The sequence below is a fragment of the Osmia bicornis genome, unplaced genomic scaffold (assembly GCF_907164935.1).
Source record: "Osmia bicornis bicornis unplaced genomic scaffold, iOsmBic2.1, whole genome shotgun sequence".
Lineage (NCBI taxonomy): Eukaryota > Metazoa > Arthropoda > Insecta > Hymenoptera > Megachilidae > Osmia > Osmia bicornis.
The window spans coordinates 156,277-228,365 of NW_025791122.1; positions in this window are offsets into that span (position 1 = coordinate 156,277).

Consider the following 72,089-nt stretch of genomic DNA (forward strand, 5'->3'; position numbering starts at 1 on the left):
GAGAGAAATAGAAGGGAAGATAGAAATTTTGATAAAAAAGATTGGGGAATTAGAAAAGAGAGGAGAAGAGGGGGCAAGATGGAATAGAACAGAAAGTGCATAAAACGGTGCAGGAGTCCATAGAAAAAAGAAAAGAAGAGCTAGGAGGTGAGAAGGTCAATGAGAAGATCATTGAGCTAGAAAAGAAATGGGAGAAGAAAGAGAGAGAGGAGAGGAAGAAAAACATAACAATCAGAGCAACGAAAGTGAGAAGAGGGGGGGTGAAAGAGAAGGCGGAGGAGATACTAAAGATAATTGAGGTGGAGGACGCAATAGAAGTAGCGAAAGAGGTAGGCGGGGTGGGAAAAGGGAAATACACTAGCATGATACTTGTAAAATAAAGTCGAGCGAGCTGAAAAGGAGAATAATGGAAAATAAAAAGAGGCTAAAAGGGCGGGAAGAAAGGATAGAAGATGACTTAACGTGGGCGGAGAGGAAGACCCAATGGACATTAAGAAAAATCGGAAGAGAAGAAAGAGAGAAAGGAAAATACGTGTGGGTAGACCACGGGAAAATAAGAATAGAGGGGAAATGGTGGAGATGGGATGACGAAAAAGGAGCGCTGGTAGACTGGGCGGGAAAAGAGTGGAAGGCCTACCAGGAAGGAGGACAAAGGAAGGGGGAAGGGGCGAAGGGGATATAGAGGCGGAAGAAAGCTTCGAAAGACCATGCAAGCAAAAGAAAAGAGGAAGGAAAGGAACAGCGGACGAGGGAGGGAAAGAAGAGAGCGGAAGGAGGAACGAGAAGAAGGGAACAACAGATAGAAAAATAAGTAAAAGGACAGATGAGAAGAAAAACAAAGAAGAGGAGGAAGGGGGAGTATGGGCAGTAGGATTCTGGAACTGTGCGGGAGTAAAAACAAAGATGAAGATTTTTGGGAAACAATAAAGAAATGGGACGCGGTAATACTCATAGAGACATGGTTGGAGGAAAGGGGGTGGGAAAATATGAAAGACAGGCTACCAAAAGGGTACAGGTGGGAGGTACAATTAGCGAGCAGAAGGAACAAAAAGGGAAGAGCAATGGGAGGGATGCTAATGGGGGTAAAAGAAGAGATGATAGGGGAGGAAGGGGAGTTTAGAAAAGGAGAAGAAAAAGAGGGCATATTGGTGGCAGAATGCAAGGGGGGAAAGAGAATTGGAGGCTGGTGGGGGTGTGCGTAAACGGAGACATGGAAACAAAGATAGAGGAGCTGAAACCATGGCTAGAGGAAATTGAGGGGGAAGGAAGGACGATAATTGGGGGTGACTTCAATGCGAGAACAGGAGAGGAAGGAGGAGCACAAGAAAAAGGGGAGGAGGAGGAGGGGGAAAAGAGAAGAAGATCCAAGGACAAGAAGATCAACGGGGACGGAAAAAGATTGCTGGAAATTTTAAGGGAGACGGGCTGGTCAATTGTGAATGGGAACGTAGAAGGGGATGAAGAGGGAGAATTTACCAACACAGGGGCCAGAGGAGACACGGTGATTGACTATGTGATAGCGGAAGTAGTGGGGAGGGAAGGAATTGTATGCATGGAAATGGGGGACAGTGTAGACTCAGACCACCACCCGGTGATAGTGAAACTGAGGGCGGGAGGTATACAAAGGACGAAAGCAAAAAAGGAAAGGAGAACAACAACGAGAGGAAACTGGACGGAACACGGGAGGAGAAAGTTCAGGGAAGAACTAAACTGGAGGAGAAGCAGGGACGGCAAAATTGAAGAGGATATGGAAGCAATGATAGAGCAATTCAAAAGAGGATTAGAAAAAAGCAGAGAGAAGGAGCAGAGGAGTAAGAAAAAAGGACGGTGGGATGAGGAATGCAAGATAAGGAAAAGGGAGCTTAAGGGAGTACTAAGGGAGTGGAGGAAGGGGCGGACGGAGGGAGAAAGCTATAGGAAAGCAAAGAGGGAATACAACTGTTTATGCAAAGATAAAAAGAGGGAGGAAAACAAGAGGTTCATAAAAGAGGTGGAGGAAGCCAGAACAGACAGAGAGGTATGGAGAATAGCGAACAGAGAAAGGAAGAAAAGAGAACAGGTTCACGCAAATATAAAAGAGGACGAGTGGAACATCCACTTTATGAACCTGTTAGGTGGGACAGAAGAAAAAGTAGTGATGGGTGGCGAGAGAAAGCCGGAGGAGGAAGAAGAGGAGCGCAAGAGGAAGAAATAAGCAGGGAGGAAATCAGAAGAGCGGTAGCAAAGCTGAAGGATGGGAAAGCAGTAGGCGGAGATGGAATACCGAATGAGGTATGGAAGTACGGAGGGGAGGAAGTATCGAAATGGATTTGGGAAACTTGCAACAGAGTATGGAAGGGAGAAGGGTGGCCAGAGGGATGGAAGGAGGGTATAATTGCACCAATCAGAAAGAAAGGGAAAGGAAAACAAGTCAGTGACTACAGGGAAGTGACCCTGATGCCAACATTGTACAAGATATACGCGGCGGTGCTAACGGAGAGAATAAGGAAAGAGGCTGAAGACAAAGGAATGATACCAGACAGCCAAACAGGATTCAGAAAATGAATGGGAACCATGGATAATATATTCACACTGTACTATGTAGTAAACAGGCAGATTAAGAAAGAGAAAGGGAAAGTGGTGGCGTGCTTTGTCGACCTAAAAGCCGCCTTCGATTCGGTGGATAGGGGAGTGCTGATGGAGGCTCTAAGGGAAAGAGGGGTAAGGAAAGGGTTAAGAGAAAGGGTAAAAGAAGTATTGAGAGAAACCAAAAGCAGGGTAAGGACGAGCGAAGGGATGTCAGAACCCTTCTGGACGGCGAGAGGACTAAGGCAAGGGTGCCCGCTAAGTCCAATTCTATATAATCTGCTGACGGCGCATATGGAAGAGGAAATAAGGAAAGGAGGAATGGGGGGGATCAAGATAGGGGAGAGGAAAATATGCACACTGGCTTACGCAGATGACGTGGTGATAATAGCGGAGAAAGAAGAAGATATGGCAGTGCTACTGAAGAAGCTAGAGAGATACCTGGACAAGAAGAGGCTGGAATTGAATAGGGAAAAATCAAAGGTGATGATATTCAGAAAGGGGGGAGGAAGATGGAAGAAGAGAGACTGGCTCTGGAAGGGAAAGAAAATGGAAGAGGTGGAAGCGTTCAAGTATCTAGGATACACGTTTAAAAGAAACGGAGGGAGCGAACTACACGTAAAAGACAGAGTGAGCAGAGCTAGCGTGGTAATGAGACAAGTGTGGGGGATTGGGAAAAGAAGATTTGGAAAAGACTGGAAGAAGAGGATTTGGGTATGGGACAGATTAGTATGAACTGTAATATCGTATGGCGCTGAAGTGTGGGGGTGGAGGGAATGGAGAGAAGTAGAAAGACTGCAGGAGAGGTACCTGACATGGATATTAGGGGTGGAATGGTGCACCCCGGGTTACATGCTGAGAGAGGAACTACAAAGAGCGAAACTGAGAGTTAAAGCCGGGAAACTAGCATGGGGGTTCGAGAAAAGGATGTGGGAGGAGAGGGGAGGAGAAGTGGCAAGAAAATGCTGGGAGGAAATAATAAGAGGGGAACAGCGAGAGGCAGCAAAGAACAATTGGGAGGAAGAGAGAAGAAAGTTTTTCGCAGAAAGGGGAATAGAATTGGCGCAGCTGGAAACAAAAAGGAGGGAAGGGGAAATGAGCTTCGACGAAATAGAAGAAGCAGACTTAAGACTACAGGAGGAAGAGAGATGGGACAAAATTAGAGCGTCGAAATATAACAAATGGTACAAAGCGATCAAGGGTAAAGGAACTCCAAAATATCTAGAGAAAGGCTGGCGGGAAGAAAGGTGGAGAAGAGTCGCCAGATTCAGATTAGGAAATGAGGTAAAAGAAGCAAAATACTGGGAAAGCGAGGAGAAGAAGGTATGCAGACACTGCAAGTGGGGGCAAGAATCGTGGGAGCATGTGTGGGAAGGGTGCGGTTCAAACAAGGAGAGAAAACAAGGATGGCAAGAGAAAGTAAAGGAATTGCTGGGGGAGAACGGAGAGGGGGAAACGTGGATGGAAGAGGTGGAAAAGGAAAGAAGAGTGAGAGAAGTAGAGGAAGTCGAGCGGAGAGCCACCGACTATACCGACGGTACCAATTAGTAAGGGAGATGGAAAAGAAGAGGAGCGGCAACAAGAGAAAGTAAAAACTGGTTGGCAAACTGTGGAATCACGAAGATTTCAGGAGGTGAGGAAGCAACTCGAGGCATTCGCACAAAAGACACGTGGCAAATCTAACGTGGAAACAAACTGCGAATTGAAATTGCAAATTTGTAAAGTGCAAACAAGCGAGGAAACGAAAAGGGAACGAGAGGGAAAGAAATGGATTCGCGAGAAGCGCAGACATGGGAGATGAGAAAACTGAGGGAGGAAATAAAAGAGCTAAGGGAGGAAATAAGAGAGTGGAGATTAGAAGAGCGCAGAGAAAGAACGGAGAACACAAGAAGAGGGGAGAAAGAAGAAGGAAAAGAGAAAAAGGAGGATGAAGAAAAGAAGTGCAAGGCTGCAGAAAAAGAAGAAAGCAGGAGTATGGAAAGGGTGAGAAGTGAAAGAAGAAAGAAAAGTTTAGTCTGGAAAGGTGTACTGGGAGAGAGCCTGGAGGAGAAAATGTCAAACATTAATAAGATCCTAAGAAAAGAACTGGGGGCGAGGGCAATTATAAAGGCCGCAATCGAAAGAGAAGGGGATGGGGGAAGAAAAATAGTAATAACAGAGCTGGAGGAAGAAGAAAGAAAGAAAGAAATGGTCTGGATGAGGAATGGAATCTGGGAAAGGTGGGGGGTGGAGGTGGATGAGGACCTTTCAAGGGAAGAAAGAAGGATCAGATGGCTGATCAAGGAAAAGGCAAAACAAGAGAGGGCCAGGGGAAGATGGGTAGTTTATAACAATAGAAGAATCTGGGTGGAAGGAGAAGAACATGTATGGTGCGAGGAGAAAGGAGGATGGAGAAAGGAACTCCCGGGGGACAGGATCGAAAAGGTGATGAAGACGGGACAAGAAGAAGGAGGAGAAGAAAGGAACAAGGAGAGGAAGAGAAGAGAAGAGTTCGAGCGGATTCTGGTATCCCGCCTCGTCCAGCACTTGTCCCAGGAGGGTCCCGACTTGGCCGAGTCGCAATATGGCACCAGGCGGGGGCGCAGCACTATCGACGCAATCCAGTCGATGCGTTCCCGTTGCGACTCGGCCACGTCCCGGGGCAAGGTGGCGTTAGGCGTTAGTCTAGACATCGTCAACGCCTTCAACACCCTGCCTCACGGGACGATAAGGGGGGCGCTGATACGCCACAAAGGCGCCCCCCTACATGAGGAGGATCGTCGGCGACTACCTCCGGGGCAGGAAGATTGTGTACAGGGGCCAGGATGGCCAGATGCACGTGCGGGTTGTGGACTGTGGCGTACCCCAGGGTTCTGCGAAAGGTCCCACATTTTGGGACCTGGGGTACGACCCGGTCTTGAGGGTCGAGCTCCCGACCGGTGTGAGCCTCACGTGCTTCGCAGATGATACGCACGTATTGGCCGTCGGTCGGGGGTGGAAAAGGACTAGCCGCCTCGCCGAGATTGGCGTCGCTGCCGTTGTCGCGGGGATTCGGCGGCTGGGGCTTCAGCTAGCTCCCCACAAAACCGAGGCGATGTGGTGTTACTCGCCTCGACGAGGGGTTGCGCCACCGCCCCAGTCGGTAGTCCATGTGAGTGGAGTCGACGTCCAGGTGGGGAAGGGCCACAGGTACTTGGGCCTCCACTTGGACAGCCACTGGCGCTTCGAGGAGCACTTCGGTCGTCTGGCCCCTAGACTAGACAGTGCAAGCAACGCGCTTGCCCGTCTACTGCCCAATATCGGGGGGCCCAACGAGAAGGTTCGCCGTCTCTACGTGGGGATCGTGCGGAGCATGGCCCTCTATGGTGCGCCCATATGGGCGAACGCCCTGATGGATTCCCGGCGCAGCCAGCAACTGCTGCGGCGGGCTGAGAGGAGGATAGCCATCAGGGTAATCAGAGGTTACGGCACGGTCCGCTACGAGGCGGCGATGACCCTGGCGGGGGTTGTCCCCTTCAAGTTCCAGGCGGAGGGTGACGCCGAAGTCTTCTGGCGTCTGCGAGCCCTTCGTTTGGACGGGATTCCGCCAGACGAGATGACCGAAGCTGTTGCTAGGATTAGGCGCCAGGCCCGGCAGAGAGCCCTGGATCCCTGGCGACGCGAGCTCGTCGAGAGCGGCGCCACCGCCCAGCGCGTGGCCGGGGCGGTCCTTCCAGTGCTCAAGAAATGGAGGGACCGCGGCCAGGGAAGGCTCACGTTTAGGACCACAAAGGTGCTCACCGGACACAGTTGTTTCGGTGAGTTCCTGCACTGCATCCGGGCGGAGGGGACGGCAGCATGCCATCACTGCGGGACGTGGCGAGACACCGCGCAACATACCCTGGAGCACTGTCCAGCGTGTGCGCGGGACCGTCACGCCCTGCGGTGCGAAGTTGGTGGTGATCTCTCGCCGGCGGCACTTGTAAAAGAGATGCTCGCCGGCGAGAATCAGTGGAGGGCGGTGACCGATTACTGCGAGACGGTCATCGCCCAGAAGGAGGAAGCGGAGCGGGGTGGGGACAGAACCGATCCCATCCGCAGAAGAACGAGGGGGCGTCGTCGGGGGAGTCCCCCTGACGGCGTCACCTGAGGGAGATGGGGCGGTGGGCCGTGAAGATGTTACATACCAGGCCCACCGCCCCGAACCGGGAGAAGAGGATGGGGGGAGCACCCTCTCCCCCTGAAGAGGAGTTCTGTGGGGGGACACCAGTCACCCTCCGGAAGAGGAGCACCGGGGAGGGGCGAACGCCCCTCACCCAACACCGATCGCGCGGCCTCGCGAAACTTATGCGGGATCGCAGGGTCGCAGGGGGCCGGGGCTGGGGCCTCGGTCCCTATTGCACGCGGCCCGAGGTGTGCCGTCATTGGGTGTGGCCCCCGAAAGGACGGACGGCCCGCAGATTCTCCATCTTCGTACCGGCCCATTGTGCTGTTGGACGAGGTGGGAAAGCTCTTCGAGCGTGTCATCGCAAACCGCCTCGTCCACCACCTGTCGAGCGTTGGCCCCGATCTGGCCGACATCCAGTTCGAGTTTCGCGAGGGTCGCAGCACCATCGACGCTATCCAGCGGGTGCGCACACTCGCCGAGTTGGCCACGTCCCGGGGTGGGGTGGGGCTGGGCGTTTCCTTGGACGTTACAAACGCGTTCAACACCTTGCCCCGTGGGACGATACGGGGGCGCTGGTTCACCACAACGTCCCCCCGTATCTGCAGAGGATCATCGGGGCCTTCCTGGATGGCAGGTGGATTCTGTACACGGGCCGGGACGGTACACTGCACTGGAGAGAGGTCGACCGCGGAGTGCCCCAGGGGTCCATACTGGGCCCCCCCTTATGGAACGTGGGGTACAACGCGGCGCGGCGGGTGAACCTCCCGCCCGGCGTGTGGGCCACGGTATTCGCAGATGAATACTACCTGCTGGCCACCGGGCGGGACTGGTTGAGGACCTGCCGTCGTGCCGAGGTGGGGGTCGCCATCGTGTGAAGAGCGATCCGGGGGCTGGGTCTGGCGCTGGTTCCTCACAAGACCGAGACCATGTGGTTCTTCGAGCCTCGGCGTGGGGTAGCCCCTGCGGCCCAGCTCTGGCTCGAGGTCGACGGGTGCCGGATCGTGATCGGCCGGCGTCTTCGATACCTAGGCCTGTATCTCGACAGCCACTGGCGGTTCGATGTTCACTTCGACCGCCTGGCTCCCCTATTGGAACAGGTGGCGACCAATCTTGGCCGCCTGTTGCCCAACCTCGGCGGGCCGGGAGTGAGGGTTCGCCGCCTATACGTGGGAATCGTCCGGTCCATAGCCCTGAACGGGGCTCCGATATGGACCGGCGATCTGGCGGTCAGCAGGCACAGCTGCACTCTGCTGCGGCGGGAGGAGCGCCGGCTGGCCATCAGGATCGTGCGGGGCTACTGCACGATCCCCTACGAGGGGGCGATTTTCCTGGCGGTTCTCATCCCACTCCGGTACCAGGCGGAGGTCGAATGCAGTACATACTGGTATTCGCGAGCCCTCCGCCAGGCCGGGGAAGAACTGCCGGGGCCGACGATCGAGGAACACCGGAGCCAGGCCCGACTGGTCGCGGCGGAAAGGTGGCAGAGATCCCTAGCAGAGGGGGCTGCCGCCGGAAGCCGCGCCGTCGGGGCGGTCCTGCCGATGATATCCGAGTGGCGGGACCGCGGCCGCGGCGGCCTATCGTTCCGGGTCACGCAGGTGCTCTCCGGACACGGGGTGTTCGGGGAGTTCCTGTGCCGGAGGAACAGGGAATGGACCCCCCACTGTTGGCTCTGCGGGGTGGCGCGGGACACCGCACAACACACGCTGGCGGAGTGCCCGCTGTTTGCGGTGGCCAGCGACGCCCTGACGGCAGGAAATAGGGGAGGATCTCTCGCCGGCAGGTGTCGTGAGACAGATGCTTGCGGGCGAGACAGAATGGAGGGCCGTGACCACCTTCTGCGAGGAAGTCACGGCCCTCAAGGAGAGGTCCGAGCGGGATCGTGAAAGGTACGATGGTACGAAGGAAGGGCCCGTGTGCCCCCCCCCCGCCTCCAGGGGAGATTTTACGGATGGTTTTTCTTGTGGGGGTGGGAGGGGTCGCGGTGTACCCTCCCGCCCCCTACGAAATGAGCCCGGACCCCGGTCGGACTCGGGAGCGTGCGGGTGGGGAACCCGTTCCCAATCAGGGGCCCCTCTCCGACCGCTTCTGGGGGGCCGGGTGACTCCGGGCGGAGAGTAGCGTCTCCCTCCCACGCTGAGGGTGGCGCTGGCTCCTGCAGGGGGGGTGCATCGGAGCCTAGGGAGTCCCCCGCGGAGGGTGTCCGGCCACGGCTCACCGCAGCCCACAGGGGGACGACTCGGCGGGCCGCAGGCGCCCTGTTTGGGCGCCATCGCACACGGACCCGGGGTGTAGCCGGCACCGGAAGCCGGCGGAGCGAAGAGCTGCGCCTGATCTTCCTCGCGGGCGGGCGGGGGGTTGCTCATCCCCGTAGCCTGTGAGGAGATCGAGGCGCGTGGACTGCAGGCGGTACGGGCGGGGGGGCCCGGCCGCCATTGCACCCAGTTCCCCCGCCATGGAGCCGGCACAGGGTGTGACCCCTGGTGCCGGTTGGCGGAGTTGTTACGTCCCCGGTGAGGTGCGCCGTCAGCGCGCGGTGGGGGAGGCTCCGGAGTTATAGCAATCAGATCCAGGAGCCACTGCCATACGCCAGAGGCGGTCGCCGTGGGGTTTTAGTCAGTAGGAATCTGACACTCCCCCGCTGCCCTCCGCCAGGGGCGCGGGGGTCTTATGCAAGATTTCGCCGCGGAAAAAAAAGGTTAGGTTAGGTTAGGTTAGGTTGGAGTCTCGTGCTGGCTGCCGAGCTGGTCGGACGTGTCGTTCGAGGGTCCCGTGGCCTGCCAGGCATCTGGCGCTGCGGGGTTGCATCGTTCGTTGTTTCCTTGATTTTTCTTGATTTTCTACAACTTCTTCGGTTTTTCTTCGGTTTTGCAACATCAGTAATTCCTACGATTTCGCGACCTCTGCTGCACTTGCTGTACTTCGCAGCGCCTCACGACTATGTGGATACTAAGTGCTTGGTTATCTTCTTTGGTGCATGTGTGTGCGCGTTCTTTTGGTTTCTCCCCGTAATCTGTGCGGTTCTATAAGTGTTACGGAAGTGTACCAGTGATGCGAGCTCGCTTCACTAATGTTTTACTGCAAGCGTGCTTTGCGGTTCTATTTCGAGATATATCGAGATATTTAAAAGTTGCGAAGCCGTACCAACATTATAAGCATGAAGAAACACTGTCGCCCATTTCTTTAAGGTAACTCTGCACCATTCTAAGCTGTATTCGCTATTCCGAGCTGCAAATGCCACTTCCAGCGCAGCTGTGCAGAAGAAGACCAAGAAGAAGAGGAAATATCTCGGAATATGTGCGTGACGACCCTTTCCTTGAGGTAAATCTGAAAATATCTCGGAACCGCGGCGAGCTATGGCAGAATGTTAACTGACCTTTTTTGTAGGAAATCAAATTTCCTACTATTTATGTTCTATAACATTTTTTGATCAGATGCGTAGTTTTCGAGATATATCGAGATATTTGAAAGTTCCGAAGCCGCACCAACATTATAAGGAAGAAGAAACACCGTGGCCCCTTTCTCTGAGGTAACTCTGCGCTATTCTATGCTATATTCACTATTCCCAGCTGCAAATGCCACTTCCAGCGCAGCTGTGCAGAAGAAGACCAAGAAGAAGAGGAAATATCTCTGAATATGTGCGTGACGACCCTTTCATTGAGGTAAACCTGCAAATATCTCGGAATCGGTGCCATCTATCGCGAAATGTTAACAGACCTTTTTTGTAGGAAATTAAATATCCTACTATTTATGTTGTACGACATTTTTTGATCAGATGCGTAGTTTTGGAGCTATGGCTCCAAAAAACGCGGAATTTCACTGCGAATCGTTTCCAATTTACGAAAGTTATCCTTAAATAATGTCCAATGTTTATAATTAACACCCCGTACACCGGAAACACGACGTCAAAATGCCGCGTAACACGCACATCACGTTTTCGTTATTCACCAATAAATTAACACAATATTTAATCAAAAAACGACATAATAGCACTTCCGAACACATAATAAAAATGATTTTACCAAAAAACCAAGCCGCTATCCATAGATAAGCCGCCAGATAATATAGCCGCTATCCACCGCGTTGAAAATCTAATTACGGAGCAACCACGAAACACGTCCGCTCTCCTCGACGCGACGAGCGGGAATCCAACCTTTTTTTTTCGTGGGGAAATCTTACATAAGACCCCCCGCCACCCGCGGGGGAGGGCAGCGGGGGAGTGTCAGATTCCTACTGACTAAAACCCCACGGCGACCTCCTCTGGCGTATGGCAGAGGCTCCAGGACCTGATTACTATAACTCTGGAGCCTCCCCCGCCGTGCGCTGAAAGGGCCCCTCACCGGGGGAGTAAGAACACCCCCAGTCGGCACCAGGGGTCGCACCCGGTTCCATCGCGGGGGAACTGCTTGCAATGGCGGCCGGGCCCCCCAGTCCGTACCGCCTGCAGTCCCCGCGCCTCGATCTCCTCACAGGCTACCGGGAGGAGCAACCCCCCGCCCGCCCGCGAGGAAGATCAGGCGCAGCTCTTCGCTCCGCCGGCTTCCGGTGCCGGCTATACCCCTGGTCCGCGTGCAATGGCGCCGAAACAGGGCGCCTGCGTCCCGCCGAGTCGTCCCACTGTGGGCTGCGGTGCACCGTGGCCGGCCACCCTCCAGTGGGACTCCCTCGGCTCCGATGCACCCCCCCTGCGGGGGCCAGGGCCACTCCCAGCGTGGGAGGGAGACGCTACCTCCGCCCGGAGTCACCCGGCCCCCCAGAAGCGGTCGGAGAGGGGCCCCCGTTTGAGAGCGGGGTCCTCACCCGCCCGCCCCCGGGTCCGACCGTGGTCCAGGCTCATTTCGTCCGGGGCGGGAGGGTACACCGTGATCCCTCCCACCCCCACAAGAAACACTCCCCGTAAAACCTTCCCACATCCGTCGCGCCGGGGGGGCAAGTAGCGAAAGCCTCCATCGCCCCCCCCCCCGCACCCCTTGTGGCGGCGGATCCCTGCGACGTCGTCGCGTCCCACGTCCGCGACTTCACCGAGCGGGATCATACCTTTCTCGATCCCGCTCGGACCTCTCCTTGAGGGCCATGACCTCCTCGCAGAAGGTGGTCACGGCCCTCCATTCTGTCTCGCCGGCAAGGATCTGTCCCACGACGCCTACCGGCGAGAGATCCTCCCCTATTTCTGCCGTCAGGGTCTGGCGGGCCACCGCAAACGCCGGGCACTCAGCCAGCGTGTGCTGTGCGGCGTCCTGCGCCGCCCCAGAGAGCCAACACTGGGGGGTCCATTCCCTGTTCCTCCGGCACAGGAACTCGCCGAACACCCCACGTGCGGAGAGCACCTGCGTGACCCGGAACGACAGGCTGCCGTGGCCGCGGTCCCGCCACTCCGATATCATCGGCAGGACCGCCCCTACGGCAGCCCCCTCTGTTAGGTGTCTCTGCCATCTTTCCGCTGCGACCAGTCGGGCCTGGCTCCGGTGTTCCTCGACCGTCGGCCCCAGCGGGTCCTCCCCGGCCTGGCGGAGGGCTCGCGAATGCCAGTATGTACTGGATTTGACCTCCGCCTGGTACCGGAGTGGGATGAGACCCGCCAGGACCATCGCCCCATCGTAGGAGATGGTGCAGTAGCCCCGCACGATCCTGATGGCCAGCCGGCGCTCCACTCGCCGCAGCAGAGTGCAGCTGTGCCTGCTGACCGCCAGATCGCCGGCCCATATCGGAGCCCCGTATAGGGCTATGGACCGGACGATTCCCACGTATAGGCGGCGAACCCTCACTCCCGGCCCCCCGAGGTTGGGCAACAGACGGCCAAGATTGGTTGCCACCTGTTCCAATCGGGCAGCCAGGCAGTCGAAGTGAACATCGAACCGCCAGTGGCTGTCGAGATATAGACCGAGGTATCGAAGACCCCGGCCGATCACGATCACGGCCGTGGCCCACACCCCGGGCGGGAGGATCACCCGCAGCGCTGCGTTGTACCCCACGTTCCATAAGGGGGGGGCCCAGCTTGGACCCCTGGGGCACTCCGCAGTCGACCTCCCTCCAGTGCATCGTACCGTCCCGGCCCGTGTACAGTATCCACCTGCCATCCAGGAAGGCCCCGATGATCCTCTGCAGATACGGGGTGACGTTGTGGTGATCCAGCGCCCCCCGTATCGTCCAATGGGGCAGGGTGTTGAACGCCTTTGTAACGTCCAAGGAGACGCCCAGCGCCACCCCACCCCGGGACGTGGCCGAGTCGCCGAGGGTGCGCACCCGCTGGATAGCGTCGATGGTGCTGCGACCCTCGCGAAACCCGAACTGGATGTCGGCCAGATCGGGGCCAACGCTCGACAGGTGGTGGACGAGGCGGTTTGCGATGGCACGCTCGAAGAGCTTTACCACCACGTCCAACAGCACAATGGGCCAGTACGCAGAGGGAGAATCTGCGGGCCGTCCGTCCTTTCGGAGGAGGACCAGCCGCCCTTCCTTCCAAATCGAGGGGAACACCCCCTGCTCCAAAGCGGCGCTGAAGTGGCGGCACAGCCTCGGACCTAGGACGCCGGACGCGATAACCCAGGCGCGGCCGGGCATGCCGTCGAAGCCCGGGGCGGTGTTCTTGGCCCCGAGCCTACTGACGGCATCGTCCAGCTCCATCTCTGTGACCCCCAGGTCGGCGGACCAGGCGACGGGCTCCGCCGGCCCTTGCTGGTGGCGCGGGTGCGACGTTCCCCCGGAACGGGGGAAGAGGGTGTCTCTTACCCGCGTCAGCATCACCACCAACTTCGCACCGTAGGGCGTGACGGGCCCGCGCAAACGCTGGGCAGTGCTCCCGGGTATGTTGCGCGGTGTCCCGCCCCGCCCCGCAGTGATTGCATGCTGCCGTCCCCTCCGCCCGGATCCAGTGCAGGAACTCACCGAAACAACCGTGTCCGGTGAGCACCTGTGTGGTCCTAAACGTGAGCCGTCCGTGGCCACTGGCAGGACCGCCCCGGCCACGCGCTGGGCGGTGGCGCCGCTCTCGACGAGCTCGCGCCGCCACCGACCCAGGGCTCTCTTCTGGGCCTGGCTCCTAATTCTAGCAACAGCTTCGGTCATCTCTTCTGGTGGGATCCCGTCCAGACGAAGGGCACGCAGACGCCAGAAGATTTTGGCGTCACCCTCCGCCTGGAACTTGAAAGGGACAACCCCCGCCAGGGTCATCGTCGCCTCGTAGCGGACCGCGCGGTAACCTCTGATTACCCTGATGGCTATCCACCTCTCAGCCCGGCGCAGCAGTTGCTGGCTGCGCCGGGAATCCATCAGAGCGTGCGGACCATAGAGGGCCATCCTCCGCACGATCCCCACGTAGAGACGGCGAACCTTCTCGTTGGGCCCCCCGATATTAGGCAGTAGACGGGCAAGCACGTTGCTTGCCCTGTCTAGTCTAGGGGCCAGACGACCGAAGTGCTCCTCGAAGCGCCAGTGGCTGTCCAGGTGGAGGCCCAAGTACCTGTGGCCCTTCCCCACCTGGACGTCGACTCCACTCACATGGACCACCGACTGGGGCGGTGCCGCAACCCCACGCCGAGGCGAGTAAAACCACATCACCTCGGTTTTGTGGGGAGCTAGCTGAAGCCCCAGCTGCCGGATCCCCGCGGCAACGGCAGCGACGCCAATCTCGGCGAGGCGGCTAGTCCTTTTCCACCCCCGACCGACGGCCAACACGTGCGTATCATCAGCGAAGCACGTGAGGCTCACACCGGTCGGGACCGCGACCCGCAAGACCGGGTCGTACCCCAGGTCCCAAAGTGTGGGACCTTTCGCAGAACCCTGGGGTACGCCACAGTCCACGTCCCTCTCGTGCATCTGGCCATCCCGGCGCCTGTACACAATCTTCCTGTCCCGGAGGTAGTCGCCGACGATCCTCCTCATGTAGGGGGGCGCCTTGTGGCGTATCAGCGCCCCCCTTATCGTCCCGTGAGGCAGGGTGTTGAAGGCGTTGACGATGTCTAGACTAACGCCTAACGCCACCCTGCCCCGGGACATGGCCGAATCGCAGCGGGGGCGCATCGACTGGATTGCGTCGATAGTGCTGCGCCCCCGCCTGAAGCCATATTGCGACTGGGCCAAGTCGGGACCCTCGTGGGACAGGTGCTTGACGAGGCGGAATACCAGAATCCGCTCGAACAACTTCCCCGCCTCGTCCAACAGCACGATGGGCCGGTAGGCCGAGGGACTGTCGGCGGATCGCCCATCCTTCCGGATGAGGATTAGCCGCCCCTCTTCCATTGTTCTGGGAAGACTCCATCCTTAATGCAGGCGCTGAAGAGGCGTCTCAATCTCGGACCGAGGACGCGTAGAGCCTTCACCCAGGCACAGCCGGGGACGCCATATGGGCCCGGAGCAGTGTTTCGGGCCCCCATCCGTTTAATCGCCCCGGCCAGCTCCTCCTCCGTGACCCCCAGTTCGTCGGACCAATCCACCTCCTGGTCCGGCGGGGGGCTGGTGTGTTCCCTCTCTCGTGGGAACAAAGTGTCGACTACCCGTCCCAAAAACTGGGGGTCGAGGCTCTCCATGATCGGGGGCGCCCAGGGCTTAAGCTTGCCCATGACCATTTTGTATGGGCGCCCCCATGGGTTCTTCTGGAGAGAGCGTAGGAGCTCGTCCCATGCCTGGGATTTAGACTCCCTGATGGCTGCCTGTAGGGCAGTCTCCAAAACTCAGCACGTCCTCGTCCATCCGCTTCAGTGCCTATCCTAGCGGTGGTGGTCCACAGGGGCGGCGGGCGGTGGTGGTAAGGTCGAGGCGGATGTATAGATGGTCACTAAGTGTGACCGCCTCTTCCACGACCCTCCATCTTTGCACCATACGCGCGGCCCTGGGAGTAGCGAAAGACAGGTCGAATATAGACCCCCCTGGGCACGCACGCAGGTGCTAACGGACCGCACATTGAGCAGGTGGAGTCCTAGCCCCGCCGCCCAATTTACGACCGCCCTGCCTCTCGCGTCTGTCCTCGGGGAACACCAAAGTGACGCATGGGCATTAAAGTCCCCGAGGAATAGCACTGGCCGGGGGTAGCAACGGGAGACAAAGTCCCCCACTCGGTCCAGGTACTGCTCATATTGCGCGAGAGGTCATCTGGGCGGGGCATAGAGCCCCACCACCGTTATTTCACCCCACAGCACGCCGACGAACCCACGGCCCCGTTCCAGTGGGGCGGGGTGTGGGGGTACTGCGGTGCCAATAATCGCCACGGAGCCGTCCTCGTCCCCGAACCAATCTGGTGTGTCGAGGACTCGGTACGGCTCCGCGGCCACCGCCAACCCAGCCTTCCACGCGGCCAGGGTTTGGAACAACATGTCCTGAGCCCTGGCCGAGTGGTTCAAGTAGGCCTGAAGTACAGGGCCCCTGGGCCCTATACCTAGGCTTTACGAGCCGCCTCCGTGGCATTTTTGCTCGCCGACTTGGCAGGGGGATTTTTCTTGCCCCACTTCTTCGACTCCGCAGGCTTGGTCCTTGATGCCAGTTCCTTGGGGGCTGTTCCTGCCCCTTCAACGGCACTCTTCTTCTTCCTCTGGGAGGAGGAGGGGGCACAACCTTTTGCCCCCAATCGACGCCCCGCGGGCCGCCCCAGGTCCGCACAGAGGGGGCACCGCGGGGTGGCGCTACACTTGCTGGCCACGTGGCCCAAGTCTCCGCACGCATCGCAGCTGTCGGACCGATCAGCTTCGCAGGTGCATCGCTGCCTAACATGCCCGCTTTCCAGGCAGCCACAGCACTGCAATGGCCGCGGTGGTAGTGCCTGTATTCTGGCCGAGGACCACCCGACCAGAATCCTCCCAGACGCGGATAACTTTTTGAGTGCCGCTAGAGGGCATCTCACCCAGACAGTCCCCATCCTTTGGGGGGAGGTGCGAATCTCCCCCATTTTAATTTCTTCAGTGTAGCAACCCCCGCAGCCGCCAATGCGGCCCCACCTCCGCCGTGGTGATCGAGTCTAACCGAATCTACCCTAACCTCGCTCATTTTTATGGGGCGGGTAACCCTAACGTCGGTGCCACTGAACACCTGGCGGAGTCGGTCAGCCAACTTGGCAGCTTTCTCCGTCCGGTCCTCCCCATGTAACTCGAGGACCAAGCCACCGGTCCGAGCTCTTCTGGGCATCAACGCCGTGATGCCCAGCTCCTCCAACTTGACCCGCTCCCGGGCCATGAGCATGGCCTCGGCGTATGAGACCTTAGCCTCGGCAGCTAGGTTGATGGTGACCGCCGCAGTACGAGGAGGGCGGGGGGCCTTCTGCCTGGCAGGCTGGGCCCCTTGCCCCTTAACCGCCGGTGCGGCCCCTCTCTTCTGCCCCTTCTGGGCAACCACCTTGGAGCTCTGGGAGGGAGGGGCCTTGACCGCTGCCGCCTGCTTCTTTGCAGCTTTAGCGGGGCGGCGACCACCGTCACCCAGGTCCCATCCGCCGTCCTCCGATGTTCTTCGACAATATGGGCCATTCTAGCCTCCACAAATGATGCCGGTGGGTCGGGTGCTGAGGAGGGCCCCGGTAATGGCTCCGTGGCAGGCAGGGTCCTATTCCGCACCCGCCTCTCAGCTTCCTTCCTCGATGCAGTGGGGATGGTCGCAACCGCAGCACCCCCCTTAACATGCTCCGCCCTGTTAGGCGGGGGCTGGACGGCTGCAATAGCGGCTTTGAACTCCGCCCGGAGCCCCGACGGGCCCTTTTCGAGGTGAGCCGCAAATCCCCTCATCACGTCGGGCTCGAGGCCACCAACCTTCCCCTCCTCTTTTCCAGGTGCAGCACCTGGGATTGGGACTTGCACCACGGGACTTTCAGGCGGGCAAGACGGTAAGTCGAAAGCTTCGACTGCGTCCTTCCTCCTTTTCCTGCCCGCCTCTTCGCCAGACAACGGCGAGCTGGGCCTCGCCGATTTTTGGATGGGCCGGGGCCTTCAGGCGCCGGCACCTCTGTGACAGCGACCCTGTACGTAATGTCTGCCAGGCTATTTTGCAGGATGTTGATTTGGGCCTCCTGGGCAGCCACTTGTTCCTCCCGCAGCTTCAGCTGTTCGCGAAACTCCTTCACCTCTTTATCGGCCCTGGGAGGGGCAGCCCTGATTCCCGCTTCCGTGTGGATGGCCTTAAGGTAGCGAGAGCCCAACCTCAGCTTGCGAACAAATGTCCCTTTCAGCCCCTTGGAGACGCCCGCGACCTTGTCGATGTTGCGACAGAACTCCAAGGACTGCGCAATAAGGTCGCGCGTGGGGACTTGACTTCCTCCGCCAGGTCCTCACGGTCCGGGAGGGTCCTGCTACCCCGGCTCGGTTCTATAGGATCCTCGTTAGGATCGAGCACTCTCCTCTCCTCCAGCAGGTCAAGTTCCCGGCGCTGGACATTCAGGACTCTCTGCTTATCCGCCGCAAGCCACACGTACTGGCACGTGGTCGGCGGGCGACCCCTCTTGCTCGTGCGCCGTGCCTCTAGAGATACTGCCGAGGAGAGTGACTCGTCCGAGTCCAAGTACACCTCACTCTCTCTCTGGATGCGGGGGCATCAGAGGCCGCCGGGAAAACTCCGGTCCCTCCTCGTACCGGCCTTAGGGGAGGCCACTCCACATCCGCCCTAGTTAATCGGACGGATAGGCGGCGCGCATCCGTTACCATGCTAGTGCTGGGCTGCGCCATATCCTCCGCGCCCGTTTCCCGTCTCGCGTCCTGTTGAACAGCCGCAGTGGTCGTCGGTACGTCCCGTCCAGTGTTTGTTGTTGTTGTTGGCGTTTTTAGTTTCAAGTCATCCACAGTGTTCCCACGAGTGGGTCGGTCTGTGGGTCCACCCGGGCAGAGCCGCCTTACCCGGGTAAGGCTAGTACACACGGGGTATCGCCAGATACCCCGGTGTTGGCCGCTAGAGACTGATGCACCCATCAGCCACCCCTGGCGCAGACTCCAGGGGCGCCTTCATCACCGAGTACCGCTGCTTGGGGCTAGAGATTTTTTATAGCGGTTGTCATCCTCGCGCGTCGGCCAATGAAGGCGAGCCCCCCGTTCCAGCGAAACGTGACCACTGGGTTACGGTGTAATTGCTTGGGCACTCCGGCTTCTGAACTGAAAGACGCTGCAGCCACCTTTTCGCCTCTCCGACCCAGGCCTTACCGGCAAGGGAGGCCCTGTCAGGATCCGTAGATCCCACCGGCATCGCCCCGGGTCATCTGCGAGGCTACTTCGACAGCAGCAAACGACCCCCTTTCAGTCGCCTTGTACGACAGGGAGGGCTTACCGTGTCTGTATTCTATCCCCCAGTCTCAGGGGAGGTTTTGATGGGTTTTCCTTCCCTTGGTGTTTGGTCCGCGGGAGTTATTTTATTTCACTCCTACCCTCCATGCACTCCGAAAAGTGCATGGCGAGCATCCCCCTATCCGCCACCTAGGGACGCGCCACGTCGGGGCATCGCCTCCGCGCCCAGCCTTTTTTTTTGGTTCAGCTGGAAGAGGAAATGCGTTTGCGCACGCGCGGGTTGGTTCCCCTTTTCGTCTATTCGGCTAGAGGGGACCCGAGAAGTGTGAGACTCATGTCCGCCCTGAAGGGGCAGCCTGGCGCCTGTGAGGTGAGGGCAAACCCAAAGAGGCAACGCCAGAAGGGGGCAACCTGGCAACCCAATCCTTAAGGGTTCCGTTTAGCCCAAGAGTAGACCACAGCCCTGAAGGGGCGATCTAGACGGGCAGCCCAGAGTGGGCACTCCCGAGGCTGGACATACTATCCACCAAAACCTCTCCCCTAACGTGGGCCGCCGGCACTTTTTCACTCGTTAGAATTCATAAAGGAATACCAGCGTATAGCCACAACGACGCTTCGGCACTTCAACTCATTTCGCGTTATTGCGGCTGCCCGCAAAAACGCCATGCGCTAGGCACATGGGGCATCTGCGGATCCACGCCGTTGCACCTCCGATCCAGCGGTAGGACATTTTCAACCTGTACGGTAAGGGTCAGGATTGTTCTTCGGCCACGACCAGGAACCGAAGTAAGCCCATTGCGGGTGGTCGCGCCATGTGTTCACCTGCCAGGGCAGGAGCTTGCTGTTCGACACGGCCAGGAACCGGGACATCGTATCTCCACGGCTGACCGTGTCCATCTTCGTCCACCATGGTTGGTTGATAATGAAGATGTGGCTTATCCTAGATGTCATCACGCCCACCTGACCATCCACGAGGACAGGCCATTTGTCTTCAGCAATGATCGGCACCGGGGGGACATCCTCCAGGATCGGCACCGGGGGGACAACTTCCCGGCGTGACCGCGCCACCTCTTCGCCTGCCTAGCACTATTGCCAGGACAGGGGTTCCTCTTCGGCCACGACCAGGAACCGGAGCTCCTGCTCAACGGGTGATCGCGCCATGTGTTCACCTGTTTTAACAGGGCTTGCTCTTCAACACGGCCAGGAACTGGGACATCGTATCTCCACAGTTGGCCGTGTCCATCTTCGTCCACCATGGTTGGATGATAATGATGCTGTGGCTCATCCTTGCAGTCGTCACGCCCACCTGACCTTCCACGAGGACAGGCCATTTTTCTTCGGCCACGACCAGGAACCGGAGCTCCTGCTCAACGGATGGTCGCGCCATGTGTTCACCTGTTTTAACAGGGCTTGCTCTTCAGCACAACCAGGGCTCGGGGCGAGTCCTTTCCCCGGTTGACTGTGCCAAATCTTGGTAGGCTGCAATCCTCGATGACCTGTCCCATACATACTTTACACACATACACACACGCTCATGACAAGCATAGCGCTTCGAGTAAATAATGAGTAAAGAATAAATGAATAAATAAATGAATAAATGAATGAGTGAATGAATAAATTAATAATGAATAATGAATAGGAATAGGAATTAATAAACACATGAAGCACATGAATAGAATAGAGGAACAGCTGTCATAATAAGCATACTAAACATACTAAACATACTAAAACTGGTTAAATCAAATCACAAATACAACGGGAAATAAATATATATATGCATCTAATGCATCTAATGCAATAGAGCAGTTAATGAGTAGTTAACAGTAAAAGAAACAGTAAGCAATATGAGAACGTGAGAAACTGTGAAGTAAACATAAGTAGTATTGCACGCAAGAAGGCAAGCGAGCATATGTGAACTGGACATAAGCAAATGACCAACAAAACCTCCAAAACCTAAAACGTCACACATACATACATACAGCCGAGCAGCCAAATAGCAGAAGAGGAATATTTAAGATTCAACACTAGCACACAATATAATCACATAAAATTAAACTCAAGATCAACCATAAATTTGAGATGAAATAAACCAAGGATGTGAACCGTGAAGTAAAATAAAGTCGCCAGACAGATAGCAAATAGCAAGCCAGCCATGAGAGAAGAGAAGCAAACATAACATAACATAGAATGCTACTAATTATTACGAGAGGTAAAGGTAAATAGGTACAGTATAAAATATAGAATATAGGGTATAACCAGAAAGTAAGCTGGGAAGAAAATAAATAGGTGAGCCTAATGTAATACTAATAATTGAAACCATTCATTGAAACTATTAAGTTACTTAAATTTACTTGCAGGAACATTTACGCGACCACAACCTCAACGTGGTTGGCAAGCGAACATGATGGAGTACAATCAATGATCAAATGAAGGCAATAAAAAACAATTAGAAATTATTGCGAGCAAATCATCAATAAAGATAAGTTGCAACGTATACCTCATAATGAGAATAATAGGAAGAGACAGAACTGTTAACATCAGAAATTAACCATAGTATTAAATGTAAAATGTAACATAATCCTAGTCTATTTGCAGGAAGCCCTAACGCCAGCCAATGGAAGTGGAGGTAGAGTGTAATTAACGGATAACAGGAGAAGAGAATACCCATCTGATATAATATGGGGAGCACATGAGACCTAAATCGGCATAAACCATAAGGCAGATCAAACAGCTCAAATAGTTATAAATTGAGTAGATTAGATTGTTACTGGATTATAATACCGCTCCGATAAGTATGGTATTAATATTAATACTGATACAGGTAAGTCGATGCAATACAGCGCGTGGTGAAAACTAATCAATAATAAACAATCAACAATAAACTCCACATACAACCATATTACTACTAAATCATAATATAAAGGTACAAGAAAACTAAACTACACTACAATAGATCAAAATTACTATGAACATATGTGTATATATAATATGTAACGAAAACACTCCAAATATAATCAATTTAATAAGTATACCGATGTAGACAATTAATTAAACTCCTCATACCATAGTCAGTTTAAATGATGCAATTCCATTAAACCCCCTTTAATACCAATTAATAGGAAAGGCATATAGGTGCTAAACCAAGCCAGACACTTCTATAAGAAAGTCATATGAGATCCACGGTCAAGAAATTCAAAGAATTTAAGGAACCATAACGCATATATGTATGTATGGAAAACCATAAAGACATTGTATCATGCAGGACGAACTACCGCCGCGTATGCCTCCCAGAGCACCAGCCGTATTAACCAATACTAAACTAACACTTTCCAAATCAGAATCAAAATCAGAATCAGAATTGTAATTAAGAAAGGGTAATTAATGTACAAAAGATTGCATAAAGTACCGTAAGTATTCAAAATACACAGATTCATAACTGTCACAGCTGCACTAGAATTGACTTAAACATAGTATGCAAAACATTATCCTGAGGGGGGGTACGAAGAGCTACAAAAGAGCAGTGAATAATACTATAGGAACATGGAACGTAAAACGTAACACTCAATTGAAGAAGAAGTCACTGAAACATGTCAAGTGACCAAGAATAAAAATAAGAAAAGAATAAGGATAGTGAATAGTGAACGGCGAACAATAAACCAATAAACCAATAAACCAATGTCATTACCCGTCATTCATATCTAAATTGCTAAAGGATATATGACACATCTTATAGTCTACAATTAATTGACAATGCCTGGGAGCCCAAACAACCCCCGAAACCTTAGAAACAATGCATGATACTACAAGAGGAACTAAGGAGCTAAGAACTAAGAAACAAGAAACCAGAATCAGAATCAAACCCACCCTTAAAATATGCAAAGGGTTTATAAACGCAATATATGCATATGATATAAACTCATTAATCCATCCAGTCCAGATAGACTCTTCTAAATTCCATAATACAAGACCCATTAAACTAAGTCAAATAAATATAACCGCAAATATAATCGCATATATAATCATCACATATATAACCACAGCTATAATCACAGCAGGTAAAATAAAGCAGACACATATTAATAATCTGTATCAAGTAATTTAATTCAATGCAATTCGATATGCCATATGCCATTGTTAATTACTCTGTACATTTACTTACTCAATTATAATAATATAATGGAATAGAACGTTAGGAAGTTATATAATAATAATGCAATACAATACAATTTAATACAGAATACTGGTTAAGTATAGCCTAACAAAGCTAACTAATATAGCTGAATAACTGGACACAATCCAAGGTCTAAAATAATAATATTATAATATAACATATAATATATTCAATGCCTAAAATGGTCACGGATTGAACGCAGGCTGAACGCAATTGAACGTAGATTGAACTGTCACGTCCTGTGACGCATTCTTTAAAATTTCTATTTCGCAACCCAAACTCTTTAAGCCGCTATTTCGCCACCCAAATTCTTTAAACTTATATTTCGCTATACAGATTCTTTAAACTTACATTTCGCGATACAAATTCTTTGAACTTCTATTGCACCATCCAAATTCATCGCTCCGCAAAAATTCTGAGTGAGCAACTCAGCCGGGTCGTCGTACGGCGAGAACGCTGACGATCCGGACGAGGTGGTTCACCCGAATTGCCAAATCAAAAGTCGACCTCATTAATCAATATATAATAACGAGACCAAACCGCCCGCGTTCAGACCAATTATAGTACAGAACCCGTATCAGATCAAATTTTGTGCAGGAACAGTTCACAATCAATTATAGTATAGTCACAGATCAATTATAGTGCATAACCAGATCAGATCAATTATCGCGCAGAACCAGTATAAATTAGTGCAGACTCAGAATTCATCGGGACCAGGTCACTTTCGTAAAATTCGTTCAGAATCGGCAAGCCCGTTTAACGCGAATCGGGGATTCAATTCAAATACGCGTACAGAAATCCACAAAGTACGACTCTGCTACGGGACTCAGAGACCCGACAGAGCAAATCGTCATCTGTAAAGAGCGCGCAAGTTAAGGATTGTATTTAAACCCAATAAACATTTGTTGTGATCGGAAGTGTGTGATCTTCACTCGAACATCTACCCTACTGTCTCCAATCGCCAGGACGACTCGCCACTACAGGTATCCTCGCCCAGCGAAAGGTGAGTAAGAACCTCTACCTAACTAACAACTTAGATTAAATCATACAAAAAGGTACGCGGAGAACTCAGTGAGAGGGAGAACTTCGCGACTTTACAGAACGTAGCTTGGATGTAATAACATTAATAACATAAATAAAATAATACAATATTATCATGGTATAATACAATACAATAACAATACTATAATACAATATTATAACATAATACAATATGACATAATATAATATAACATAATACAGCATATAATATATAATATATAATAGTAAGTAATATAAATGCACCGAATGCATAAAATACACAAAACGGAGCTAATGATACCACATTAACAAATACACTGCAATTACACTACAATACAATACCTCCGAGCGTAGCACATTAGTACGCGCACTGTCAGAGCAATCACATCCGCACGAATAAATACAAAATTTAAATTAGAAAATTCAAAATTCAATAATTTCAATAAATTCAAATCAATTAAATAATTAATTCAGTTCAATTGACACTTATCACTTAACACTTCGTATCATATCACATCATAGATGACCGATGAACATGTCAACGTCAACTAAGATAGGAAACCGGGGGAAGTAAAATAAAGAGCGCGACCACAAACCATAAAGAACATAGATACCTAGTGTTCGAATTCCCTAGTCCATACCATAATGATTATCGACCTTCAAATTAACCACCAAATCATCAAATTAATCAACTAATTATACAGAATATATAAACGTTCAAAAGCGAAAAGCGGAAATAAAAGCGAAAATACTTCAACAACTTTCAATAAAACACCGCGATGAAAACCAGAAGTAAGGTACCTACGAAAGATAACGATAGCAAGACGCATCGTAATAAGTAAAGCATGCAATACTGCCCGAAGATAAGCCGTAAAGCTATCCCTAGTCGGTAACCAACCGCAGCACCAGAGATATTGCCAACCGCAAATATTCCATTCACCACATAATACTCGGCCGCTCGCTCAGTAACGGTTCCGTAACGGTTATCCACAGACCAATTATCTGTCGCGCAGCAATTACCTACCGCGCGCCAGTTACCCGGTACACACAGTTATCGACTGCAAAACCATCCATCGTGCAACCGCGCAATCCTAGGAATCCATACTTACCATCAAACTTACCATCAAAGATGAGGCTGATACACAGTACTTTCACGAAGGTATAAAGCACACGAACATCAAATCAAGCTAGTAAAATCAATACTACGGTTATTTATTATATATAAATATGAATCATACGTTTGTAATAGGGTGGAATGAAATAAATATAAATTACATATAAATTACGAATTACAAACAATAAGGAAAAATAAAATGAAATCAAATGAATCAACCCGAATAAGATCCACAGATTGCGCAGATTGCAGGACACACTGTATTACTACATATCGCGCCGCAGAAAACAGATTATACAGAACAACAGAACAACAGAATCAACGGAATCAGGAATCGCCACATAACGAAGGGCCGAATAAATAAATAGAATAAAACATTTAACTTAGACAAAATCAACCAGTAAAGTCAAACAACGTCAACAACGCATGCGACCAGGAAAGTCCCGTGAGCCCAATAAAAACAACTCTCGGTCAAACAATATTAGTTAGTAAAATAAGATAATAAATCAATGAAACTAGAATAAATCATGGTAACAGGCAACTAGCAGAAATGAAATATGAAGCAGAAATGAATCAATAAATCAAGAAAAATCGAATCAGATCAATGTATAGCTTTAATCAATCAACATCAAAATGAAGGAATGAATGAATAATAAATGAATGTATATACGTAAACTGAATGCAGGTAAAAGAGCTAAGGATATTCACAAATTGGGAACTACAGAACGTGTGTAACGCGCAACATACGTAACCAATATAACCGACATACACAGCCGACATGATGTAATGTAATGTAATGAAATGTAATATAATGTAAAATAATAAATACAGCAAATGAGTTATATTCCAACTAAATATAACCGTCGCCCTTATTGGCTCAATCCCCCCTAATTTATAAATGATAGATTATACGGTTATAAGTCATAGTGATCGAAAATGCGTTGATTTCAACCGTCGCCAAACGAACTGCGGCAGCACTCGTCACCGCGACCGGCAACCACCTTGGATGCCGGTCAGGCTGACCAATCACCGAGCTTGACGTCACCGGGAAGAAGCCAACGGCTCTTGCTACGACGAAGCCGGTGGTTTGGCCATTACGGTTTTGTATCGTTACGGTAAACACGTGCAGTACTGATTCCAAAAATTTCTAGTGCAACTAACGAATTTCGATTCTAAAGAACTCAGCATCGCAACGCGAATTCTGTGCCGACGGCCAACGCGAACTCGCGGTTAATCTAGTTCGTGCAATTCCACGAAATTAGTAGAATTTCGTGGTGACCACGTGTTGAACCAACACCTGGTTTTAATACAGCGCAATTTCAATCACAAATTCTCCGCGACGCGGGCGAATCTTCACGATCTACGATTATCATAAGTTCGTGCAACGCACAATTTATTGTGAATACTGTACATAGTGCATTTGTGCCTGTAAATATACATTGTTTGTTTTGTGCAATCTCAAGTGCATTCATTTTCAATTGCCGTCTCACTGCCGATCCTACATTCCGAACCGGTTCTCAATCGCTAGCTTAACACCTCCTTACAATCTCGAACACTTTTGAACACATAGATTGCAAATTGTAAATTGTAAGCGATTGCGTTCCATACAAATGCAAAAGGAATAAAAATTTACACCGAAAGATGTATAAGGACAAATTAAAGCACGCCTCGCAAGCATCCCAGTTTCCGCCACGCGCGCAAATCCGGCCGTAAATAAACAGGTTTGTATGCACTCTCGTACAGGGACTTTCCAACAACCAGGCAACTGGGCAGCATGCATCGATTCAGAGAAAAGAAGAGAGATCCATATTGGGGCCTTGCAAGACAACAAAATCCGCCAGCGTCGTCGCTCCAAACGACAATAAACAGCCGTTCAAAACGAACGTCTTACCGATTAGGTAAGGAAGAAGAAACACTGTGGCCCCTTTCTTTGAGGTAACTCTGCAATATTCTAAGCTGTATTCACTATTCCCAGCTGTAAGTGCCACTTCCAGCGCAACTGTGCAGAAGAAGAACAAGATGAAGAAGAAATATCTCGGAATATGTGCGTGACGCCCCATTTCTTGAGGTAAATCTGCAAATATCTACGAACCGGTGCGAGCTATGGCAAAATGTTACATAAAAATCTTCTTGTTCTTCTTCTGCACAGCTGCGCTGGAAGTGGCATTTACAGCTCGGAATAGTGAATACGGCTTAGAATAGTGCAGAGTTACCTCAAAGAAAGGGGCCACAGTGTATCTTCATCCTTATAATATTGGTGCGGCTTCGGAACTTTTAAGTATCTCGATATATCTCGAAAACTACGCATCTGATCAAAAAATGTCATACAACATAAATAGTAGGAAATTTAATTTCCTAGAAAAAAGGTCTCTTACGATTTTGCCATAGCTCGCGCCGTTTCCGAGATATTTGCAGATTTACCTCAAGGAAAGCGGCGTCACGAACATATTCCGAGATATTTCTTCGCCTTCTTGTTCTTCTTCTGCACAGTTGCGCTGGAAGTGGCATTTGCAGCTCGGAATAGTGAATACAGCTTAGAATAGTGCAGAGTTACCTCAAAGATAGGGGCCACAGTGTTTCTTCTTCCTTACCTAATCGGTAAGACGTTCGTTTTGAACGGCTGTTTATTGTCGTTTGGAGCGACGACGCTGGCCGATTGTGTTGTCTTGCAAGGCCCCAATATGGATCTCTCTTCTTTTCTCTGAATCGATGCATGCTGCCCAGTTGCCTGGTTGTTGCAAAGTCCCTGTACGAGAGTGCATACAAGCCTGTTTATTTACGGCCGGATTTGCGCGCGTGGCGGAAACTTGGATGCTTGCGAGGCGTGCTTTAATTTATCCTTATACATATTTCGGTGTAAATTTTTATTCCTTTTGCATTTGTATGGAACGCAATCGCTTACAATTTACAATTTGCAATCTATGTGTTCAAAAGTGTTCGAGATTGTAAGGAGGTGTTAAGTTAGCGATTGAGAACCGGTTCGGAATGTAGGATCGGCAGTGAGACGGCAATTGAAAATGAATGCACTTGAGATTGCACAAAACAAACAATGTATATTTACAGGCACAAATACACTATGTACAGTATTCACAATAAATTGTGCGTTGCACGAACTTATGATAATCATAGATCGTGAAGATTCACGCGCGTCGCGGAGAATTGGTGATTGAAATTGCGCTGTATTAAAACCACGTGTTGGTTCAACACGTGGTCACCACGAAATTCTACTAATTTCGTGGATTTGCACGAACTAGATTAGCCGCGAGTTCGCGTTGGCCGTCGGCACAGAATTCGCGTTGCGATGCTGAGTTCTTTAGAATCGAAATTCGTTAATTGCACTAGAAATTTTTGGAATCAGTACTGCACGTGTTTACCGTAACGATACAAAACCGTAATGGCCAAACCACCGGCTTCGTCGTAGCAAGAGCCGTTGGCTTCTTCCCGGTGACGTCAAGCTCGGTGATTGGTCAGCCTGACCGGCATCCAAGGTGGTTGCCGGTCGCGCTGACGAGTGCTGCCTCGGTTCGTTTGGCGACGGTTGAAATCAACGCATTTTCGATCACTATGACTTATAACCGTATAATCTATCATTTATAAATTAGGGGGGATTGAGCCAATAAGGACGACCGTTATATTTAGTTGGAATATAACTCATTTGCTGTATTTATTATTTTACATTATATTACATTTCATTACATTACATTACATCATGTCGGCTATGTATGTCGGTTATATTGGTTACGTATGTTGCGCGTTACACACGTTCTGTAGTTCCCAATTTGTGAATATCCTTAGCTGTTTTACCTGCATTCAGTTTACGTACATTCATTCATTTATTATTCATTCATTCCTTCATTTTGATGTTGATTGATTAAAGCTATACATTGATCTGATTCGATTTTTCTTGATTTATTGATTCATTTCTGCTGGTTGCCTGTTACCATGATTTATTCTAGTTTCATTGATTTATTATTTTATTTTACTAACTAATATTGTTTGACCGAGAGTTGTTTTTATTGGGCTCACGGGACTTTCCTGGTCGCGTGCGTTGTTGACGTTGTTTGACTTTACTGGTTGATTATGTCTAAGTTAAATGTTTTATTCTATTTATTTATTCGGCCCTTCGTTATGTGGCGATTCCTGATTCCGTTGATTCTGTTGTTCTGTTGTTCTGTTGTTTTGTATAATCTGTTTTCTGCGGCGCGATATGTAGTAATACAGTGTGTCCTGCAATCTGCGCAATCTGTGGATCTTATTCGGGTTGATTCATTTGATTTCATTTTATTTTTCCTTATTTTTTTTAATTCGTAATTTATATGTGATTTATATTTATTTCATTCCACCCTATTACAAACGTATGATTCATATTTATATATAATAAATAACCGTAGTATTGATTTTACTAACTGATTTATCCTCCATCTTGATCTGTCTGGAAGCTTGATTTGATGTTCGTGTGGTTTATACCTTCGTGAAAGTACTGTATATCAGACTTATCTTTGATGATAAGTTTGATGGTAAGTATGGATTCCTAGGATTGCCCGGCTGCACGATGGATGGTTTTGCAGTCGATAACTGTGTGTACCGGGTAACTGGCGCGCGGTAGGTAATTGCTGCGCGACAGATAATTGGTCTGTGGATAACCGTTACGGAACCGTTACTGAGCGAGCGGCCGAGTATTATGTGGTGAATGGAATATTTGCGGTTGGCAATATCTCTGGTGCTGCGGTTGGTTACCGACTAGGGATAGCTTTACGGCTTATCTTCGGGCAGTATTGCATGCTTTACTTATTACGATGCGTCTTGCTATCGTTATCTTTCGTAGGTACCTTACTTCTGGTTTTCATCGCGGTGTTTTATTGAAAGTTGTTGAAGTATTTTCGCTTTTATTTCCGCTTTTCGCTTTTGAAAGTTTATATACTCTGTATAATTAGTTGATTAGTTTGAAGATTTGGTGGTTAGTTTGATTGTCGATGATCATTATTGTATGGACTAGGGAATTCGAACACTAGGTATCTATGTTCTTTATGGTTCATGGTCGCGCTCTTTATTTTACTTCGCCCGGTTTCCTATCTTACAAGTAAACCTACGGAAGTGTCACACTCCGATTTTTCTGAAATTTGGATATGTTATAATACATGAAAAACTAAGGGACACGTATTTTTCTTTATCGGCGGAAAAACACGTTTAGGGGGTGAAACGACCCCTCGAAAATGGGAGCTAAAATCGAAAAATTGCAATATCTTTGAGACCAGTGAAGCGATTTCGATGATTTTTGGTATGAAAGTGACTTTCGATAGAAGACGAAAATCGGCCTAGGTATGTTGGAAGAGGAGTGAAAATTAGAGGGTGAACTAACCCTAAACTGACCAATTTCTTGCTGCAAAAAATCAGTTTTGATCTGATCGAAGTAAAATCTGTTAAAACTTCAAGAGGAAAGCAAATTATGGAACACATATTTTTTTTTTTTATATAAATATTTGGGGGGTAAACAACTCCTAAATTGCTGCGCTCGTTTGGCACACGCTGGTATTCCTTTATGCATTCTAACGAGTGAAAAGGTGCCGGCGGCATACGTTAGGGGAGAGGTTTTAGTGGATAGTATGTCCAGCCTCGGGAGTGCCCACTGTGGGCTGCCCGTCTAGGTCGCCCCTTCAGGGCTGTGGCCTACTCTTGGGCTAAACTCAACCCTTAAGGGTTGGGTTGCCAGGTTGCCCCCTTCTGGCGTTGCCTCTTTGGGTTTGCCCTCACCTCACGGGCGCCAGGCTGCCCCTTCAGGGTGGACATGAGTCTCACACTTCTCGGGTCCCCTCTAGCCGAATAGACGAAAAGTGGAACCAACCCGCGCGTGCGCAAACGCATTTCCTCTTCCAGCTGAACCAAAAGAAAAGGCTGGGCGGGGAGGCGATGCCCCGACGTGGCGCGTCCCCAGGTGGCGGATAGAGGAATGCTCGCCATGCACTATTCGGAGTGCATGGAGGGTAGGAGTGAAATAAAATAGCTACCGCGGATCAAACACCAAGGGAAGGAAAACCCATCAAAACTTCCGCTGTGACTGGGGGATAGAATACAGACACGGTAACCCCTGCCTGTCGTACAAGGCGACTGAAAGGGGGGCGTTTGCTGCTGTCGAAGTAGCCTCGCAGATGACCCGGGGCGATGCCGGTGGGATCTACGGATCGTGACAGGGCCTCCCTTGCCGGTAAGGCCTGGGTCGGAGAGGCGAAAAGGTGGCTGCAGCGTCGTTCAGTTCTCCAGGGGCCAGGCTGCGTGGCTGTCGGGTGCGGGTAGCGAACCCGGAGTGCCCAAGCAATTACACCGTAACCCAGTGGTCACGTTTCGCTGGAACGGGGGGCTTGCCTTCATTGGCCGGCCCGCGAGGATGACAACCGCTATAAAAAATCTCGAGCCCCAAGCTGCGGTACGCGGTGATGAAGGCGCCCCTGGAGTCAGCGCCAGGGGTGGCTGATGGGTGCATCAGTCTCTAGCGGCCAACCCCGGGGTATCTGGCGACCCCCCGGTTGTACTAGCCTTACCCGGGTAAGGCGGCTCTGCCCGGGTGGACCCACAGACCGACCCACTCGTGGGAACACTATGGATGACTTGGAACTAAAAACGCCAACAACTATAGGGGGAGCCTATAGTCGATCTGTCTTTCGCTACTCCCCTGGCCGCGCGTATGGTGCAGAGATGGAGGTTGATGGAAGTGGCGGTCACACTTAGTGACCATCTATTCATCCGCCTCGACCTTACCACCACCCCCCGCCGCCCCTGTGGACTACCGCCGCTGCGATGGGCGCTGAAGAGAATGGACGAGGACGTGCTGATGGCTGCAGCCCTCGCTCTGGCCTGGCTGCCAACACCTGCCGGGCCGGTCGCGGACATTGGGGAGGAGGTTGAATGGTTCCGGGGAGCCATGAAGGCGGTGTGCGACGCCGCCATGTCCCGGGCCAAGAACCTCCCCAGGCGGGCCGCCTACTCGCGGACGGGCGAAATTGGTGATCTGACACGAGATTGTCTCGCAGCCCGTCGCCAGTGGCAAAGGGCCCGCAGAAGAAGGACATTCCGCGACCCAGCGAGGGAGGAGGATCTGTACGGGCCAGTACCGAGGTTTGGAGACTGCCCTACAGGCAGCCATCAGGGAGTCTAAATCCCGGGCATGGGACGAGCTCCTAGGCTCTCTGCAGAAGGACCCAATGGGGCACCCATACAAAATGGTGGTGGGCAAGCTTAAGCCTTGGGCGCCCCCGGTCACGGAGAGCCTCGACCCCCAGTTTTTGGGACGGGTAGTCGACACTTTGTTCCCACGAGAGGGGGAACACACCCGCCCCGCGCCGGACCCCGAGGAGGTTGATTGTTCCGACGAACTGGGGGTCACGGAGGAGGAGCTGGCCGGCGCGATTAAACGGATGGGGGCCCGAAACACTGCTGCGGGCCCCGATGGCGTCCCCGGCCGTGCCTGGGTGAAGGCTCAACGCGTCCTCGGTCCGAGATTGAGACGCCTCTTCAGCGCCTGCATTAAGGACGGAGTCTTCCCAGAACAGTGGAAGACGGGGCGGCTAGTCCTCATCCGGAAGGATGGGCGACCCGCCGACAGTCCCTCGGTCTACCGGCTCATCGTGCTGTTGGACGAGGTAGGGAAGTTGTTCGAGCGGATTCTGGTATCGCGCCTCGTCCAGCACCTGTCCCAGGGAGGTCCCGGCTTCGCCGAGTCGCAATATGGCTTCAGGCGGGGGCGCAGCACTATTGACGCAATCCAGTCGATGCGCTCTCGCTGCGACTCGGCCACGTCCCACGGCAGGGTGGCGTTAGGCGTTAGTCTAGACATCGTCAACGCCTTCAACACCCTGCCTCACGGGACGATAAGGGGGACGCTGATACGCTACAAGGCGCCCCCCTACATGAGGAGTATCGTCGGCGACTACCTCCGGGACAGGAAGATTGTGTACAGGGGCCGGGATGGCCAGATGCACAAGAGGGATGTGGACTGTGGCGTACCCCAGGGTTCTGCGAAAGGTCTCACACTTTGGGACCAGAGGTACGACCCGGTCTTGCGGGTCGAGCTCCCGACCGGTGTGAGCCTCACGTGCTTCGCAGATGATACGCACGTGTTGGCCATCGGTCGGGAGTGGAAAAGGACTAGCCGCCTCGCCGAGATTGGCGTCGCTGCCGTTGCCGCGGGGATCCGGCGGTTGGGGCTTCAGCTTGCTCCCCACAAAACCGAGGCGATGTGGTTTTACTCGCCCCGACGAGGGGTTGCGCCACCGCCCCAGACGGAGGTCCATGTGAGTGGAGTCGACGTGCAGGTGGGGAAGGGCCACAGGTACTTGGGCCTCCACCTGGACAGCCACTGGCGCTTCGAGGAGCACTTCGGTCGTCTGGCCCCTAGACTAGACAGGGCAAGTAACGCGCTTGCCCGTCTACTGCCCAATATCGGGGGGCCCAACGTGAAGGTACGCCGTCTCTACGTGGGGATCGTGCGGAGCATGGCCCTCTATGGTGCGCCCATATGGGCGAACGCCCTGACGGATTCCCGGCGCAGCCAGCAACTGCTGCGCCGGGCTGGGAGGAGGATAGCCGTCAGGGCAATCAGAGGTTACCGCACGCTCCGCTACGAGGTGGCGATGACCCTGGCGGGGGTTGTCCCCTTCACATTCCAGACGGGGGTTGTCCCCTTCAAATTCCAGGCGGAGGGTGACGCCAAAATCTTCTGGCGTCTGCGTGCCCTTCGCGGGACGGGATCCCGCCAGAAGAGATAACCGAAGCTGTTGCTAGGATTAGGCGCCAGGACCGGCAGATAGCCCTGGGTCGGTGGCGACGCGAGCTCGTGGAGAGTGGCCACGGAAGGCTCACGTTTAGGACCACACAGGTGCTCACCGGTGAGCTCCTGCACTGGATCCGGGCGGAGGGAACGGCAGCATGCCATCACTGCGGGGCGGGGCGGGACACCGCGCAACATACCCTGGAGCACTGTCCAGCGTTTGCGCGGGCCCGTCACGCCGTGCGGTGCGAAGTTGGTGGTGATCTCTCGCCGGCGGCACCTGTCAAAGATATGCTCGCCGGCGAGAATCAGTGGAGGGCGGTGACCGATTACTGCGAGACAGTCATCGCCCTGAAGGAGGTAGCGGAGCGGGGTCGGGACAGAACCGACCCCATCCGCAGAAGAACGAGGGGGCGTCGTCGGGGGAGACTCCCTGACGGCGTCACCTGAGGGAGATGGGGCGGTGGGCCGTGAAGATGTTACATACCAGGCCCACCGCCCCGAACCGGGAGAAGAGGATGGGGGGAGCACCCTCTCCGCCTGAAGGGGAGTTCTCTGGGGGGCCACCAGTCACCCCCGGAAGATGAGCACCGGGGAGGGGCGAACGGCCCTCCCCCAACACCGATCGCGCGGCCCCGCGTAACTTATGCGGGGCCGCAGGGCCGCAGGGGGCCGGAGCTGGGGCCTCGGTCTCTATCGCACGCGGCCCGTCATCGGGTGCGGCCCCCGATGGCGGCGGAGTTTGGCACGTAGGGGGAGGGCCAATGCTAGACCCTCCCCAGAGCAAGGCGGCGTCAACGCACCATGGGTGTTTGGGCCCCGATGTTGTTCGTCAGATGTCCCGGGGCCCTCCCCAACACACAGCGTAGGCCACCGTGGGGGTTTTAGCCGGTAAAAATCCGGCACTACCCTCGGCTCCTCCCCAAGAGGGCTGGGGGCCTCTTTCGAAGATTTCTCACACGTAAAAAAAAAGGTTTCAGGGGAAATCCATTGTGGATCTGGGCTGGGCGTCCCCTGTGGCCGGGCGCATGGTGCAAAATTGGAGAGTGGCGGCGAGGGAGACGCTCAGTGATCATCTATACATCACCTTCAGCTACTCCCTCCCCACCGCCCCAGGCCGGCGCGTGGCCCGCCACTGCGTCGCAGGGTGCTGAAGAGGCTGGACAAGGACATGCGGATGGCCGCAGCTCTTGCCGGGCCGGTCGCGGACCTTGAGGGGGAGGCCAAGTGGTTCCGGGAGGGGATGACCGCAATATGCGACACCGCCATGCCCCGGGCCCCGCGCCTGCTCCCCCGGAGGGCGGTGTACTGGTGGTCGGGCGACATTGCGGATCTCCGATCCGAGTGTCAGCACGCCCGGCGCCAGCGGCAGCGCGCCCGAAGGGCTCGAGTCCGCGACCCGGCGAGGGAGGATCTGCTGAGGGGCACATACCAGGTCTTCGTGGTAGCCCTGAGGCAGGCCATCAGGAACGCGAAATTCCGGGCGTGGGAGGAGCTGCAAGGCTCTCTGGACGAGGACCCGTGGGGGCGCCCATACCGGATGGTGATGGCAAGCTCCGCGCTCGGGCGCCCCCGGTCTCGGAGAGCCTGGACCCCCAGCTGCTGACGCGGGTAATAGACACCCTCTTCCCCCGTTCCGGGGGAACGTCCCACATGCGCCACCAGCAAGGGCCGGCGGAGCCTGTCGCCTGGTCCGCCGACCTGGGGGTCACAGAGGAGGAGATGGACGATGCCGTCAGAAGGCTCGGGGCCAAGAACACCGCCCCGGGCTTGGACGGCATCCCCGGCCGCGCCTGGGTTATCGCGTCCGGCGTCCTAGGTCCGAGGCTGTGCCGCCTCTTCAGCGCCGCTTTGGAGCAAGGGGTCTTCCCCTCGATTTGGAAGGAAGGGCGGCTGGTCCTCCTCCGAAAGGAGGGACGGGCCGCAGATTCTCCCTCTGCGTACCGGCCGATTGTGCTGTTGGACGAGGTGGGAAAGTTCTTCGAGCGTGTCATCGCAAACCGCCTCGTCCACGACCTGTCGAGCGTTGGCCGCGATCTGGCCGACATCCAGTTCGGGTTTCGCGAGGGTCGCAGCACCATCGACGCTATCCAGCGGGTGCGCACCCTCGCCGAGTCGGCCACGTCCCGGGGTGGGGTGGCGCTGGACGTCTTCTTGGATGTTACAAACGCGTTCAACACCCTGCCCAGTGGGACGATACGGGGAGCGCTGGTTCACCACAACGTCCCCCCGTATCTGCAGAGCATCATCGGGGCCTTCCTGGATGGCAGGTGGATACTGTACACGGGCCGGGACGGTACGCTGCACTGGAGAGAGGTCGACCGCGGAGTGCCCCAGGGGTCCGAACTGGGCCCCCCTTATGGAACGTGTGGTACAACGCGGCGCGGCGGTTGAACCTCCCGCCTGGGGTGTGGGCCACGGTATTCGCAGATGACTGCTACCTGCTGGCCACAGGGCGGGACTGGTTGAGGACCTGCCGTCGTGCCGAGGTGGGGGTCGCCATCGTGTGAAGAGCGATCCGGGGGCTGGGTCTGGCGCTGGTTCCTCACAAGGCCGAGGCCATGTGGTTCTTCGAGCCTCGGCGTGGGATAGCCCCTCCGGCCCAGCTCTGGCTCGAGGTCGACGGGTACCGGATCGTGATCGGCCGGTGTCTTCGATACCTCGGCCTGTATCTCGACAGCCACTGGCGGTTCGATGTTCACTTCGACCGCCTGGCTCCCCGATTGGAACAGGTCGCGACCAATCTTGGCCGCCTGTTGCCCAACCTCGGGGGGCCGGCAGTGAGGGTTCGCCGCCTATACGTGGGTATCGTCCGGTCCATAGCCATAAACGGGGCTCCGGTATGGGCCGGCGATCTGGCGGTCAGCAGGCACAGCTGCACTCTCCTGCGGCGGGTGGAGCGCCGGCTGGCCATCAGGATCGTGCGGGGCTACTGCACGATCCCCTACGAGGGGACGATTGTCCTGGCGGGTCTCATCCCACTCCGGTACCAGGCGGTGGTCGAATCCAGTACATACTGGTATTCGCGTGCCCTCCGCCAGGCCGGGGAAGACTCGCCGGGGCCGACGATCGAGGAACACCGGAGCCAGGCCCGACTGGTCGCGGCGGAAAGGTGGCAGAGATCCCTAGCAGAGGGGGCTGCCGCTGGAAGCCGCGCCGTCGGGGCGGTCCTGCCGATGATATCGGAGTGGCGGGACCGCGGCCACGGCAGCCTGTCGTTCCGGGTCACGCAGGTGCTCTCCGGACGTGGGGTGTTCGGCGAGTTCCTGTGCCGGAGGAACAGGGAATGGACCCCCTACTGTTGTCTCCGGGACACCGCACAACACACGCTGGCGGAGTGCCCGGAGTTCGTGGTGGCCCGCCACACCCTGACGGCAGAAATAGGGGAGGATCTCTCACCGGCAGGCGTCGTGAGACAGATGCTTGCTGGCGAGACAGAATGGAGGGCCGTGACCATCTTCTGCGAGGAGGTCATGGCCCTCAAGGAGAGGTCCGAGCGGGATCGTGAAAGGTATGATCCCGCTCGATGAGGTCGCGGGCGTGGGTCGCGACGACGTCGCCAGGATCCGCCGCCGTAAGGGGCGCGGGGGGGGGGGGGGGGCGATGGCGGCTTTCGCTGTTTGCCCCCCTGGCGTGACGGATGCGGGACGGGGTAATGTAGCGAGAGGGTACACGGGCCTGGGGAGATTTTACGGAGGGTGTTTCTTGTGGGGCGGGAGGGGTCGCGGCGTACCATCCCGCCCCGGACGAAATGAGCCCGGCCCCCGGTCGGACTCGGGGGCGTGCGGGTGGGGAACCCGTTCTCAATCGGGGGCGCCCCTCCGTCCGCCTCGGGGGGGCCGGTGACTCCGGGCGGGGATTGGCGATTTCCCTCCCACGTTGCGAGTGGCGCTGGCCCCCGCAGGGGAGGTGCAGCGGAACCGAGGGAGTCCCCCTGAAGGGTGGCCGGCCACGGCTCACCGCAGCCCGCAGGGGGACGACTCGGCGGGCCGCAGGCGCCCTGTTTGGGCGCCATTGCACGCGGACCCGGGGTGTAGCCGGCACCGGAAGCCGGCGGAGCGAAGTGCTGCGCCTGATCTTCCTCGCGGGCGGGCGGGGGGTTGCTCCTCCCCGTAGCCTGTGAGGAGATCGGGGCGCGGGGACTGCAGGCGGTACGGGCTGGGGGGCCCGGCCGCCATTGCACGCAGTACTCCCGCGATGGAGCCGGCACCGGGTGCGACCACTGGTGCCGGCTGGGGGAGTTGTTACATCCCCGGTGAGGTGCGCCTTCATCGCACGGCGGGGAGGCTCCGGAGTTATAGTAATGAGGTCCCGGAGCCTCTGCCATACGCCAGAGGAGGTCGCCGTGGGGTTTTAGTAAGTAGGAATCTGACACTCCCCCGCTGCCCTCCCCCAGGGGCGCCGGGGGTCTTATGCAAGATTTCCCCACGAAAAAAAAAAGGTTAGGTTAGGTTAGGTTAGGTTGGTGTCTCGTCACCCCTGTGGCTGGGGGGTTTAGAATACAGCCGCGATAACCCCTGCCTGTCGTAAGAGGCGACTAAAAGGAGGGCGTGAAGATGGAAGACAGCGAAGAGGACAGTCGTGGTTGGGGCGCTGCAGTGAGAAGAGGACGCTCTGAAGGAGTGAAGCAGTACACGGGTGAGCTTTCTTTTATTAATATACTTAATCATTTATTTTGTGTGCTTGAGATCTTGTGAGAATGTGCGAGTGTGTGCGAGTGTGCGTGGAGCAGGTCATCCAGGGTTGCAGCCTACGAAGACGTGGCACAATCAACCAGGGAAAGGACTCGCCCCGGGACCTGGTTGTGCTGAAGAAAAATGGCCTGTCCCGGCAGGGGTTAGGTGGGAGAGATGACCTCAGGAAAAATGCACATCTTCAGCATCCTACAAGGTGGACCAAGACATGGCACGGTCAACGGGAGGCAAGATGTCCCGGTCCTGGCCGTGGTCGAAGAAGAAGCTTCTGTCCTGGCAAGTGCCAGGCAGGTGAACACAGGCACGGCCAAACGTTGAGTGGGTACCTCCGGTTCCTGGTCGTAGTCGAAGAAAAATCCTGTGCCTTATCGTACAGGTTGAAAATGTCCTACCGCTTGATCGGAGGTGTAGCGGCGTGGATCCTCAATCCCTTATAGCTTGATATGCGCATGGTGGATTGAGGGTGGACGAAAGCGTCAGGAAAGCTAGGGAGCCGAAGCGCCGCTGCGGCTATCGCTGTGTTCATGTGGGATATCCTCAAAGTATGAAACGGTTCCGGCGGCCTACGTCAGGGGAGGGGTTTTTAGTGGGTAGTGTATCAGGCCGCGGACGCCCCTTGTGGGTACCGCCGGGTCGCCCCTTCTGGGGATACGAGTCCCACAATGCCCGGGTCCCCTCTAGCCGAATAGTGCGAACAGGGGGTTGCCAGCGCGTGCATAAATGCATTTTCGTCTTCCATTAACCCCACCAAAAAAAAAAAGAAAAGCTTGGAGTCTCGTGCTGGCTGCCGAACTGGTCGGACGTGTCGTTCGGGGGTCCCGTGGCCTGCCAGGCATCTGGCGCTGCGGGTTGCATCGTTCTTTGTTTCCTTGATTTTTCTACAACTTCTTCGGTTTTTCTTCGGTTTTGCAACATCAGTAATTCCTACGATTTCGGGACCTCTGCGGCCCTTGCTGTGCTTCGCGGCGCCTCACGACTATGTGGATACTAAATGCTAGATTATCTTCTTTGGTGCATGTGTGTGCGCGTTCCTTTTGTGTCTCCCTGTAATCTGTGCGGTTCTATAAGTGTTACGGAAGTGTACCAGTGATACGAGCTCGGTTCACTAATGTTTTACTGCAAGCGTGCTTTGCGGTTCTATTTCGTGGCTGCGATGTACATTCATCGAGGACCCCGAGTGTATGGGCATTGCTGATGAAGCCTCCTTATCTTGGCGACTGGTCCACCCTGATCTGCCTCACCAAATCTAAATTGACATCTACCCAACCCGACTCACGAGATGAGAACTGTGACGTGAGATTTTGAGAGAACCAAAGGAAGGTTACGTGCACTGCTGCCATTGTTGATGCTGCCTTTTATCTGGACGGTTAATCAACCCTGATTTGGCATATCAATCAAGTTTGACACCTTCTCAGCCTGTCTTACGAAAGGGCAACTGCAACACACATTGCGAGCCGCCCACGGTTGTCATAATGGTATGTCACTCCCGCACAAATAACCGAAGGAAGGGTAAGTTTGAACCAGGAAATTTTAATTTCAATCCCAACCTCAACCCTAGTCTCAATTTCAGCTTCATACATTATAAACTAATCAAACGCAAACACAATTGCATAACCTAATTCAAACACAGTTTGCTCTCTGTTAATTACAAACCGGCGATGGCTTCTGGAAGCTGTCGTCTGCTCACCAAGTATCGGGCTCTCTGTCAGAAATATGCAAACGATTGTGCTAAACCCTCATGTAACCAAGTATAGCCTAAATCTATGAATGCTTCTTTCATATCTCTTATATCTCCTGTGGCACTATGGCTCGTCTGTCCGACCAACTAGCAAAGTAGAGAACTGTATTAATTGAATTAAACTCCCTTTGGGGCCGGGGATTGTAGAACCCGTACCGAGCTTCCTTGGCCCGACGTCGTTAAAAATGAAGCAAAAGGGGTCGCGCGCGAAGTCCTTATTCTAGCTAACGGCGGGTTTCACATGCATGGGCGCGACTTGGCCACACTCCTTGGACGTTGACTGATGGCTGACCCACTGACCTGTTTTTATCATCACCCGCACGCGGGCGGGGGAATTCGCTCGCCGCTCGTCCGCATGTTTCTTCCATCTCTCGATGAGGCGCTTCGCCTCCAACGAGTGGCTCACGCGGTTCGGGTGATCTCTGACCTGCTGAAGTCTCAATTTTACTCTAACTTCAATTGTGCAACTGCTTGGGCAAGCAGCTAGGGAAATAACCAACTGCGATTACCGGCTCATCAACGGTTGAATCTATCCAATCTTAAATCTAATTTCTAGCTCACATATGTACCTAAAACCAGATTACGAAACCTCTCATAACTCTAATGTAACCTTTCACTCTGCGAACATCGTTTCTAGCATTCTGTTCGCATTCTGCTGATCCTAAATCCTGAAATAGTGATCAGCAGCCTATTTTGTGAACTTACATTTATGGCGCCTTAGCTTCAACTCCCACGTTAATACAAAACTCAATTATGAATTATCAACTCTAGCTCCCTGTTGTCCTTAATTTGGAAATGTTGAACTATAACATACTCTTTTATGCAAACTACATTCTATCAACCTAAATATAATTGCATTTCCTGCGCTGCACGACTGTCAATCGGCAACCTCAAACTCCAGGCTCATCACGTTCGTGTCCTGGTTCTTTGCTGGGCTTTGATTTGAAATATGGAATTGAATTTCCCCTGGTGGCGAGGGTTACAGAATATGTCTCCAGCCTCCCTGGCTTGTCGTAAAAGGCGACTAAAAAGGGACCTCGCGCGGAGTCTCTCCAGATTGGCGCCTTCAGGCCGCCGGACACGGACGCAGCTCGCTTGCAGTTCTTCTTACATCGGCCGATGGTGGTCTCATCGACTTAGTTCTGGACATTACGTGCGAGTGGGCGACTTAATACGCTCATCGCCCGCCGGAGCGCGCCTTTCACCCGCTTGACGAGACGCTTAAAACTTCTAGCTCTCACGCCTAATTTTAAATCCAAGTAGTTGTTCTATGCGGATTCTAAATCACTGGCGTCAGCATTTTTTGTAATTTGACACCACACCGTCAGCAGAAATATGATACCCCCCACCCCGACAACATCCACCCCTCTCCCCACCCTATGACCTTGAACTGAAATTTGACACCACCGTCAGCAGAAATATGATACCCCCCACCCCGACAACATCCACCCCTCTCCCCACCCTATGACCTTGAACTGAAATTTGACACCACCGTCAGCAGAAATATGATCCCCCCTCCCTCCCCCGCCCCATAACCACCGCCCTCAGCAGAAATAACCACCCTGTGACAACCCCCGCCCTATAACCACCCCCTCAGCAGAAATACCCACCCTATGACAACCCCCGCCCTATAACCACCCCCTCAGCAGAAATACCCACCCCATAACCACCCCCTCAGCAGAAATATCCACCCTATGACAACCCCCGCCCTTTAACCACCCCCTCAGTTGAAATACCCACCCTATGACAACCCCCACCCCATGGAGAAATATCCCCCCCCCGACCTTGAACTGAAAGTTGACATCATCAGCAAAAATATGATACCCCCCTCCCCATGACCTTGAACTATTTTTGTCTTATCGGAAGACGACACAAGGCCCCAGCCACTTTTCTACGTCTTGAAAATGAGATTTTTTGTTGGCGCAGCAGATCTGACGCTGCAATTCGCGACTATAGAAGGTAGAGGTTTTGCTCATGACCTTGAACGAATTTTTCTACGTCTTGGAAATGCGGTTTTTTGTTGACGCTGCAGAATGAACAGCAATTAAACACTTTCGTCAATGACAGCCCTACTTTAATAAAATGGGAGAAAATTTTGCAATGTGTGTCATATGTAGTTTGACAATTAGAAGTGCAAGGCTACTTAACGTGTTTGTGGAAAAGAGAAATGGAGGCCATGTTACTGCAAGAACTCGAACGCATCACCGAATTATTGGCGCAGCGGGCGATAAACATCAATACTGAAGATGAGCGTTGTGATTGCTTGATGCAATGTGACCAGTGCATCGAATTGATAGACGAACGATTACAAATGGGAGACGATTTATCAGTCGAAGGATGGCGAGATATAGAAGCATACAAAGAAAGAATCGACGCCTTGCGTAGGATATTGTATCGTGACAATGATCATCCTAGTGGTCAAAAGGCAATATTACTAAACGAACTTGCTTGTATAGAACAACTTTTGACACAACGTATTGCAGTCATAAGTAGTAACGACGACCGAAACGCATGTCTGGTGCAATGCAATCAATGCATTGATTTAATGATAGAGCGATTGCAACTCGAAAAGGACTTATCAACTGGTTTGAAAAATAGTTTAACAGCCAGGATAGCGAGATTTAAATCGTTAAGAGCAGAGTTACACGGATCTGTAAAAATAGGCGAAGGTCAAAGGAGAACAGATGCTGAATCACGTGCATCATCATCTCTTATCTGGGAGAATGTAGAATCAGCTTTCCATAACCGGATAACTACAGGAATTATAATCAACACCGAGCATATTGAACCACGAAACTTTTTGGAAGATGCTAGAAAAATAGTATTCCAACGTCTAGCGGAAGTTTTCCTAAATCATTCATGCATAAAAGTGAATACGGTGTTGTATGGGGAGTTTACCACTAATAATAAAACTGATGTGAAAAGTTTCAGTGTAAGAAATAAACAATTATTTTCTACATCAAACTTGAACGATTGGTATGACAAATACGTTGTGAACTCAACTTTAACACTGATGGAAGAATTTCAGGAACGGGACAGTGGTTGGGCAATATCGAAAATTCTGCATTTGATGTTAAATATCAATAAATGCAATCCGATGCATGCTGGTTGTTACACAGACATACCAAAAACAATCAAGGACAAAAGAGCGGTAGTAAATGTGACAGTTGACGATGATACGTGTTTTGTCAGATCGATAGTTGCAGCATTATATCCCGTCCATGTGAATGCAAATCGACCATCATCGTATCCCAACTATGACACCGTTTTAAATTTGGAGGGCATCGCATTTCCAATAACCCTTAATCAAATACCAAAATTTGAGCGCCAAAACGATGTTTCGATAAACGTTTATTTTTGGGACTTGAATGTGAAAAGGTGTGCTCCGCTCCAACTCACCACCAACAAAAGATTTCGTCACGTTAACCTGCTGATGCTTGAAACGCCCAACCGTAATGTGCGTCACTTTGCATGGATTAAAAATCTTTCCCGGCTTGTTTCAAACCAGCTGAGTGCACATAAGAGTAAAACTTATATTTGTGACAGGTTTGTATCATGCCATTACGATCTATTTTAGTGTATGCGTTTGTTCTTTTTGTACTAATGCAGTTACTTTGTTTATATGCAGATGCCTTCACTACTTTTATGCGGAAGAAAAGTTATTGAAACATACGAAGGACTGCATGAAGATGAACGATTGCGCAATCATTCTACCATCGAGTGAAGATAAAATAATAAAGTTTGATAATTTTTGTCACCGAGAACGTCATCCATTCATCGTGTACGCCGATTTCGAATGCATGCTTAAGAAGGTTAACAGCAATCAAGGACACTGCAATGCATACCAGCAACACGAAGCATACAGTGTGGGATATTATTTTCACTGTTCATACAACGCATCGGTGTGCGAGTATCGCGCGTATCGGGGTCCTGACTGTGCTGAATGATTCGTGAATGAACTTGAGAGCCTTGTAAGAAAAATTGCACCATTATTTAATACGAATGTGCCCATGACAAATTTGACGGGTGATGAAAGAGAAAATTATATGAATGCAACGCATTGTTATATTTGCGAAAAACCGTTCGACATCGACGAAACAAAAGTTCGAGATCATTGCCATTTCACTGGTCGTTACCGAGGACCTGCTCACCAGGGGTGTAATTTAAATTATAAAAATAAACGTTTTATACCAATAGTGTTTCATAACTTATCGGGATACGATGCCCATTTTGTAATAAAAGAATTGGTAACGATTATCGAAGGCTCGACATCAGTCTTGCCAATTACAAAAGAAAAATATATTTCATTTTCAACGAATCTAAAACGTTACAAAATTTCGCTTCGATTTATAGATTCATTCAAATTTTTAAATTCAAGTTTAGATAAATTGAGTTCATATCTAGGGAAAGACGATATGACGATTTTACGGTCACAATTTAATTTTTTGAACGAGATAAGATTCGATTTGCTTACACGAAAAGGCATCTTTCCATACGATTATGTTACCGACTACATGAAACTGAGCGAGACAACATTGCCGACATGTGACAAATTTTATAATCAATTAAGCGACTGTGCCGTTTCACAGCAGGATTATGACCACGCGATAAAAGTCTGGCACAGTTTTAATATAAAAACACTTGGCGAATACAGCGATTTATATCTAAAAACAGACGTTTTATTATTGGCCGACATTTTTGAAAATTTTCGTGGCAGCTGTTTGAGAAGTTACAAATTGGATCCTGCATATTACTATACTTTACCCGGTTTTACGTGGGATGCAATGCTGAAGCACACGCGTATCGAATTAGAATTATTGACGGATATCGATATGCTACTTTTCATAGAGCGCGGCATACGTGGTGGTTTAAGTCAATGTTCTAATCGATACGCAAAGGCCAATAATAAATACATGGATTCATACAATTCCGAAGAACCATCGCGATATTTAGTTTATTTCGACGTTAATAATTTGTATGGATGGGCAATGTCGCAGTATCTACCTTACGGCGAGTTTAAGTGGTTAGACGATAATGAAATTAAAACTTTTAACATTCATGCGATATCCGAAAATTCGGACATTGGATATATTTTGGAAGTCGATTTGAAATACCCGCTAGAATTACACGATAAGCATGCAGATTTACCATTTTGTCCAATACGCGAGAAGCCTCCTAATGCCAAACACGAGAAACTACTCGCTACAGTTCAGGATAAGCAACGTTACATCATCCATTACCGCAATCTTCAACAATGCTTAAATCATGGTTTAAAAGTTTCTGTAATTCATCGCGTTTTAGAATTTAAACAATCTCCATGGCTTCGCGAATACATTCATTTAAACACGCAACTTAGAACTGCGGCTAAAAATGATTTTGAAAAGAATTTATTTAAATTAATGAATAATGCAGTCTTTGGCAAAACTATGGAGAACGTTAGAAATCATGTAGACGTTAAATTAGTTACAAAATGGGATGGTAGATACGGGGCCGAGGCCCTGATATCAAAACCAAATTTTCATAGCAGATCAATATTTTCGGAATATTTGGTCGCAATAGAGATGCGAAAGTTGGAAATTAAATTTGCAAAACCCATTTATGTTGGTATGTGTATTCTGGATATATCAAAAACATGTTTGTACGAATTCCATCATGATTATATTTGGCCGAAATTTAAACATCTTTGTAAAATATTATACACAGACACAGACAGTCTTATATACGAACTGGAATGTGATGACATATACGATGTAATGAAACGCGATATACATCGGTTTGACACGAGCGACTATACCGAGGACAATGTTTACAGTATGCCACGAGTAAATAAAAAAGTACCGGGATTAATGAAGGATGAAAATAATGGGTGTATAATGACTGAGTTTGTCGGACTTCGGTCGAAAATGTATGCTTTGCGCGTAGAGGGCAAACGGGACACGAAAAAAGTGAAGGGTGTCAAAAGTAACGTAGTTAGGAAAACTATTTCCTTCGATGATTATATACGTTGCTTGTATGAACGTTTAGAAGTGCATCGTGAACAGAGATGTATTCGTTCAAAATTGCACAATGTATATTCTATATGTGAAGAAAAGAAGGTGCTTAGTCCTTACGATGATAAACGATTCATAATTCCACAATCCACAAGAACATTGCCTTGGGGGCATTATAAAATAAATAATTATTCCTAAAAACATAATTTATTCTTTGCTCCACGAGTAAAATATTAATTTCCAAGTATCTTTATAAGCCTGTAGGGTTTCGAGTTCATGCAAACCTTGCAACTTCATGAGAGAGAGAGAGAAAGAGACTGGAGTTTTTACTTATCTCAGGTCTTAGAGTTTGGAGGGAGATGTTTTCACAGTGCTTTATAAACCCAAGCGTGTTCGTTTTATTCATTATTTTCCGTTCAACGATGACGATCCCAAGGTTGGAATCCTTAGCATTCTTGGCGATTGTCAAATATTATCGTAAGTAATCTTCAACAATTACCCAAATTTTATTTATTTTTAACTAATTGTTTTCGTCTTAACAGCCATAGTAATGCCAATTTTTGAAGTTGCGCCGGCGGAGGACGATGCGCAACTACCCGCAAAGTGCCGCGAGCGGCAGGAGTGGCGGCGCGACTATGAAGCGCGGTGGGCGGCTACCTGGACGGAGGTCGATCTGTTCGACCTCCGATATTTGTTCGGAGAAGAAATCGATGTAAGTTGCCTGTCCGATTTTATTTTGATTTATTAGATTTTTACTGCGTATTAATGTATATTTTATCTGTTATAGCCGGACTGGTGGTAGCCGCCTACATTGATATTTTTTTATTTTTCCTTATTATATATTATTTAACGTAAAATATAAATATCTATAACCGTTATTAGTGTAATTTATTCTGTACCACACCCTTCCCCATATTCCATTAATGTAATATGAAAATAAAAAAGTATATAATCGTTATTAATGTAATTTATTTTGCCCAACCCTTCCCAATAATCATACTTCATATCCTTATATTTCTTCTGTGTGTCTGTATGTGACTGAACTCCTCCTAAACGGCTGAACCGATTTTGATGAAATTTTTGTGTGTTCAAGTTGACTCGAGAATGGTTTAGATTCGCAATTCGGTCCACTACATAATGTGTTTCTAATTAATTTTTTATAATTTGTTGTTGATCTTGGAATGTTTTCCATGCGTGGGGAAGGGCGTGGCAAAAAAAATACTTTGATTTCATCTTTACTGTATATTTTATTAAAGGAAGTATAGGAAAGGGTGCGACAAAAAATAAATTACATTAATATTGGATATACTTGTATTTTATTATTAGTATTATTATTCATATGTTTTTTTAATTTTTTCTTCTATCACCAATCCGGCTATAACAGATAAAATAAAACATACATTAATACATAGTAAAAAAATCAAATAAAACAAAAACGTGCAAGTAACTCACATCAAGCTCCTCGCGGAACAATTGCCACAAATCGAATGCGGCGTCCGCCCATATCTTCTCAGCGTTCCGTCGCCTCTCCGCCCGCTCCCGCCGAACATTTCGGAGGTCTTTTTTCCGTACAAATCCTAGACTCCTTAAGGTAGCGGCTGTTAACAAAAACGAATTAAAAATAAATAAAATTTACGCGCTAAAAGTAATTATTGAAAAAACTACTTACGCTGAGAGGCGATGAACGCCTGCAGAGCAAGGAATTGTTCGTTTGTAAAGTTCATTTTGAATAACGAAAACGCGGCGCTGATACGCTTATAAAGCAAACAGGGGAAACATCTCCCTCCATTTCTAACAATGAAAACCGCCAACACAATCTGAGATTAATCTGCCGGATATCTTACATGTTGTAACAACTCGGAATCGGCATGAAATTAAAAGGTTTGCAAGAACTCGAAACCCTGCATGCGTATAAAGATACTTGGAAATGCATGGCCAGCGAACACGTGCGAGTCAGTAAATACAAATCCTTCATGTATTCGCAGCTTCGCCCGCTCTCATAAATAAAAACTTCAAGAATTTGAAGTAATAATTGTTGTATTATTTTTGGTGATCAATCTCTAGTATTTCAGAAAAGTAGGTATTGCTGCCTGCAGAAACAGTAGAAAAGCGGCGACCCATACTACATAATGCGTTGCCACGATCGCACACGAATAAGCAGAATTCAATGCGATAGTTTCCATAGTTTATTAAAATAATATAGCCCATGTCACTCCAGAGAAGGCATGGAAGCTACTGTTAAAATTTGGTATCAATCGGGCAAGTAGTTTTTGAAATTTTTCTGTACATACAAACGCGGTCTCTTTATATATAATAGTACTAGCTGCGTTACCCGACTTTGCTCGGGAATTTTAATCAACTATTATCCCTACTTCCTTATTCTTATCCCTATTTCCCTGCCCTTATCCCTACTAATATATAAAAGTGAAAATGTCTGATCGTTTGTTCCTCTTCACGTTTAAATGGCTACACGGATTTTAATGAAATTTGCACTATTGGACTGATTATTCTTTTAAGATGGACATAGGCTATGTCATATTGCGATTTGCCCTTCCCCCTACTTCATTAATGTAATATGAAAATAAAATTGCAAAACCGTTAATGCGATATGAAAATAAAATTATTCAATCGTTATTCTTTGCAACGTTCAAGTTTTTGCGAGCCGTGCAATTTCATGAGAGAGAGAGAGGTGCCCGACTCGGAGTTCTTGCAAATTTGCAATTTCGCGAGATGCTGAAAGTCTAGTGTTTGGATGTATTAGGATTGGAGGGGATATTTTCTCGGTGCTTTATAAACCGATGAGTTTTCATTATCCGCTATTCAGTCCGCTATTCATTTCGCATTAATCAGTTTACGATGGCTACCGTTCCACGACTTGAACTACTTGCCTTTAGGGCACTTATTGAACAGTATTGTAAGTAGTCTTTAACGATTACTTGTCTTGGTGTGTTAATTTTATTTTTTAACTAGTTGTTTGTTAAAAGCTGAAAGGTTAGGATTAGTGCCAATAAAAAGATTCATCGAAGTGCGCCGGAAGCGAGCAGATCATCGGTTCAGCCAGATGTTAATGTGGGCCGAAGGTTGGAATCCGAATCATGAAGGTTTATTCGATTTGAGGGCGCTGTTTGGAGAGGAAATAGATGAGGGCCCTATTTGGGGAGATATTGATGTGTATCACCACGTTTACCATACACGGAAAATTTAAGTGGCCAATAAATGCAATCCGATGCCGGTTGGAGGAGATTGATGTGAGTTGCCCGTCCGTTTATGTTTTTTAATTTATTAGATTTTACCTAATGCGGGTTTTATTTTGTCTGTTATAGCCTCCACCTCCCAGCGAATTGTATTATTGTATTATGTATTATGTATTATGTATTACATTTATTGTATTAAAAAGTATTCAAAATTATCAATATAATTTATTCTTAGACCAATCTCCCTTCATTTATAAAATAGCATTCCCCTGTAATAAAAGTAAACACAAAATAAAGCCGAAAAATTATTTATTCATATAATCTGTATAATTACAAACATTTTTAAATATAGATTATAAAATATTGTTCGCTCCTATCCATGAATTGTGCGTAGAATCAAACCCCAACCATTTGACGAAAACTTTATTTCCCCTTCGTTGTAGAACCTTCTCCACTAAGTATACATCGTGATTTTTTACTTTTTGTAGCTCATATTCGTAGAACCCGCCAACCAACGGTTGTTTTTGCATATCTTGCAAGAGATACGTTACAGGATTTGTTCGTTGAATTTTAATAATTGTGAAAATTTCAGTTGTCCAATTCGGTGTATAACCCTTTGCGAATAAGGTTTTGTATTTACTAACTCGCACGTGATCACCGACCTTGTACTTGGCCGGAGCTGCAATCTTTATGTTAGAATATACGGACGATAAAAGTCTGTCCGCGTGTTCCGGTGTCACATCGATGGGACGCATTCTAATCGTACGATGCCTTCTATTGTTATAATCTGAGACCAGCGCCGGTAAGACGGTTGTCCACGCATAGCTTCCATTAAGCGTGAACTTTTTCCACATTTCGTTTTTCAACGTCCTATTCCAACGTTCTATTATCGATGCTTTCATTACACTGTGCGTAGAGTAATGATTTATATCGTATTCTTTCATAAGATTTCGGAATTCTGCATTATAAAATTCCTTTCCCTTATCCGTTTGAAGATTTTTTGGTTTTCTTCCATCATTCAAAACGTTTAAAAATGCATCCGTAACGTTTTTTCCATTTTTCGCTTTCACTGCTACGGCCCAAGCGTATTTAGATAAGACATCGATGACGGTGAGTATGTAATTGTGGCCATTGTTGATTCGCGCATACTGTCGCATCTCTACGAGATCCGCTTGCCAGAGATCATCGTAACCCCGTACAATGACTCGTCTACGTCTAAAGTTACGTCTCGCCGGCGCGTGCAACTCATTGACCAGCTGTAGCTTCTCGCCCGTGATATGATTGCTCTTCACCTTCTTCATGTTTGTAAACTAACATCATGCTTTACGAACGCATCAATTTATAATCAACCCAGCTTCTCGAAGTTCTTCGATTATAGAAACGATCTCGTTGTCATGCCCCGTATGTCCTGCGGATTTCGAGGATACGAGAAGACGTAATCTATCGACGAGCTCGTTTGGGTCATTCCAGTGCACGTAGTCCACCGCGTTATCGTTAGCCACCATATCGAACGGTATCAGATTACCTCCACGCCGCTCGTTCTTAAGCAATTTTGCAATGATATATTTATACTTGTAACCCTTGTTACTTTTCACAAGCCCCGACGAGATATGGCTGCGTCTATGAGCGTTCGACGACTTTAATATTTCCGCGTATTTGTGTAAATCAGCATCGTTGAACAAGGTGTCATCAGGCATTCTCATGAATAGTAATTCGTACAAACCAGTTGTTCCTCTGTACTTCACCCCATTAATAATCACATCGTCGTTTTTGTTTACGTCGAAAACTGAACTTCCAAGCATTAATTTGTTGCGTTGTACGTATACTCCATACACGTCATCTATTTTCTTCTCACGATCGGTGAAGAGTAATTGAATGTATTTAGCTGCCAACGGCCCTAAATTTTCCGTGAAATGGCTACGTATGTTTTCGCTAGGGTTGTCCAAAATTCGCTGCATAGAAACATTAAGATTCTCGTCGCTGTCGCCGTACGTTTCAACGGCATGTATCGATTCATCACGATCTTTCGTCACATCCACCGTCTGTTCACTCGAAGATGTACCAGGTTCGGAATAAATGCGCGCTCTTGCAGTTTGTGCGCTTTGAGGGTTAAGAAAAGGAGTTGACGTCAATTTTTGCCGTTCTTTAATATTCAAAGTTGGGAATGTCGACTCGGATTTTATATCGATCGTGTCTGAATGTGGCGATACCGCTGATATATTCTCGATAATTCGTTCCAGCGGTTCTACCACGGGTCTCAATCGTTTTTCGATGACTCTCTCTTCGTCGATGCTCTCCGATTTGAGAGCTCTGCGTTTTTTGCGTATAGCATCGCTTGTTTTAGCTATAGCATTCGCAACTTTACTCGATTCTTTAATATTACTATTATTCATTGCAAAGAGAAGACGTCTACTCGCTAAGCGTTCTATCGATTGACTAAATGTTTCAGAAAACGGCAAATTCGTTAAATCCTTTTCTGTAACGGCCATGTTCCATCGAGCTGTCCTTGTCGATTATTACGAAACCATATTTCTGTTCCCAACACTGCGCACACAATTTACAAAAGTTTTCGTACGACATGTCTGTATTTACATGATCATTATAAATGTGGTGTAGATTCGTGCCATCTTGTTTGAACACGATCAAAAGGTTGGCATTGTCGCGAATTAGGTGTTTCGGTATTCTCGCATAAGTCTGACAGAGATAAAAACAGTCCACGCGCGAGTGCCTACCCATAGCGAAATATTCTCTTATCACGTCTTGCTTGTCGCACGCAACGTCATCGAATATAAACACCGAATCGGGCAGCGCCTCGTTCGGTGGCACGACTTCGGCATTATTTGAAAATGAAAAGTATCCGATTTCAGGAACGTTTGTCAAAATTCGTTCGAGATATTTGTACTTTGGTTGTTGCAATGATTTTGAGTATACATATACGTTATTGAATCTTACACCGTTCGGGCTCTCGATCAGACTGATTACGACGTTCGTTTTACCGCAGTTCGATGGACCGCAAATTATACCACGTATCGTATTCGGCAAGAGGGGCCCGTGTCGTCGCCGACGATCGTCCATGCGTGTTGTCCTCTCGTCTAAATCGAGAATAAGGATGGACAGGGGCTGCTTTGCGAAACGCATATCGTCTATATAATAACCATATATTTAATGATTCAGCCTCTTTATAGGTTGCGGAAAAGCTGCTTGTCCGCGTCGTGAACGCGCTTTAACCGCGGCCGTAGACGAGCTTTAACCGCGATTAACCCTTTTTCTCCGCGGCGATAACGCGCTTTAACCGCGATTAACCCTTTTCTCCGCGGCGCGGCGGCAACGCGGCGACAGCGGCGGCGGCGGCGGCGGCGGCGGCGGGCGCGCGGTGGTGGCGGACACGCGGAATGTAATTCGTGACCGAGCCATCAAATACGCATCCAAGCAACAACGTGACCGAAAGTCTGTCTCGACAATGCTCGCTCAATCTGTATCAGATTGCACTCGACACGTGTCTACCTGTAAACATTTCACCCTACCCCCTCATGTTAACCGCGTCAGCAAGCCGTCAAAGAGGCATCCAAGCAAAACGTGACCAAAAGTCTGTCTCGACGATGCTCTCTCTATCTGTACCAGATTGCACATCAACACGTGTCTGCATGTAAACATGGATTTCGCCCTACTCCCTCATGTCTTTGAAATAGAAGATCATTCCTTTTGTATCTCCTACATTGGAATATGAAACACAAACGTTACACATACAATCGTTCTAGGTAAAACAACATTAAGACGCATAAAGTATATTTTTACTAAATAGATTTTATTATTTTACAGTAATGAACAAAATTAATAAATGATATTAAATGTTTCGTGTTTTAAGACAAATGTAACAATTTTTCTTTTTCGGTGGAGGTCCATCTATGTGCGTGTCATCCCCCGGCCGGTTATAATGTTCCATGCACAGCTCTTCATCTTCCTCCTTCCTTTTTTTTAACCACCATTCTTTTAATATCGATACGTTTCTCATAGCACATGCCCCATTGTGCGCGATGCATGCCATATGTTTATCCATCCATCCATCCTGAATATGCCGGCTCTTGGTTGGCAAATTCGGTAGATCGTCATCTTTGTTCAAAACCTCTATATTGATTGGACTGACTGAAGGATAAAGTTTCTTCAGCCAGTTTTCTTTCTCAATGCCCTTGACGTATACAGATCCATGAATACTATCTTTCAAACACGAAGTGGCACACTCTTGAAGGCATGAATACGGCACGGTACCATCGTCCCACTCAAAACCGTGATGATTTTGCGTCAACCATTTTATTTGTCTTAATTCTGCTTTCGACAATTTTTTCTTAGCAAATGGTGGCGCAAAGATGAAACATTGTACACGATTCCCATTCTGGAAGATAGCAAGTTCCTTTACGAAAAACTCGTTCGTATCGCTTTTGAAGCCTTGAATGTCCACGAATGTTGGTACATTCATTTTGATTAGTTGAATTTGTGGCGAAAAATGACCGCTTTTACTGCGGAATGATCATATAAACCCTCTTTCACTTAAGAGAGTTTGCGCACTACATTGGTCAGTGGATTGTACTGCACGATACGATCGTGAATGATCAAACAGTAGGCGCTAGTATTTTCAGGAACGTTTTCACTACACTCAAAATCGATTCTTACATCGATTGTAGCGCTTTTTATCGATTCGTTTTGATGCGAGCAATCAATGACAACGAATGGGCCGTAGCCGAAAAAGAGTATCTTATCGTATAGAGCTCCGTCATCACCATTACTGCACATTGCTCCGTAATATGACTTTCTGAATTTTGCATACATGTCGTAAAGGACAGAGTATCTATTTTTATTAAAGTCAAGATTCAAATTGTCATACGGATATGATTCCGAATTTAAATACAATCGAAAATTGGTGAGTTTGCAGTCATCAAATTTGGTGATATGTCTATTGAGCTTATTTTTTTTATCCGTTTGTAATGCAAATATTACATATCGCGGTTTTTCTAATTGCGTAGCTGCTTTAATGCTCCATGTATGTTTAGTGGTTGCTTGTAACATTGGATACTCGTATAAGTCCCAGGAACGGTAACTCATAATTATCGTTTGACCGTTTTCAAGGATACGCAACAATGAAAGTTTGTGTCTTTCTTCGAGCGTGACATGTGGCATCCTCCACTGTACTTTGTATAATTGCAGCGTGTATTTTGCACCATCTGTTCCATAAAGAGCATTTTTGTCGTCTCGCGATCGAATCAGAATCAATTCATGATGCGCATTAATCACTATTCGTTTGTAATCTTCGCAAAAACCGAGCAGCATATTTAGAGGAACACAAAAGTCAAAGTAGCCTCCTGCATTGGGTATGTCTATCCAACCAGCGTTTTCAAGCATTTTTGATTTTGTCGTTGTCAACGATACTCCATTTTTTATCATAGTTGTTATTCCAACGTTTTTACAACGATCGATCTCCACGCCGTTTAATTCATATCGAATTTCATCAAACATAAATGCTGCGCAATTCATTTCTAGTCCAACTGAAGTTCCTGCAACATTCTCATCGTTGAGAATGAGTTTTCCTTCGACGTAAAGGTAACTCTCACTAGGAAACGTGTACAAATCTTGTTGTTGAATGGGAATTCGTATTTCATCATTGTTTCCGAACGTTGTGTTGGCGTATGGGCTGTAACTATGTAATTCGATCGTCAGAAATCGGTAAACTGGCAATGTTCAATGGGTCCATCATTTTCGTTTCTTAATCACAAAACCCAACGATTGCAGAAATTGCGCGTTTTTGTCGCTCAAATCTTGCGATGTGTTCAGTTTGGAGATATTGTCCTTACTAAATGATTGTAAAGAGTCATCACCGTTTAATACATGATTATTATTCCTGCAACCGTGGTAATTGCTGCTGCTGCAAGTACAATTTGCGCGTTTATGATTGAAGTTCTGGTTCCATCCATTTTCTAACGATCCTTTTAGCAACTCGTTCAACGGGGTGCCCAATAATGCATTCGGCGGATTGTTGATCGGTTGAGTTTTAGCATCTGTGTACAACAGCATTATTTCTAGTAATGTTTGGCATAAGTGCTGCTTGTTCTCTTGAAAGGCGATTAAATGAACGGATATTTAACGTATATTAAACGGTCGCGTCGTCGGAGCGTTCGGTGATGTGCTCTTGCAGTGTGTCCGATTTGGATATATTCCCTCTACTGAATGATTGTATAATTGTTATCGTTTTTACATCATTATCCTTACTGCAGCTGCCGTGAAATGTTCAGCATGCCGTTCGAGCTGTTCAGCGAGCCGTTCGAGCCGTTCAACGGACCGTTCGAGCCGTTCGAGCCGTTCGAGCCGTTTGAGCCGTTCGAGCCGTTCAACGGAAAGCCGTTCGAGCCGTTCAGCGGGCCGTTCGAGCCGTTCAACGAGCTGTTCGAGCCGTTCAGCAGTCCGTTCGAGCTGTTCGAGCCGTTCGCAGGCCGTTCGAGCCGTTCAACGGCAAGCCGTTTGAGCCGTTCAACGAGCCGTTCGTTGGCCGTTCGAGCCGTTCAACTGACCATTGATTATTATGTTTATATTCATGTAACGACCCAGAGTGAGTATGTCACTGCACCGACTTGTAGGGAGAGCGGTTCCCTTAGAAGGCGACTCGTATTCTGTGTTATAGGGATTATAGCTTCGTGTGGTTTGCGGTTAAGGAGTGAAATCCAAGCACTAATGTGCTAGAAACTAATGGAAATTGTTTATTCAAAAATAAAAGGTAAGTGAATTGAAATATAATATAAAACAAAATCGCTAGTATCACAATAAGTGCGGCTAGAATTAGGAATACAATAAGAGATTATAATATGTTCGCCCTAGATTGGGAATACAATAAGAAATGTGTAATTAGTAGTTAATATATGTAAGTAGAAATTAATAATGAATTGTAGTAATCGATAGCGCTAACGCAAAAGTGGCTAAACTCTTCTATCACAGTCAATACTCTGTTTAATTTTCGATAATGATTATTGAAACTAAAATCCAGAGGTTTGTGCTAGACTATTAGAATCAAGTTAACCTTTCCTATGGGTCGCAATCGGTTTCTGGTTATACCAGAGCTGTGTTAATCGCAGGCTGTTCAAGGAGCTCCGCTCCTCGCTAGCTCTTTACACTTAAATGTTGGCTTAGCGTAACACCTGTGTAACACGTTGCGTACCGTGGATAGGAGGTCCACTGATCTGTAGTACTGCACGCCACCAGTGGAAGAGTAGGAAATATCTGTAACTCGCGCTCTATCGCTGCTTAAACAGTTCAGCGCAAGCTCTTCTCTCCTGATCAGAGTATTGTCTGTTTCAGACCGAGGTCTGAGAAGATCTGCAATGAAACTGTGCGGAACGCCTCTATTTATACTCAGATCTTGCTGAGTCGGCACTTTTTTTCCGGATAGAGTTCTTGGGGTAGCTGGGTTTTCCCCATCACGTGGTGGTCCAGCATCCCCACTCTAGAATCTCACCCCACCGTATGCTTACCGGGGTTGCGCTGGCGCGTGCGCGGTCAGACGTCGATAATTTATCGATAACTGTTTCACCGTCTGACTTATCGACTAAATTTTTACCAACGAATTTAACAAACTTGGTTATCGACGAAAATGAATATGTTTATTACAAAAAATTTTATACATTAAATATTAACAATAAAAATCAAATAAAATACTCTGTATGAAATATAAAAATTAATTACAATAAAGAAAATAAAATGAAAAAGATATTGTTTTTGATTATCGGGTCGTTACATTCATGTTATTTTTTACACCGCCTAATATGAAGCCTCACTGTCACTTCTTCTCCACGGAAATTTATCAGATTATCATTTTGATCAGTAATGCGTATACTAAGGTGATCAATGGCTCTCACGATAACTGGAAGATAAATGACGTTCGTAGGACTTTCCGAAATTTTATATCCTGGTGGCACGCGCGGTGAAAACTCATGAATGGTATGAACACATTGACCGTTGCTAATATTACATTCGATCCTCAGCACATTTAGTTTCATAATATTTACGGGTATATCCGACTCGTGCCATTGCCCCGGTGGTAATATTCGATATGTAGAAAACCCGAGAAGCGATCCTATATTATTTGGTTTGGTAAAATCGATTGTGTAATCACTATATATTTCACTTTTCAAAGTGCTGTTATTTGCACGAAATAAAATGATTTTTGTCTTGTCCATTATTTTCTCTTGCAAGTATTTATTTAGCGCTTCGAGTTCGTACGAACCATCCGGTATCGTGATCTCACCATCGGCCCCGCTTTACGTAAGCTACCCAGTGTGTGCCAGGACCTTCCGATTTATCTAAATTCACGATACCGCATTCGTTTAAGAACGATTTCGAGGGTAAATTTGTACGCATGAAAACACCTCGAAAATATGGAAAGTTCAACTTTCATGCAAAGTTATATAACTGTACATTTGTCATTGCGCTCTGTGAAAGCGTTGCAATTTGCCGAAGCGCTTTTTTTTTCTTTAATTCCTTTTCCCCGTTTATATGGTGCAAGGTAAAGTCCATGTCCTTCCATAACACGATTGTGCCGTTTCATTTCGTCCAATGTTTTTCTTGCTGCAGACGCATCGTTGACTGCCTTGGCGGTACCTGCTGCACCGCCAGCCACCGTGCCCAAAGCTGAAAGGCCCGCAAAAATAAGTACAAGTGCTGGAAGAAATCCCCCACGTTTTGCAACTGGAAGTTTGCGCGACTTCGTCTTCTTCTTCTTGTTACTTTTCCGCGGTGCCATTACTTTCTTCTTTGGCTAACTCTTTGGTCAACAATATTCCAGCAACGCGCGCAGACAAAAGTATTTTCCAATCTAGTGCGAATTCTTTTTGTGCTAATTCGAAGATCAAATGTGCATATGCACATCGTACGACTATCGTATAGGAGGTGAAACTTTTTCCTGGGATGTTTGGGTTTATATAGGTAGAGAGAGAGAAGTCGCAAATGATGCAATACATTATAATTTGTAACATAATTCTATGATTTATTAAAGTATAATTTGTAACATAATTCAATTAATTTTCTCTGTTAAGATGCTGTTGATGCTGCTGTTATTATTGCATGAATGTCTAAAGCTACTAATTCGCCATCGATGATTGAATTTTGATCGTAAATGTGGCTATCTTTAATATGCTGAACAACTTCCGCATGCACATTTACATCCCCGTATCCCCGAACTAATGTTACAAACTCTTTAAATTTTTGCTCCACCGAATACAGTGTATCGTATAATGCATTATGCATTTCAATTATACAATCATTTAAAATTATCATTTTCTCAAACGTTTTTCTCATCATACACACATATATATATATATATATATATATATATATATATCTTTGTTGAACAATTTAACAACTTTTTCACCATATACCACTTCAAATTCAACGCCTACATCGTTAAAGTTAATAATGTCACGTGTATCTGTTGCATCTTCAAAGAAGCTGCGCACGTTGTCTGCTTCAGCTACAATCTGCGAACACGTTACTATGCTCAGCTCCAGCTGGTGGTTGCGGTTGTCCGATAATATGAGTTGGGGATAAAACTTGTTGCCGAATATATTTATTCCAATTTCCAAATGCTTCGTACAAGAATCCGTCAACGGATATTTTCGACCCAAACTTTGGCATGATTGTTGAGGTTTGATTTTAGAACAAATAAACACCATTTAAGTATGTTATTAGAACAAATAAATACCTTATTCCAGCTTTAAATGGAATATGTTTCGAACACTTACTTTACATCATCCTGATGTTTTGTTATTTTTCTGCGCGTCTCATCTTCGATAGAACTTGGGTGTTTCCTTTTGCAAAAAAACTCCTTGAAACTTTGAGAATACATATTTCACTTTTCACAATACAATCTCGCGAACGATGCACTTGCGGTGATGGCCAATTTGGTTTTGAGTATGCTTGAAACTTTAGCAAAACCCCTACCTTCTATAGTCACGAATTGCAACGTCAGATTTGCTGCGTTAACAAAAAAACCTCATTTCCAAGACGTAGAAAAATTCCGTTTAAGGTGGAAGGGGGTCTTGTGGTTGTCTTCCGATAAGAAGAAATAGTTTCAGGGGGATGGGGGTCTCATAGGTGTCGAATTTCAGTTCAAGGTCATGGGGGGTGCGGTGGGGCGTTATAGGTGACGCCGAAAATAGATTTTATCTCAAAGTCATGGGGTGGGGGTCTCGTAGGTGTCAAATTTCAGTTCATGGTCATAATTACAGTTCAATATTGCAGCGTCAACAAAAAACTCATTTCCAAGATTTGTAGCGTCAACAAAAACCTCATTTCCAAGACGTAGAAAAAATTCGGGTGGGGTGTTATTCATGGCCATGGGGTGGGGGTCTCATAGCTGTCAAATTTCTGTTCACGGTTATGAGGGGTGCGGTGGGGTGTTATAGGTGACGCCAAAAATAGTTCAAGGTCAAAAGGGTGCTAGGCCGGTTCTAATTCACTTGCGTCAGCATTTTTTTGCTGACTCAGCATAAATTTGACACCCTCAGCAGAAATATGATACCCCCCACCCCCACTCCCACCACCCACCGCGGAAGGTGTCAAATTTCAGTTCAAAGCGGGGGTGGGGTGGGGGGGGGGTGGGGGGTATCATATTTCTGCTGAGGGTGTCAAATTTATGCTGAGTCAGCAAAAAAAATGCTGACGCAAGTGAATTAGAACCGGCCTAGCCCCATTACTCATATAAATTGCAAATTACAAACAATAAGGAAAAATAAAATGAAATCAAATAAATCAACCCGAATAAGATCCACAGATTGCGCAGATTGCAGGACACACTGTATTACTATATATCACGCCGCAGAAAACAGATTATACAAAACAACAGAACAACAGAATCAACGGAATCAGGAATCGCCACTGAACGCAGGGCCGAATAAATAAATACAATAAAACATTTAACTTAGACAAAATCAACCAGTAAAGTCAAACAACGTCAACAACGCATGCGATCAGGAAAGTCCCGTGAGCCCAAGAAAAACAACTCTCGGTCAAATAATATTAGTTAGTAAAATAAAATAATAAATCCATGAAACTAGAATAAGTCATCGTAACAGGCAACTAGCAGAAATGAAATATGAAGCAGAAATGAATCAATAAATCAAGAAAAATCGAATCAGATCAATGTATAGCTTTAATCAATCAACATCAAAATGAAAGAATGAATGAATAATAAATAAATGAATGTACGTAAACTGAATGCAGGTAAAACAGCTAAGGATATTCACAAATTGGGAACAACAGAAAGTGTGTAACGCGCAACATACGTAACCAACATAACCTACATACATAGCCGACATAATGTAATGTAATGTAATGAAATGTAATATAATGTAAAATAATAAATACAGCAAATGAGTATTATTCCAACTAAATATAACCGTAGGCCTTATTGGCTCAATCCCCCCTACTTTATAAATTATAGATTATACGGTTATAAGTCATAGTGTTCGAAAATGCGTTGATTTCAACCGTCGCCACAAGAACCGCGGCAGCACTCTTCAGCGCGACCGGCAGCCACCTTGGATGCCGGTCAGGCTGACCAATCACCGAGCTTGACGTCACCGGGAAGAAGCCAACGGCTCTTGCTACGACGAAGCCGATGGTTCAGCCATTATGGTTTTGTATCGTTACGGTAAACACGTGCAGTACTGATTCCAAAAATTTCTAGTGCAATTAACGAATTTCGATTCTAAAGAACTCAGCATCGCAACGCGAATTCTGTGCCGACGGCCAACGCGAACTCGCGGTTAATCTAGTTCGTGCAAATCCACGAAATTAGTAGAATTTCGTGGTGACCACGTGTTGAACCAACACGTGTTTTTAATACAGCGCAATCTCAATCGCAAATTCTCCGCGACGCGGGTGCAACGCACAATTTATTGTAAATACTGTACATAGTGTATTTGTGCCTGTAAATATACATTGTTTGTTTTGTGCAATCTCAAGTGCATTAATTTTGAATTGCCGTCTCACTGCCGATCCTACATTCCGAACCGGTTCTCAATCGCAAGCTCAAGACCTCCTTACAATCTCGAACACTTTTGAACACATAGATTGCAAATTGTAAATTGTAAGCGATTGCGTCCATACAAATGCAAAAGGAATAAAAATTTACACCGAAAGATGTATAAGGATAAATCAAAGCACGCCTCGCAAGCATCCAAGTTTCCGCCACGCGCGCAAATCCGGCAGTAAATAAACAGGCTTGTATGCACTCTCGTACCGGGACTTTCCAACAACCAGGCAACTGGGCAGCATGCATCGATTCAGAGAAAAGAAGAGAGATCCATATTGGGACCTTGCAAGACAACACAATCGACCAGCGTCGTCGCTCCAAACGACAATAAACAGCCGTTCAAAACGAACGTCTTACCGATTAGGTAAGGAAGAAGAAACACTATGGCCCCATTCTTTGAGGTAAATCTGCACTATTCTAAGCTGTATTCACTATTCCCAGCTGTAAGTGCCACTTCCAGCGCAGCTGTGCAGAAGAAGAACAAGAAGAAGAAGAAAGATCTCGGAATATGTGCGTGACGCCCCTTTCCTGGAGGTAAATCTGCAAATATATCGGAAACTGTGCGAGCTATGGAAAAATGTTAAGAGACCTTTTTTGTACGAAATTAAATTTCCTACTATTCATGTTCTATGAGATTTTTTGATCAGATGCGTAGTTTTCGAGATATATCGAGTACTTTAAAAGTTCCGAAGCTGCACAAACATTATAAGGATGAAGAAACACTGTGGCCCCTTTCTTCGAGGTAGCTCTGCACTATTCTAAGCTGTATTCACTACTCCGAGCTGTAAATGCCACTTCCAGCGCAGCTGTGCCGAAGAAGAACAAGAAGAAGAAGAAATATCTCGGAATATGTGCGTGACGCCCCATTCCTTGAGGTAAATCTGCAAATATGTACCAACCAGTGCGAGCTATGGCAAAATGTTACATAAAAATCTCCATGCTCTTCTTCTGCACAGCTGCGCTGGAAGTGGCATTTACATCTGGGGATAGTGAATACAGCTTAGAATAGTGCAGACTTACCTCAAGGAAAGGGGCCACAGTATTTCTTCATCCTTATGATGTTGGTGCGGCTTCGGAACTTTTAAATATCTCGATATATCTCGAAAACTACGCATCTGATCAAAAAATGTCATAGAACATAAATAGTAGGAAATTTAATTTCCTACAAAAAAGGTCGCGTAACATTTTGCCATAGCTTGCACCATTTCCGAGATCTTTGCAGATGTACCTCAAGGAAAGGGGCGTCTCGCACATATTCTGAGATATTTCTTCTTCTTCTAGTTCTTCTGCACAGCTGAGCTCGAAGTGGCATTTACAGCTGGGAATAGTGAATACAGCATAGAATAGTGCAGAGTTACCTCAAATAAAGGGGCCACAGTGTTTCTTCTTCCTTACCTGATCGGTAAGACGTTCGTTTTGAACGGCTGTTTATTGTCGTTTGTAGCGACGACGCGGGCCGATTGTGTTGTCTTGCAAGGCCCCAATATGGATCTCTCTTCTTTTCTCTGAATCGATGCATGCTGTCCAGTTGCCTGGTTGTTGGAAAGTCCCTGTACGAGAGTGCATACAAGCCTGTTTATTTACGGCCGGATTTGCGCGCGTGGCGGAAACTTGGATGCTTGCGAGGCGTGCTTTGATTTATCCTTATACATCTTTCGGTGTAAATTTTTATTCCTTTTGCATTTGTATGGACGCAATCGCTTACAATTTACAATTTGCAATCTATGTGTTCAAAAGTGTTCGAGATTGTAAGGAGGTCTTGAGCTTGCGATTGAGAACCGGTTCGGAATGTAGGATCGGCAGTGAGACGGCAATTCAAAATTAATGCACTTGAGATTGCACAAAACAAACAATGTATATTTACAGGCACAAATACACTATGTACAGTATTTACAATAAATTGTGCGTTGCACCCGCGTCGCGGAGAATTTGCGATTGAGATTGCGCTGTATTAAAAACACGTGTTGGTTCAACACGTGGTCACCACGAAATTCTACTAATTTCGTGGATTTGCACGAACTAGATTAACCGCGAGTTCGCGTTGGCCGTCGGCACAGAATTCGCGTTGCGATGCTGAGTTCTTTAGAATCGAAATTCGTTAATTGCACTAGAAATTTTTGGAATCAGTACTGCACGTGTTTACCGTAACGATACAAAACCATAATGGCCGAACCATCGGCTTCGTCGTAGCAAGAGCCGTTGGCTTCTTCCCGGTGACGTCAAGCTCGGTGATTGGTCAGCCTGACCGGCATCCAAGGTGGCTGCCGGTCGCGCTGAAGAGTGCTGCCGCGGTTCTTGTGGCGACGGTTGAAATCAACGCATTTTCGAACACTATGACTTATAACCGTATAATCTATAATTTATAAAGTAGGGGGGATTGAGCCAATAAGGCCTACGGTTATATTTAGTTGGAATATTACTCATTTGCTGTATTTATTATTTTACATTATATTACATTTCATTACATTACATTACATTATGTCGGCTATGTATGTCGGTTATGTTGGTTACGTATGTTGCGCGTTACACACTTTCTGTTGTTCCCAATTTGTGAATATCCTTAGCTGTTTTACCCGCATTCAGTTTACGTACATTCATTTATTTATTATTCATTCATTCCTTCATTTTGATGTTGATTGATTAAAGCTATACATTGATCTGATTCGATTTTTCTTGATTTATTGATTCATTTCTGCTTCATATTTCATTTCTGCTAGTTGCCTGTTACGATGACTTATTCTAGTTTCATTGATTTATTATTTTATTTTACTAACTAATATTATTTGACCGAGAGTTGTTTTTCTTGGGCTCACGGGACTTTCCTGACCGCATGCGTTGTTGACGTTGTTTGACTTTACTGGTTGATTTTGTCTAAGTTAAATGTTTTATTCTATTTATTTATTCGGCCCTGCGTTCAGTGGCGATTCCTGATTCCGTTGATTCTGTTGTTCTGTTGTTCTGTTGTTTTGTATAATCTGTTTTCTGCGGCGCGATATGTAGTAATACAGTGTGTCCTGCAATCTGCGCAATCTGTGGATCTTATTCGGGTTGATTCATTTGATTTCATTTTATTTTTCCTTACTGTTTGTAATTTGTAATTTATATGTAATTTATATTTATTTCATTCCACCCTATTACAAACGTATGATTCATATTTATATATAATAAATAACCGTAGTATTGATTTTACTAACTGATTTATTCTCCATCTTGATCTGTCTGGAAGCGGGATTTGATGTTCGTGTGCTTTATACCTTCGTGAAAGTACTGTATATCAGACTTATCTTTGATGATAAGTTTGATGGTAAGTATGGATTCCTAGGATTGCGCGGCTGCACGATGGATGGTTTTGCAGTCGATAACTGTGTGTACCGGGTAACTGGCGCGCGGTAGGTAATTGCTGCGCAGCAGATAATTGGTCTGTGGATAACCATTTCGGAACCGTTACGGAGCGAGCGGCCGAGTATTATGTGGTAGATGGAATATTTGCGGTTGGTAATATCTCTGGTGCTGCGGTTGGTTACCGACTAGGGATAGCTTTACGGCTTATTTTCGGGCAGTATTGCATGCTTTACTTATTACGATGCGTTTTGCTATCGTTATCTTTCGTAGGTACCTTACTTCTGGTTTTCATCGCGGTGATTTATTGAAAGTTGTTGAAGTATTTTCGCTTTTATTTCCGCTTTTGAACGTTTATATATTCTGTATAATTAGTTGATTAATTTGATGATTTGGTGGTTAATTTGAAGGTCGATAATCATTATGGTATGGACTAGGGAATTCGAACACTAGGTATCTATGTTCTTTATGGTTTGTGGTCGCGCTCTTTATGTTACTTCGCCCGGTTTCCTATCTTAGTTGACGTTGACATGGTCATCGGTCATCTATGATGTGATGTGATACGAAGTGTTAAGTGATAAGTGTCAATTGAACTGAATTAATTAATTAATTGAATTGAATTTATTGAAATTATTGAATTTTGAATTTTCTAATTTAAATTTTGTATTTATTCGTGCGGATGTGATTGCTGTGACAGTGCGCGTACTAATGTGCTACGCTCGGAGGTATTTTATTGTAGTGTAATTGCCGTCTATTTGTTAATCTGGTATCATTAGCTCCGTTTTGTGCATTTTATGCATTCGGTGCATTTATATTACTTACTATTATATATTATATATTATATGCTGTATTATGTTATATTGTATTATGTTATAATATTGTATTATAGTATTGTTATTGTATTGTATTATACCATGATCATATTGTATTATTTTATTTATGTTATTAATGTTATTACATCCAAGCTACGTTCAATCTACGTTCAATTGCGTTCAGCCTGCGTTCAATCTGTGACCATTTTAGGCATTGAATATATTATATTTTATATTATAATATTATTATTTTAGACCTTGGATTGTGTCCAGTTATTCGGCTATATTTGTTAGCTATGTTAGGCTATACTTAACCAGTATTCTGTATTAAATTGTATTGTATTGCATTATTATTATATAACTTCTTAACTTTCTATTCCATTATATTATTATAATTGAGTAAGTAAATGTACAGAGTAATTAACAATGGCATATGGCATATCGAATTGCATTGAATTAAATTACTTGATACAGATTATTAATATGTGTTTGCTTTATTTTACCTGCTGTGATTATAGCTGTGGTTATATCTGTGATGATTATATATGCGATTATATTTGCCGTTATATTTATTTGACTTAGTTTAATGGTTCTTGTATTCTGGAACTTAGAAGAGTCTATCTGGATTGGATGGATTAATGAGTTTATATCATATGCATATATTGCGTTTATAATCCCTTTGCATATTTTAAGGGTGGGTTTGATTCAGATTCTGGTTTCTTGTTTCTTAGTTCTTAGCTCCTTAGTTCCTCTTGTAGTATCATGCATTGTTTCTAAGCTTTCGGGGGTTGTTTGGGCTCCCAGGCGTTGTCAATTAATTGTAGACTATAAGATGTATCATATATCCTTTAGCAATTTAGATATGAATGACGTGTAACGACATTGGTTTATTGGTTTATTGGTTTATTGTTCGCCGTTCACTATTCGCTATCTTTATTCTTTTCTTATTTTTATTCTTGGTCACTTGACATGTTTCAGTGACTTCTTCTTCAATTGAGTGTTACGTTTTACGTTCCATGTTCCTATAATATTATTCACTTCTCTTTTGTAGCTCTTCGTAGCACCCCCCCCCCCCCTCGGGATAATGTTTTGCATACTATGTTTAATTCAATTCTAGTGCAGCTGTGACAGTTGTGAATCTGTGTATTTTGAATACTTACGGTACTTTATGCAATCTTTTGTACATTAATTACCCTTTCTTGATTACAATTCTGATTCTGACTTTGATTCTGATTTGGAAAGTGTTAGTTCAGTATTGGTTAATACGGCTGGTGCTCAGGGAGGTATACGCTGCGGTAGTCCGTCCTGCATGATACAATGTGTTTATGGTTTTCTATACATACATATATGCGTTATGGTTCCTTAAATTCTTTGAATTTCTTGAGCGTGGATCTAATATGAGTATCTTATAGGAGTGTCTGGCTTGGTTTAGCACCTATATGCGATTTCTATATTAGTTTTCACCACGCGCTGTATTGCATCGACTTACCTGTATCCGTATTAATATTAATACCATACTTATCGGAGCGGTATTATAATCCAGTAACAATCTAATCTACTCAATTTATAACTATTTGAATGGTTTGATCTGCCTTATGGTTTATTCCGATTTAGGTCTCATGTGCTCCCCATATTATAACAGATGGATATTCTCTTCTCCTGTTATCCGTTAATTACACTCTACCTCCACTTCCATTGGCTGGCGTTAGGGCTTCCTGCAAATAGACTAGGATTATGTTACATTTTACATTTAATACTATGGTTAATTTCTGATGTTAACAGTTCTGTCTCTTCCTATTATTCTCATTATGAGGTATATGTTGCTACTTATCTTTATTGATGATTTGCTCGCAATAATTTCTAATTGTTTTTTATTGCCTTCATTTGATCATTGATTGTACTTCATCATGTTCGCTTGCCAACCACGTTGAGGTTGTGGTCGCGTAAATGTTCCTGCAAGTAAATTTAAGTAACTTAATAGTTTCAATGAATGGTTTCAATTATTAGTATTACATTACGCTCACCTATTTATTTTCTTCCCAGCTTACTTTCTGGTTATACCCTATATTCTATATTTTATACTGTACCTTATTTACCTTTACCTCTGATAATAATTAGTAGCATTCTATGTTATGTTATGTTTGCTTCTCTTCTCTCATGGCTGGCTTGCTATTTACTATCTGTCTGGCGACTTTATTTTACTTTACGGTTCACATCCTTGGTTTATTTCATCTCAAATTTATGGTTTATCTTGAGTTTAATTTTATGTGATTATATTGTGCGCTAGTGTTGAATGTTAAATATTCCTCTTCTGCTGTTTGGCTGCTCGGCTGTATGTATGTATGTTTGACGTGTTAGGTTTTGGAGGTTTTGTTGGTCATTTGCTTATGTCCAGTTCACATATGCTCGCTTGCCTGCTTGCGTGCAATACTACTTATGTATACTTCACAGTTTCTCACGTTCTCATATTGCTTACCGTTTCTTTTACTGTTAACTATTCATTAACTGCTCTATTGCATTATATGCATTAGATGCATATATATATTTATTTCCCGTTGTATTTGTGATTTGATTTAACCAGTTTTAGTATGTTTGATATGTTTAGTATGCTTATTATGACAGCTGTTATTGAATGTATGGGCTCCTCTATTCTATTCATGGGCTTCATGTGCTTATTAATTCCTATTCATTATTCATTATTTATTTATTCATTCACTCATTCATTTATTCATTTATTTCTTCATTTATTCTTTACTCATTATGTATTCATTATTTATCGTTGCATATTTGGGGCATTCGAAGCGCTACTCGAAGCGCTATGCTTGTCATGAGCGTGTGTATGTGTGTGTAAAGTATGTATGGGACACCGTCATCGAGGATTGCAGCCTACCAAGATGCGGCACAGTCAACCGGGGAAAGGACTCGCCTCGGGCCCTTGCTGTGCTGAAGAGGAAGCCCTGTTAAAACAGGTGAACACATGGCACGACTACCCGTTGAGCAGGAGCTCCGGTTCCTGGTCGTGGCCGAAGAAAAATGGCCTGTCCTCGTGGAAAGTCAGGTGTGCGTGATGACTGCAAGGATAAGCCACATCATCATTATCAACCAACCATGGTGGACGAGGATGGACACGGCCAACTGTGGAGATACGATGTCCCAGCTCCTGGCCGTGTTGAAGAGCTAGCCCTGTTAAAACAGGTGAACACATGGCGCGATCACCCGTTGAGCAGGAGCTCTGGTTCCTGGACGCGGCCGAAGAGGAACCCCTGTCCTGGCAATAGCGCTAGGCAGGCGAATAAGTGGCGCGGTCACGCCGGGAAGATGTCCCCCGGTGCTAATCGTGGCTGAAGGAAAATGGCCTGTCCTCGTGGAAGGTCAGGTGGGCGTGATTACATCTAGGATAAGCCTCATCATCATTATCAACCAACCATGGTGGACGAAGATGGACACGGTCAGCCTTGCAGATACGATGTCCCGGTTCCTGGCCGTGACGAAGAGCAAGCTCCTGCCCTGGCAGGTGAACACATAGCGCGACCACCCGGAATGGGCTTACTTCGGTTCCTGGTCGTGGCCAAAGAAAAATCCTGTGCCTTACCGTACAGGTTGAAAATGTCCTACCGCTGGAGCGGAGGTGCAACGGCGTGGATCCGCAGATGCCCCATGTGCCTAGCGCATGGCGTTCTTGCGGGCGGCCGCAGTAACGCGAAATGCGTTGAAATGCCGAAGCGTCGTTGTGGCTATACGCTGGTATTCCTTTATGAATTCTAACGAGTGAAAATGTGCCGGCGGCCCACGTTAGGGGAGAGGTTTTAGTGGGTAGTATGTCCAGCCTCGGGAGTGCCCACTCTGGGCTGCCCGTCTAGGTCGCCCCTTCAGGGCTGTGGCCTACTCTTGGGCTAAACTCAACCCTTAAGGGTTGGGTTGCCAGGTGTTGCCTCTTCTGGCGTTGCCTCTTTGGGTTTGCCCTCACCTCACGGGCGCCAGGCTGCCTCTTCAGGGCGGGCATGAGTCCCACACTGCCCGGGTCCCCTCTAGCCGAATAGACGAAAAGGGGAACCAACCCGCGCGTGCGCAAACGCATTTCCTCTTCCAACTGAACCAAAAAAAAAAAAAAGGTTTCAGGGGGACTGACGGACCTGGCCAAGTGTACTGGCTGGGCGGGAAGGTGATACTCCGACGTGGCGCGTCCCTAGGTGGCGGATAGGGGAATGCTCGCCATGCACTTTTCGGAGTGCATGGAGGGTAGGAGTGAAATAAAATCGCTCGCGCGGACCAAACACCGAGGGAAGGAAAACCCATCAAAACCTCCCCTGTGACTGGGGATAGAATACAGACACGGTAACCTCTGCCTGTCGTACAAGGCGACTGAAAGGGAGGCATTTGCTGCTGTCGCAGTAGCCTCGCAGATGACCCGGGGCGATGCCGGTGGGATCAACGGATCCTGGCAGGGCCTCCCTTGCCGGTAATGCCTGGGTCGGGGAGGCGAAAAGGTGGCTGCCGCGTCGTTCAGTTCTCCAGGGGCCAGGCTGCGTGGCGGTCGGGTGCGGGTAGCGAACCCGGAGTGCTCAAGCAATTGCACCGTAACCCAGTGGTCACGTTTCGCTGGAACGGGGGGCTTGCCTTCATTGGCCGGCCCGCGAGGATGACAACCGCTATAAAAAATCTCTAGCTCCAAGCTGCGGTACGCGGTGATGAGGGCTCCGCTGGAGTCAGCGCCAGGGGTGGCTGATGGGTGCATCAGTCTCTAGCGGCCAACCCCGGGGTATCTGGCGTCCCCCCGGGTGTACTAGCCTTACCCGGGTAAGGCGGCTCTGCCCGGGTGGGCCCACAGACCGACCCACTCGTGGGAACACTATGGATGACTTGAAACTAAAAACGCCAACAACAACAACAATCACTGGACGGGACGTACCGACGACGACTGCGGCTGTTCAACAGGACGCGAGACGGGAAACGGGCGCGGAGGATATGGCGCAGCCCAGTACTAGCAATGTAACGGATGCGCGCCGCCTATCCGTCCGATTAACTAGGGCGGATGTGGAGTGGCCTCCCCTGAGGACGGTACGAGGAGGGGCCGGAGTTTCCTCGGCGGCCTCTGATGCCCCCGCATCCAGAGAGCGTGAGATGGACTTGGACTCGAACGAGTCACTCTCCTCGGCAGTATCTCTGGAGGCACGGCGCACGAGCAAGAGGGGTCGCCCGCCGACCACGGGCCAGTACGTGTGGCTCGCGGCGGCTAAGCAGAGATTCCTGGATGTCCAGCGCCGGGAACTTGACCTGCTGGAGGAGAGGAGCGTGGTCGATCCTAACGAGGACCCTATAGAACCGAGGCGGGGTAGCAGGTCCATCCCGGACCCTGAGGACCTGGCGGAGGAAGTCAAGTCCCCACGCGAGACCTTATTGCGCAGTCCTTGGAGTTCTGTCGCAACATTGACAAGGTCGCGGGCGTCTCCAAGGGGCTGAAAGAGACATTTGTTCGCAAGCTGAAGATGGCCTCCCGCTACCTTAAGGCCATCCACACGGAAGCGGGAATCAGTGGTGCAGCTGCCAGGGCCAAAAAAGAGGTGAAGGAGCGTCGCGAACAGCTGAAGCTGCGGGAGGAACAAGTGGCTGCCCAGGAGGCCCAAATCAACATCGTGCAAAACCGGCGCCTGAAGGCCCCGGCCCTTCCAAAAGGTCAGCGGGGCCCGGCAAGCCGTTGTCTGGCGAAGAGGCGGGCAGGAAAAGGAGGAAGGACGCAGTCGAGGTTTTCGACTTACCGTCTTGCCCGCCTGAATGTCCCGTGGTGCAAGTCCCAATCCCAGCTGCTCCACCTGGAAAAGAGGAGGGGAAGGTTGGTGGCCTCCAGCCCGACCTGATGAGGGGATTTGCGGCTCTCCTCGAAAAGGGCGCGTCGGGGCTCCGGGCGGAGTTCAAATCCGCTATTGCAGCCGTCCGGCCCCCGCCTAAGTGGGCGGAGCATGTTAAGGGGGGAGCTACGGCTGCGACCATCCCCACTGCATCGTGGAAGGAAGCTGAGAGGCGGGCGCAGAATAGGACCCTGCCTGCCACGGAGCCGTTGTCGGGGCCCTCCTCAGCACCTGACCAACCGGGATCATTTGTGGAGGCGAGAATGGCCCGGATTGTCGAAGATCATCGGAGGACGGCGGATGGGACCTGGTTGACGGTGGTCGGCCGCCGCGTTAAAGCTGCAGAGAAGAAGGCGGCAGTTGCCAAGGCCCCTCCCTCCCAGAGCTCCAAGGTGGTTGCCCAGAAGGGGCAGAAGAGAGGGGCGGCACCGGCGGTTAAGGGGCAAGGGGCCCAACCTGCCAGG